Genomic DNA, 72089 nt, shown 5'->3' on the forward strand with positions numbered 1-72089 from the left:
TTTTAAATGGAACCACAGTCAGTGTTTCCCCCTGCAACACTCCCTCAAACCCCTTTTAGCTAAATTTTGTGTGGTTTGAGAGGAGTAGCAAGGAGTCAGGTATGCTAGACAACACTCAGTATGAACATCCAACCCCTGAATGGAGGCCAAAATTGGATTAAGCTCCCTCGAAAAATGAGCAAAATGGCTCTCAGAATTACTGAATGGTGATTTTACATGTGCGGTTGAACGGATAAGGCAAGAATGTGTGTGGCTGTATCAAAAAAACAAGTAAACTCGCAAAATACAAGGCAAGGTACTAAACAACAGGCATACAGTTTAGAACATTGACTTTGGAAGGGAAAAAACAGTGCAGCAAGAATCACACATGGCAAAATTGCAATTGCTTTGTTTCACAGGTTTAAAATAGGCAAAACACTTCAGAACTGAGCTAAACATACATAATCGGAGATCAGTTTTAATGCTAAGGTCCAAAGGCACATAACAGGTATGATACTAAATTGAAAGGGTGACTCTGGATGGGGACAGTATGGGATTCTTTGTAGGAGAAGTAAATCGGTTTTTATAACGAAAGCAGTTACACGGGCAAAATCGATTTGAAAAGGAAAATAACAGGTTCTACTGAGACTATTTATTTAGTGGCTAGATTATTAAAGCAGGACAATGCCCGCGAGAAGGTTAATTTGCAATGTTAACCCATTCACACTGGGTCCCTCTTTATATGGGAATTAATTAATTTATTCCAAATAGAACTAAGGACTTATACAACGGACTGAAATGATTTGAAAAGAATGGCGCTAACACGTGGAGATTAACACAGATTTTCCTAAGGACGGGATACACAGAGGATACTGACAATTGAAAGATTTACTAGGGTAGGGATGCAGCTTTTTGGTTAGTGGGGAAGGGTAATACTTACAATACTTACAATAAGCACTTCAATGGGGTAGTTTGGACAGCCAGCCGGGTCTCTGTACAGCGGACAGCAGGACAGGGGTCTGGTCACTGGACAGTGGCGGCTCTCCTCTAGGGATACAGCCAGGCAACCAGGATCTGGTCTCAGTGGACAGCGGGGTGCATCAGCTGGGCAAAGCAGGTCTGGTCATTAGATAATCCCAAAAGGGTTCAGCAGCCTTTTCCCCTTCCTCCCAGAATTATTGGGATGTTTGTAGGGTTTAATTCTGGATAAGTGGTTCTGCCTGGATAGGAGGTACTGCATGGATCTGGAATCTTGCAGGGTGAATGTTGAATGTCTAGATCGCTGGATGTTGATTTATGAATGTTGGATTTTTTTGAATGTCCTGAATTTTGAATGTCTCCTCCTTATATAGTCCGGATGACATCAGATGATTTTTACTATGTGGGCAGAACTAAGCTGGACATACCTCTAAGATTGGATAGGTCAGGCTGAGGATGTCCCTGCCTCCCTGTAAGCGGATTGGATTGAAGGAAGTGACTCAGTTTTAGTGTGGGTGTTTTTATGAGATGCTTTGTTATACCATAGTTATTTTTGCCAAAACCAGTTATGAAACAAAACCCTCATATTTATTAATGTCACCCTTATAAAAATTAGATAGGCAAATACCATATTTCACATGGAGCATACTATACCAAACGCCAAGTTTGTACGATGCTGTTTAGTCCTTTTCGCAATTTCCATGGCAAAAATTTCCCCTAAAAATCTACAAATGGATACACTGAAGCTAATCAATGTCAGACATCTTTGCATTTAAGGTTCATAACTGTACCATGTACACTTCCCCTGAAATGCCACTTAAATGTCATTTGCGTCCCCCACATGCTAGGAAGATCCACATTGTCTTATTTTCATGGCGCAAAATTACATTCAAGCAGTCCAAATTTTACATTACTGCTGCTTTAGATTACTGAAATAAATGTCTTTATACGAAAAGTCTTTTCAATAACATGGGCTGGCTTTGTTCCCAAAAGTGGGCAGTCTTTGCAACCCTCCAGGCAAGTGTCATGCTCTGGTCAGCTTTACCCAGAGATTGCTATGACTCCCCTTTGATCCTAGGCAGTTGAAGCTGAGGAGAGGTGCCAGAGGAATGCACACTTCAGTGACAGGGCTGTCCATTGTCCCATGCTGCAGCAATGCCGCTCAGTCTGACAAAGTCACCACTTCCCACACCTCTTGGCCTTTCATGTCGTAAAGGAGCTTCCCTTTCCATGGGGCTGGTACATTATAAGTGCCTGCCTTTGCAAAAACTGATTTGACAGCAATTTATGGGCATAGCCAGGATGTTGAAGCTCTTTTTGTGGGGAATAATAAACTACACAGAGTACAGTGTACCTACATTTTGTCAGCTTTTCTTCCCAACATATATAGTTTTCTTTTCTGGGCATCTTACAGTATTATTTCCCTTTAGATTGTACAATAGCAACCCACTGCTTTGCAGAGCATTGCAATACAGGTTAATTTTACTTTCCCTGGTCATTTACAAATACGATTTTCCTCGCTTCTTCATTCTGAACCCATCCATAGCTCTGGTCAATTTCCTATACACAGGTATCTGTTCAAGAAAAGGGTTCTTTGAAACTGACATAAGCACAGGGAGAGAGAGAGCTTCTTGTGAAGAGTTTTGCCTGTGTTCATTTGCTGCAAAAGTAAATGCTTGCCGTACGGCCTGAAACAAATTTCTCTGCTCTTTCACAGATTTTACTTGACACACAATTCCTTTCAGGGAGGAATGGCCCTCCTTTGATGGTGTTCATCCTGAAGATAGATGGGCATAGATGTGTTTTACTGGAACCAAACTGTGTAATGTTGAGAAAATGGAACTAGCACCAGTACAAAGCCATTTTAAATACAGAACATTTTCTCTTTCAGTTGGAAGTCTTGAGCTGGCATCATAGCAGCGCCGAGCCAGGCTGCTTTTGAATTCTTCTTTTTGGTGCACATGAAGAAAATAACTGCAGCCATTCTCAGGGTGTTTTATGTTCCATCTTGCCCACATGTGCTCAGCAGAGCCAGTGCAGCCATTACTTTTACAACTGCTAAAACGCAGTTTTGGTGGTTCCAGGGAATACGTGCTCAGAAGACCCAGGGCAGCCATTATTCTTGTAACTGCTGAAAATGCAGTTTGGTGGTACAGGGGAGTTCTGCTGGAACCCCCACAGAATCCCCCCTGCTTTCCAAGGACTTCTTGTTGAGGGAGAGTAGGGCAAAGTGGGGTTCATCGGGTGGAGTTCTTCTTTCATCGGGGAGTGGTATGCCAAGATCTTCCCTTCGTCTTTCGTTGGAGAGTGTGGAGCGATACCCCCTTTCCGTCCTTCCCTTTTCAGGTCCCCGGGAAGGCCCTCATTAGTCTAAGAGGGAATGGAATTAGTACTCTAATAGGAGATAGATAAAAACAGGTTTTAGAATCTTTCACTGACTCTCTTCCTTGAAGGTTGACATCAGTGGAACAAGGAATACATGTATAATTATCAGGATCTTTGAAAAATATAAGAAACAAATTACTTAACAATGCAAAGACATGATTGAACTTTTACACCATAGTTTCATGGCATATTTTTGCAATAACACTGAAGAAAAGTACTCCCTTTTAGATAGATATACCTATGGACCTACCTATTCCCTTCTGCTTATTCTTTGACTTTTTCCTCATTCTCCAGATTTCTCCTCTATTTGACTTTCCTTCAGCTCCTTAATCAGCTGCAAAGTGTGTCTGGGGTGACAACTTTTTAACTGGTGGACCCATTTCTCTTCTGACAGCTCTCCTTTGGAGATGCAGATTCTGTAGGCAACAGGTGAAATTTTGTCTACAATTTCAAAGGGACCTCGCCAGGAGGGGAGACATTTTCTCTCCTTAGTCTGATTGCTCTGAAAATTGTACAAGTAAATCATATTAAGCTTTCATCCCCTCTGCTGATTTTTCCAGATTCTGCTGAGCGTATGCAAAAGCATGCTGAAGGTGTTTTCTTAGATTCTCAACATATTCATGTGTTGTGGAGGCATTTATCAGTGTCTGCTCCTGTGTCCTATAGAGCAGATGCTGAGGTAGCACCATCCTTCGTCCAGTCATTAGCTGAAATGGAGACATTTTAGTCGCAGAAAATGGTGTAGATCTGATGGCAATCAGGACAAGCGGTAATTGCAGGTCCCAACTTGGCCCAAAATGTGCCAAAAACCTTTTTAGAATGCTCACAATTGTTTTATTGTACCTCTCAACTCCCCCACTAGAGGACTGGTGGTATGCAATATGAAGGTTCCTTTTTACCCCAGGTATCTCCCACATCTTTGTCATCACTTTGCTAGTGAAGTGACTTCCTCGGTCTGACTCAATCCTTTGGGGTGGGCCAAAATGCAAAAAGATGTAGTTGATCATCAGGGCAGCTGCTGTTTCTGCCTTGCCATTTGGGGCTGGGAGACATTCCACCCATTTGGTGAACAAGCACCTTTACTGTTAACATGTACTTGTTACCCCTAGAGGAGCAAATCACGGGCCTGATGAAATCTACTTGTAAATCTGACCAAGGCAGTGTCATTTCCCTCTTCTGGAGGGGAGCTTGGTGTGTGAGTGAACTTGGCTGAAATTGTGCACACACAAGACACCCCTTCAAATATTGGTCGAGGTCCTGCCCCATGTGTGGCCAGTACGCAACCTCCCGCAAGATTTCTAGAGTTGTATGAAACTCCCGATGACCGGCTGTGGCCGCATCATGGGCGTGACTTAGCATCAGTCTTCGGAATGAGGTAGGTACCACCTACTGGTCACATCCAGCGATCGATTAGCTTACCAACAAACCGTCTTGTATTCAGAACATTTTGGGATACTTCATCAACACCCTGAGGTCCTCTTTCCCAATGTAATCGGTTTCCGTCAGAGGAAAGATCTCAGGGTCCTGAATGAGTTGGTAAAATTTACCAATAATCGGATCCCCTTTTTGTGCCATGATTAAATCAGCATCTGGGGTCTCCTTACTCCCCTGGGCAGTTGAGAGTTCATTATGAGCATTTGTCTGAGACCTGGTGACAGCAGTAACCTGGATTTCCCCCAACAGGAACTCAATCTCAATGAGATCCCCCTGGGTGGCTCCTGTTTTGGCCAACTGATCAGCCAGGTCGTTTCCAGTTTTGTCTGGCCCCTCTATTCTGGGATGACGCTTAGGGCCTCATTACACGGAATGCAGTAAACCATGGTGCTATTATCACCATGGTTGCCGCCGGTACCATACCGGTACCATACCGGTACCACCATGGAGAAAAGGGGAATTACCACCCCATTCCAAGGTTGGCGGGGCGGTAATTCCCCCTTTCTCCATGGCCCTTCCCCATTCCCATTTTTGCCCCATAGGGCTCAATGGGAATGGGGAAGGAGCTAATTACGGTACTGCAAATTGTGGTACCGTAATTAGCACCAAGGTCCCTTTGCGGGTCCCAACTTTAACAGCTGGTCTACACCAGCCGTTAAGGTCGGGTCCCGCAAAGGGACCTCGTAGTAAGGTGGTAAGGGTTTACCGGTACCGGTGCCCTTACCGGTACCGGCAAACCCTTACCGCCTACCGTGTAATGAGGCCCTTAATCTTTTTCCAATAGATGGTCATTCCATTAGAGATGACCAGATCATCAATATTTTCTGTGAGCTTGCCATGTTTGAATGTTTTTTTATTTGCACACAGCATGCCCCTGGTTCTCCAATTTATCAGCTGTTCCACAAACCCGTTCCAGACATAATTGGAATCTGTGATTATGAACAGTTTGTGGAGTCATTTTGCACGGCATTGAGGATGGCCTGATGAACTGCCATCAACTCTGCCACATGACTACTGTGGGGAACAATTTTGTACCCAGCGGATGGTTCTGGGGCATCATTCACCCAGGCATTCCCAACGACGGTTACCAGTTCCTTTTCTCTGTTTTTGTCAACATGGTAGGAGAACCCATCCGCATAAACTGTGGGCATCCCCTGGCCCGTGTCATATTCATAGACTTTGTGCAGGGAATCCATGTTGTCCTGTGTTTTCAGACTTTCTTCCTCGAGACAGTTTTCTCTGGCACAATCAAGCAAGTCAGCCAGACCTTGCTCGAGGGGACTCTTCTTGTTTTGGCCATATCTGAACTCCACAGGAAAGCATTGCATGGACAGAATCCATGAGGTAATTCTGAAATTACTTACATTTCCGGCCCGACTTCTGTCACTTTGGAGGAATTGCAAAGGCTGGTGTGGAGTCTCCACTATGATGTGCTCCCCCTGGATGAACGGGCGGTAATTTTTAAATGCTCAAACCGTTACCTGGAGTGCCTTATCACAATCGTTGAATTTTTTCTCCACAAAGGAAAAAGTCTTGCTTGTATAGGAGATGACTTTATTGACCTTGTCATGCTTTTGGTATAATATTGCTGTCAAGCTTGTATTTGAAAACCCTGTCTCCAAGAAGAACTCCTTGTTTTTGACAGGGTAAGCTAGACAAGTCACTTGAGAGAGACTTCTTTTGAGTGGTTTTACTGCCTCGGCTTGTTCAGGACCCCACTGCAACTTGACCCCACCTTCAAAAGATGGACCAGGGGTCTCATGACCACTGCCTAATCCTCAATGAACTTCCTACTGTAATTAGCCAGTCCAAGAAGGCTTCTTAGCTCACACAGAGTTGTGAGGTCTTTCAGTTTTAGGAGTGCTTCCACTTTCTTCACCTGGGGCCAGAGACCCTCAGGGGTTATTTCATGTCCCAAGAAGTTGACACGGGTCCTGCACCAATGTGCTTTCTGGAAGGACAGTTTTGCTCCGGCAACCCTCAACTGGGTCAGAACATAGTGGATTTCCGCTATGTGTTCATCCACAGTTGAGCTTTTAATCAAGACATCATCCACCTAGGCCAGGTCACCCCTTTCACCCCAGTCGGTCATAGCCTTGTGTAAGAAGATGTTGAATTTGTTGCCGAATTTTATGTATCAGAAGTGAGTCCGGTCCATGCGCACTGCTGCCCCCGAAGGTAAAGGCCAGCTTGTACTGTTCCTCCCTACTGACGGGCACAGTCCAGGATCCATTGGTCAGGTCAATGGCGATGTACACCCTTGACCCCTGGATCTGGGCCAGCCCTCGGTCATTGTAGGGAAGAGGCCATCGGTACATGTGATTCCATTTGTTCAGCTCCCTAAGGTCTGTGCAAAGTCTCCATTGGCAATTTGGTTTTAAAATCTCCAGCACCGGATTATTAAAGGTGCTGTGGACTGGACAAATTATCCCACAGGATTTTAGGTTTTTGATCATTTCTGTCAGGGACTCTATAGATGCGAGAGGCAAGCAATATTGCTTCACAAACACAGGGGTCATCCCAGGGTCCGTGAGAATTAAGGTAGTATCTCGATGCGACCACAGTCATACGAGTCCACAGCAAAGATATCTTGAAAATCTAAGGACACCTGTTTCAACTTTTGCTTTTGTTCCTCAGTCTCACAGGCATCCGCGATGTTGACCCACTCTTCAACTATTTGCCTGAAGCCTGGAAAGACTTTTAGTTTTGTGATATCAGTGCCTCCTCCAGCTGTGTGGAGAGGTCTCTGGTTAGGGTGTTGACCTAGACAGAGGGTTTCAGGTAGGAGAGGCTGCCATTGTGGACCTGGAAGATCACCTCATCCTTCCTGATGTCACAGGTCACCTCTTCCCCCCGTAAGGGCAGGATGAGTACACCAGGAAATTCCCCCCTTGCCGGGTGAAGATCCTTTCTGGCGGTATGTCATTGTCATTGTCATAGCAGTCATTGGGGATTGGTTCTATCTGTTAATTTCCTAAATCCATGGAAAAATGTTAGTCATCAATCGCCATTCCAATAATGGTGCCCAGAGTTATACTCCTAACGTCACTGCTATCCACCACTATTGGAATGGTGTTGTGTTCTACATTGACTAATGGTGTTGGGATTAACCCCAACCCTGCTGTTGGAGATGTGCATTGAGGTTTACATATGTGTCTGGATTTTGTAGCTTCTGTCCTCTTTTAATTCTTAAGTCAAGTGGGAATTGTTGGGTCCATCCTGGGATGGTGACCTCCTATCCAATTTGAACTTCAACCGCATAAAGCATCAATTGGACTTACTGAAATGCTTTTTCACAATCATCAAAGCCCATGGGATTGCCCTCCAGTCGGGACCAGGCCTTGTAATTTATAAGGTCCAAATTAATTGCAAACCTATTGAGAATCTCACTGCCTAAATAGAATGCAGCCCAGACATCTCGCACAACCCAACAATTATGCTCTATGCTTTTATCACCTATAGAAATTTTGAGCATAGACCTGCAAGGCAGAAGATATTTTGAATTGGGAGTTTCCAGGCCCATTTCCCACTTATCAATCAATTTAAATGTGGGAATGGTTGAATCTTTTGGGAGTTTCCTGAACATGGCTTCGCTGATGAAGCTCTTTCCATTGTTCAAGCACACTCTAGAGAGAACAGGCTCCTTCCCTTCATTTAACTGAATAGGGAGGAACAACTGTTCTGTTATTTTCTGAATGTCAGCTAAGCTTTGAGCTGGTTTTTCATCACTTTTAACTATATGATTTGGATTTTCAGATTGGAAATTGGTATAAAATGTCAAAGTATTTCCTTCCAGTGTGGAATCCACTTGAAACTGGAAGGAAGGTTTATTTTCAAGAATGGAGAGGCATTCCCATCACCAGTTTGTGGTCCTACAGCAATTACTGTTATGTCAGGTACTTGATTATTTTGGAAATTAATCTCAATTTGATGAGATTTTTGTTCAACCAATTGGCATGTGCTATTTAAACTAACATGGTTGACACTTTGTTTTAATTTCATTGGACCTTATTTATGCAGTCTATCAGGGGAGACAACCTCCAAAGGTTGTAATTCCCTAATAGACAGGGGGTTCCCTCTGGAGTCATTACTATGACCGGGTGTTTCACCTTATGTCACCCACTTTTCATTTCCAGATCTGCAGTCGCCTCCACGGGAATTTTATTCCTGTTGGAGTTCTGGAGTTGTCCTGGAAGAAGGGTGAGAGGGATCTGGTGTCCCTCCCCCCTTCCTGAATTTAGCTGCTCAAAGGCCCTTTTTGACAGAAGAGTGGCTTGGGATCCAGTGTCCACCAGTGCTGAAAATGCACATTGCCCTTGCACTCGGGCGCGGGCGTAGAATCTACCTTCTTTCTCCTCCAAGGGGCAAAGGTAATGGGCCTTTTGGGCAAGCTGGACGGTCAATTTCTTTATTTTCGACTACGGCACAGTGGGATTTTGGACAGTTTTCTCTGCCGGAGTATGGGAATCTGTAACAAAAATTTGGCATCCTGAAATAGGTGGAATTTCGAAATCCCATTTTTCCCTTATCTCTGTGCTGCACCCTTTTACATGGTGGCAGTCACTAGAACCAGTTTGTGGGGAGAATACCTCCATCAGTATTTTGTTCTCTGGATGACAATTTTGGGGTTGAAGGATGGGTGATTCTGAATCAGTCCCCACACCTACCCAGTCTGCATTCTGGTCTCTTGGGACCCATTTTTCTTTTGGAGTAATTCCCCCGTCCCTGAAGGAGAAGATTTTCTTCCCTGAATCCTCCAAGGATTCTTCCCCTTGAAACTGGAGGATGCTAATTTCCTCTACAAAATGGGTCTTTTTGGTTTCTTTGTTTCTCCTCCCCACCCTCTTTTCCCTGGGTTGCAAATTCTCGGGGGCAAGAGATTTTATTTCCAGTTCCGTGGTGTCCAGGGAGTTTTTAACGGGTGAGGAACGAATTTTACTCTAGGGCTTTGCACCCCCCTTCCTCCTGTGCCGCCTCCTCGGGAATGGGTGGGTTGTCAGGGTTCTCTCTCCGTCCTTGTTCTGGTGTGCCAGACCCTTGGTTTGAGGGGTTCTGAGCTGCCATGATCATCTGAGGGTTCTGCGGAGCCCTCAACATGTGGCTCAGATCCTGAATGAGGTTCTGGACCTGGTGCTCCAGTTGGGACACCCGCTCCAGCTGGTACGGGGGTCTTTGCCCAAACCTAGGTTGTTCTCGGGAAGGGTAACTATCCCTTCTCCAGGAGTACCCATGGTATTGGGGATTCCCTTGGTAACCCTCCACCCTTGGCCTCCCCTCTCCCGGATTGGGTGGTCTGGAATCCTGAAAGCGGGGAGAGAAAGGAAGGTTGTCCTGTAGGTTGGGGTTCTTACCTAGGATTTGGAGGATTACTGCCCTCCTGAGGGAAGTTAGGGTGGAAGTTTCCTGGCATAGTACTCACCTGGTTGGATCCCCCCTGGAGCCAGGAGAGTCCATACATACCCCAAAATAGGTCTGTTGCCCTCATACCTGGGACTGTTATAATTAGCAGAGTTAGAGGTCACATTGGTGGGATTGCCCACCTGACTACCACCTGCTGATGATTGATCAGAAGCCTTCTTTGCCTCTGATGTCACTGGTTTTGGTAAGGTGTGTTTTTAGGCCCCCCCATTTCTAGGTCCGAAATGGGGGCAACCTTCACCTCCTTAGCAGCAGTGGGAGTGTTGGTTGGTTTGGGGGGGTTGGTTGTTTGGTTTTTCCTTTCTGCAGGTTTTTGGACCTCACAGCTCAGGGTAGCCTGCTCTATTAACCAGTCCATGGTCCTGTTGTCGTGAAAATCCCTTACCAGCTGTGTCATTATATATTTTGTGAGCACATGAAAATAGGTGGTTATAAATTCTCTACTATTCGTGCGCACTCTCCTGGTAGTTTGCACAAAGGCACATTTTAGCTCCTGCACAAATTCTCTTGGGGCCTGATCCTTCTGGGGGTTTCTGTGGGTAGAAAAGTGCTTCAAGATGGCCGCCTTATAGGTGGAGTACCTTGAATAGTTCTGCACTTCCAGCCCTGCAAAGAAGCTGGACTATTCCGAAGAGAACGTCCATTTGGCATAGTCTATGCAGTTCTGGCTATTTTTGATGTTAAAAGAGTCCATAATTTGTTCATATAGCTCCAGATGCTCTCAGGCAGACTATTTTGCATTTTAGTGAAATAGAGTCATGAAATTACTAATGTCATTAATCTGCCTAAGGGGGCCTTTCAACAGATCTCTCTTATGTTTATTGGCCTTCTTTTGCTACTTCACCTGAGTCTGTTCGCTTTCAGACTCAGAGCTGCTACTGTTTGAGGTCCCCTTGTTATCTTCTAGGTGCTCTATGATTCTTTGAACTTATGAGTTGCTCTCAGAATGGTGGGGCCTAGATCCTTCTCCTCTGTTGTACCTTGGGCTCTCTGGGTCACTCCACTTGGACTCCCTCTTTCGCACAGGAGAGTGGCCTTCTGACTCCTTTCTGCTTCCAGGGTTGGTGGAAAATCCCGCCCACTGCTCTGATTGGGTGGAGGTTTTTAGGATGCTCTTTTGGGGCCTGAATTCATGCTCTTTTTGTTCTACAAAGCGAACCAAATGGTTCCTTTGTAGATGATGCTTCTGCAGGTCTAGCTCCCTGAGTTTCTCCTCATAGGAGTCTTCCTGTTCAGATACAGTGGCTATAACATTTTGAAATCTGTACAGGGATGCCCGTTCATCAATCTATGATGGACGGCGGCCTGGCTGTTCAATCATGCTGCACCTATAAAAGTCTGCCTGCCCCATGATTCCCAGTTCTTGCGAACCCGTGAAAATGAAGTTAGCGGTACCTGGTGTGTCCAAGGCAGTAAACGGCTTGGAGGCCCTTGGTCCAGAGGGCATCACACTGTGATCAGAGGTGGCCCTGTCCCTCTCTACTTGTTCAGGGACACTCAAGTTTTCATTTTGCCTAGCATACTCTTGTTCTAACAGCTCCAGTTTCTCCCTCTCTGCCCCTATTTCCTGACAATAGGCTAATGCCTGAGTCTTTTGCTCTGCTATTAGGGCTTGACTTACCTATATTATCTGCTCTTGAGCTGCCACCGGGCTCTGGAGTCCCCTGTTCTCATCACATAGGGCCTCATTGTCTTTTTTTGCTGACTGTATAGCCTGGGAACACTGAGACAGTTTTTGTTGCAGGAGATTCATCTCCTGATTTTGTGCAATTTTTAGCTTGAGTGTTCTCTTCTAGAGCACCTTCCACTCGTTTTGTGTGCCCTAATCATTTTTAATGTTCTACCTTTAGTTTGTTCAGTTTCTGGAGGCATCTGTTTCTTGATACATCCAGGTCATCCCGCTGTTGTTTGATTGTACTTATTGTCTGGCGTTCTTGATTAAATTCTGTCTGGAGGTGGAGTTCTTTACTGATTAATTTACTATTCTCTCCTTCCAACTCTTTGATCTGATTTAGTAACATGGTTATTTGTTCTGAGCAGGCCCTGTTATATATTAGGTCTTGATTCAGTTTTTGTTGACTCAACCTTTTCCTGACACTCCACTTCTAATGTATCTAATTGGGCCTCTTGCTCTGAAATATTTTGTTGTTGTCGAGCCAAGTCATCTTTTAGTTGTTTGATGCAGTTTTCCAATTCTACCTCAGTATCTTAGCTCTTTTGCAATTTCTCTTCTACTAGTTTCAGCTCAGTCTGGATTTGAGTTAAGTGCTCAGATTGGTTTTGTGCAGTTCTATCTTCTTCATATTTTCCTCTATAATCCCCATGTGGAGATATATGTAGGGTGAGTCGGATCATTTTAATCTGTTCCTCTTCAATGCTTGGAGTCATATACAGTTCGCTCAAGGCTTGATGTAATAGGCTATCGTCTTGCCACACATCCATGTTCATGGCGGTGACCTGTTTCATCATTTTCACTAGCCAGGCTTCCTCATCTTGCTCTGCCCATTCTCCTCTGACAAATAATTTGTGCAGAAGGTGCTGCCTAGCCATGTTTAACTCCACTGTGGTCATTTTGAAGCGTGTTCTTCCTTTATTCATTTATTATATACGGGTAAACCTGTACTCTGTTGCTTTTTGTCTAATTCAGGGTTTATTTTACTTTATTTTTACACACAGGCCTGATACTTAGGGTCTAGGTTTTGGGAAGACACTTTTACAGTGTAAAACAGCTTTCTAACCCCAAAAGTATCACTACCTTTCCTGGTTTAGCCTGCTGTGTTAAGCTGCCATGGGTGGAAACACTATCTCAATCCCAGCAAACGAGCCCCCACAGTGTTAAGGTTTATAAAGATGCGGCACACTCCAGACCAGGACTCTTTCTACTGGCCAGGGATGCAGCGCATAATTAAAATGCTTTTAAGTTTATTACCTTCAGATAAAATGTTTGAGAAGGCAACCAACCCGTCTCACCCACCCCCTTAACGTACACACTGTGTCACAATGGATCATGAACCAGGCTGGAGTGTAATAATGAAATATTTACTTATTTTTAATTTTGAATAAAAAACACATTTAATATAGGGCAGCAATCACCAGTGTGGTGATAATGACACAGTAAAATGATAGGATACACTTAGTTTAACCTTCTACCATAAGATACACAATGCACAATTGAATGAAAGCAAGATTACTTTTTGAGTAGTGCTTTTTTAAATGGCACCACAGTTAGGCATTCCCCCTGCAACACTCCCTCAAACCCCTGTTAACCACATTTTGTGTGGGTGGAGAGGAGTAGCAAGGAGCCAGGTACACTAGAAAACACTCAGCATGAAAATCTGACCTACCACCCCTGAATGGTAGGCCACAATCAGATTAAGCTCCCTCGAAAAATGAAAAATTAGCAAAATGGCACTCGGAATTAATGAATGGTGATTTTACATGTGCGGGTGAATGGATAAGGCAAGAATGTGTGTGGCTGTATCAAAAAAGCAAGAAAACTTGCAAGCTACAAGACAAGGTAAAATGGGCATACAGTTTAGAACATCAACTTTGGAAGGGAAAAAAACGTGCAGCAAGAATCACACATGGCAAAATTGCAATTGCTTCATTTCACGGGTTCAAAACAGGTGAACCACTTCAGAAATGAGCTAAACAGACATAATCGGAAATCGGTTTTAATGCTAAGGTACAAAGACACATAACAGGTATGAACCTAAAGTGAAAGGGTGACTCTGGATGGGGACAGTAAGGGATTCTTTGTAGGAGAATTAAATCGGTTTTTATTATGAAAGCAGTTAGACGGGCAAAATCGGTTTGAAAATTGGAAAATGACAGGATCTACTGAGACAATTTTTTTAGTGGCTAGATTATTATAGAAGGCCACTGCCCGGGAGAAGGTTAATTTGCAATGTTAACCCATTCACGCCGTGTGCCTCTTTATATGAGAACTCATTAATTTATTCCAAATAGTACTATGGATTTATACAACGGACTGAAATGATTTGAAAAGAATGGCGCTAACACACAGAGATTAACACAGATTTTCCTAAGGACAGGATACAGAGAGGATTCTGACAATTTAAGGATTTACTACGGTATTTATAGGATTTCTATGGGATTGGACATAATACAAGGCAGCAAAGCAAGGGATGCAGCTTTTTGGTTACTAGGGAAGGGTAATACTTAAAATAAGCACTTCAATGAGGTAGTTTGCACAGCCAGTCTGGTCTCTGGACAGCGGGACAGGGGTCTCGTCACTGCGCATTGACGGCTCTCCTCTAGAAACACAGCGAGGCAACCGGGGTCTGCTCTCAGTGGACAGCAGGGTGCGTCAGCTGGGCAAAGCAGGTCTGGTCATTGGATAGTCCCAAAAGGGTTCAGCAGCCTTTCCCCCTTATTCCCTGAATTATTGGGATTTTTGTAGGGTTTTATTCTGGATAGGTGGTTCTGCCTGGATAGGAGGTACTGCATGGATCTGGAATTCTGCAGGGTGAATGTTGAATGTCTGGATCTCTGGATGTTGATTTATGAATGTTGGATTTTTTTGAATGTCCTGAATTTTGAATGTCTCATCCTTATATAGGCCAGATGACATCAGAGGATTTTTACTATGTGGGCAGATCTAAGCTGGACATACCTCTAAGGTCAGATAGGTCAGGCTAAGGATATCCCCGCCTCCCTGTAAGCAGATTGGACTGAAGGAAGTGACTCAGTTTTACTGTGGGCATTTTTATGAGGTGCTTTGTTATACCTTAGTTACCTTTGCCAAAACCAGTTAGGAAACAAAACCCTCATATTTATAAACATCACCCTTATAAAAATTAGATAGGCAAATACCATATTTCACATGGAGCATACTATTCCAAACCCCAAGTTTGTACAATGCTGTTTAGTCCTTCTGGCAATCTTTCACAATTTCTATGGCAAATATTTCTCCTAAAAATCTACAAATGGGCACACTGAAGCTTATCAATGTCGGACGTATTTGCATTTAAGTTTCATAACTGTACCATGTACGCTTTCACCAGAAATGTCACTTAAATGTTGTTCGTGTCCACCACATGCTAGGAAGATCCACAACGTCTTATTTTCATGGCGCAAAAATTACATTCAAGCTGTTAAAATTTTACATTACTACTTCTTTAGATTACTGAAATAAATGTATTTATATGAAAAGTCTTTTCAAGCACATGGGCCGGCTTTGTTCGCAAAGGTGGGCAGTTTTTTCAACCCCCCAGCCAAATGTCATGCTCTGGTCAGCTTTGCCCACAGGTTTGTATGACTCCCCTTTGATCCTAGGCAGTTGAAGCTGAAGACAGGTGTCAGAGGAATTCACACTTCAGTGACAGGGCTGTCCATTTCCCATGCTGCAGTAAAGCCGCTCATTCTGACAAAGTCGCCACTTCCCACACCTCTGGGCCTTTCATGTGCTAAAGGAACTTTCTTTACCATGCGGCTGGCACATTAGAAGTGCCTGCCTTTGCAAAAACTGGTTTGACAGCAATTTCTGGGCCTTTCCAGGATGTTGAAGCTCTTTTTGTGGGGAAAGATAAACTACACAGAGTACAATTTACCTATATTTTGGCATCTTTTCTTCCCAACATACATAGTTTTGTTTTATGGGCAATTTACAGTAGTATTTCCCTTTAGTTTGTACAATAGCAACTCACTCCTTTGCAGAGCAGTGGACCACAGGTTCATTTTACTTTCCCTGGTCATTTACAAATGCGATTTTCCATGCATCTTCATTCCGAAACTGTCCATAGCTCTGGTCAATTTCTTAGACAAAGGGATTTGTTCAAGAAAAGGGTTCTTTGAAACTGATATAAGCACAGGAAGAGAGAGAGTTTCTTGTGAAGTGGTTTGCCTGTATTAGTTTGTTGCAAAAGTAAACGCTTGCCGTACGGCCTGAAACAAATTTCTCTGCTCTTTCACAGATTTTACTTGACACACAATGCCTTTCAGAGAGGAATAGTTCTCCTTTGATGGTGTTCATCCTGAAGACAGATGGGCATGGATGTGTTTTACTGGAACCAAACTGTGTAATGTTGAAAAGATGGAACTAACACCAGCGGATACGCCGGCGGCCAACACAAAGGCCATACTAAGGCCTGTTGTGTGCCTGTGCCCCCACTTCGTTCCATCTGCCAAGGGAAGAGGGCAGGAGCCCTCTCCCCCTCCCTGAAGCTGCCTCCAAGCTTCCCTCGCCGCCGCAGAGATCCACAGAGGCCTGCCTGACCCTGTCTCGAGGCCTGCCTGACCATCTAATGCCGGGCGCATTGCGGCGCCGAAACGAGGCTGAGGCCGCCTCTTTTCAAATCTCAGCATCCGCCAGCAGGCGGATACGCCAGCGGCCAACACAAAGGCCATACTAAGGCCAGTTGTGTGCCTGTTTGGAGCCACAGGAGCCAGGGGCCAGGAACTCTGCCCGTTCTGCTCCAGGTAAGCCAGCGCTGCCACATGCATAACACCATTTGCTGACTAGAAGCGCTTAATTCACAGCGCATTTCTTTCGTTCCTGTCCAATTAACGCTGCCATCCCGCACGGCTGCACACGTGTGTGCTGTCCATGCCTATAACGTGCCACTCGGATACTTCGCATTACACCTCCCGACTCACCTTCGCTGGACGCCCTTGCCACTTACCCGCAGCTACAACTATTATGGACCACATCCTTTACACCTACGGCTGAACGCTGTGCATCCCTTACTTGCCCCTCTCCTTTAGACCTTTCATTACATCCCCCTTATTTACAAGTATATTCTGTAATGCCTGTCCAATGCCATTTTGTATCTAGATGCCTTTATACTGTGCCTAGTGAACTGTGTTGCACTGCTTCTAGCTGCCTAGTTTGTGCCATTTTGAAACCTAGTTTCCTATACTGTGCCTATTGAACGGCCCATTGAACCTAGTTGCCTTATTCTGTGCCTATTGAACTGATTTGCACTGCTGTTAGCTGCCTAAATGTGCCATTTCGAATCTAGATGTCCCTGTACTGGGCCTATTGAACTGATTTGCACTGCTGTTGGCTGCTTAATTGCGCCATTTTGAATCTAGATGTCCCTGTACTGCGCCTATTGACCTGATTTGCACTGCTGTTAGCTGCCTAATTGTGCCATGTCGCATCTAGATGTCCTTGTACTGTGCCTATTGACCCGATTTGCACAGCTGCTGGCTGCCTAACTGTGCAATTTTGAATCTAGATGTCCCTGTACTGTGCCTATTGACCTGAGTTACACTGTTGCTGGCTGCCTAGTCGCACCACCTCAACTCCTTTATACCCTTTGTCCTGAACCCATATAATTACATCCTCAGTCCCCTGAGAAATACAAGCTGCGACATGCAGCTAAGAACCTGTGCCAGCATTGACCTTATATTCATAGTCTTCCTAGGACTATCAGCCTGCACTGCTGCCAGCTACCGTGCAAGTAACACTAAAACCTTACTTATTCGCCCATCAACCATGCTCTACCATCCCGAGCCTCTATCGAACCCTTACCTCAATGACCCAGCCCTTTGGCTCAAGCACTTTGCTACCAAACCCACTCCAAACATCCCATGTACTCTACAACAAAGGAATAGCAGACTTAGAACTAGACTGCCCAGACCACCTTGTATTTTGCGCAATCGCTCTGCCCTTCCACTGCTCAACTCTACCGCAACGCCTAGTCCTCCACCTTCCACCTTACCCATCGCAGCACTCAAGGGAGCCCTTATCAATGCTAGATCCCTCACGGCGCACGCCCTTGACATCGCTGACCTCATCACGGTCCAGAACCTTGACTTCCTAGCTATTACCGAAACTTGGTTACATGACGCCTCTGGCCCACTCCTCGCTCTATCCCTACCCAAGGGTTATACCATTATCAGAAACGACCGCCATTCCAACTTGTCGAAAGGAGGAGGAGTCGCTTTTATACACAGCAACAAAATCGTTATGAGAGCTGCTCCCCACATACAACTTAGTTCTGCAGAATCTCTCTCAGTGAAACTATCGCTCTCTCCTACCAATACAGCAACACTCCACCTTATATACAGACCTCCAGGCCCATTGGGTTCATTCACGGATGATGTTGCATCCACCTTGTCGACTAACACCAAGCCCAACTCTCTGATACTGCTACTAGGAGACCTCAACCTAGGTCTCTCAGATCCCAAGGACCACATGGCCACTGAAGTAGACACCACCCTCTCCAACCTAGGCTTCCAGCAGCGTATTCGTGATCCTACACACATCAAAGGAAGAACGCCCGACTGGCTAGCCGACCTTAACTGTAACACCAATGTCACTTCTAATGATGCATGCGCCTGGTCTGACCATCATGTTATTACCTTCCTCCTGCCAGCCACCAACCCCCAGCCCATACCTACCATAGCCCCCGCTATACCTACCAGAAATAAAAAAGATATCACCAGGGAGAAACTGCTTCCTCTTATCCTCCCTTGCTTGAACACTCTTGCTGCACAGCAGAAGGATAAGGACCCCACTGTCCTAGTAGACACTTATAACAGCCTAATGTCCAATGCCATTGAGAGCCTAGCTCCACTAAAAATCCCTAAAGCCAAACAACAGTCCCACCTGAACACCTGGTTCACCCCGCATTTCAACGCTCTGCGCAAAGAAAAGCGCAAGGCTGAAGCCCTTTGGAAAAGCCACCCCAGTGCTGTTAATAAAGCCTCCCTTCTAATCACTTCTCTTAATTACAAGGAGGCCATATTACAAGCCAAAAAGGAGACATACAACTCACGAATATCCCAGGCAGAATCGAACACTAGAGAATTATTCAAAATCCTCAAAGAGCTAGAATCTCCCTCACTTGCCCTGGACACGTGCACCAAGGACAGCACCTGGTGCAACAATATACAAAATGCCCTTCTTAACAAAATATCCACCTTGCAATCCAAAATCAACGCCAAACAAAATACCCTCCACACCCCTACATTTAGCAATACCAGGCCACCTAAAATAACAACCCCTGACTCCCCGGTGCCGTTCAGCTTCACACCACTCACCGTTCTGGAGGTTGAAAAAATCATCTGCAATTTAAAACCCTCAAACTGCCAAGGGGACACCTGTCCAGCCCCGATCATTAAGGAGTCAGCTCATGACCTCGCTCCTTTTATCACCTCTTTCATCAACGCCTCCTTTCAATCGGGAGTGGTCCCCAATAACCTAAAGGATGCTTGGGTTATCCCTCTCCTAAAAAAACCCACCTTAGACCCGGAGGTTCCAACCAATTATAGGCCTATCACAACGGTCCCATTTCTGCTAAAAATCTTAGATAGAGCAGCCTATCTTCAGATACAGAACTATCTGGAATCAAACAACCTACTAGGCACGAGACAATCCGGCTTCAGACCGAAGCACGGTACGGAGACAGCCCTCCTCGATCTCAAGACCCAAATTGAGGATCTCAAAGACAAAGGTAAACTAGCCCTGTTACTACTATTAGACTTATCTGCTGCCTTTGATCTGGTTAATCACCAAATCCTCTGTCACCACCTGAAAACTGCAGCTCACTTCTCCGACATGGCCACAAACTGGATTCAATCCTTCCTGGATAACAGACAGATGAGGGTATTCTCGCCCACCTCCGCAGCTGACCCTGCACCAGTCCCTTGCGGAGTCCCCCAAGGATCGTGTGTATCCCCTACCCTTTACAATGTATTTACTAAACCCTTATTTGATGTGCTCGACTATCTGGGTGTCACCTACACAAACTATGCTGATGACACCCAGATACTCATCCCCATCACGGGTGATTATACATTAGATTCAAAAGCCTTGAATGACGTTTACCATGTCATTCAAACATGGATGGCCCAACATGAGCTTTGTCTCAATGACGACAAGACCGAGCTCCTCATCCTAGGTACTCAGCAAAGACTAAACAAGCTGAACCCTAGGTTCAGTTCCTTTAACATCGATGGAAATATAATAAAAGTCTCCAAAGATACAAAAACACTTGGAATCTACCTCGACTCCACCCTCTCCCTTCACAGACAAACTAATGCAGTTGCGGCCGCCGCCACCTATACCTGCAAGCTGATCACAGCATGTCGCCCTTTCCTCTCCTCGCACAACTGTATTACCCTTGCTAGGACCCTGGTCATGTCCAAACTTGACTATTGCAATGCATTGTACCAGGGCACTAATCAGGGTGACCTAGACAAGCTCCAAATCATACAAAATAACGCCATCAGAGCTGCCCTCAATATCCCAGATCTGCACACATTTCGGATACCAGGAAGAACCTTCATTGGTTGTCAGTCACCCAAAGGATCTCACTAAAATCGCTTGCCCTTACCTACAAATGCATGAACAACCTGGCCCCCACTTATCTCTCCTCACGATTCACGCTGTACACTCCAGTTTGCTCACTTAGATCTACCCTGAACCAGAGCCTACTGATACCTAGATACAAGCTCCAAACAGCTGGTGGATCCAGCTTCCCAGTCCTGGCAGCCAAATTGTGCAATGCTGTCCCCTTGACTATCAGAAACCTCCCCTCCCTCAACGTTTTCAAACATAGAGCCAAATGTTGGCTCGCCTCTTCCAATGCCTAAGCTACATTCTGAAAACGTGTTGCAATAACCTATGTAGGGATGTACTACTTGACAAACCATGTATCATTGTACTACCTACCTATGTCTATTTCTATGCCATATTTATTGTTTGATATATAATCACTGTATGCAACTAATGTAACCATTGCCTTAAGGTATGCGCCCGGTAGCCTCGGCGCCTGGTCTGCGCTATACAAATAAAATAAATACAAATACAAATACAAATACAGTGCAAAGTCATTTTAAACACAGAACATTTTCTCTTTCAGTTGGAAGTTTTGAGCTGGCAGCATAGCATTGCTGAGCCAGGATACTTTTGATTCTTCTTTTTGGTGCACATAAAGAAAATAACTGCAGCCATTCTCAGGGTGTTCTATGTTCCATCTTGCCCCATGTGTGCTCAGAAGAGCCAGCACAGCCATTATTCTTGTAACTGTTGATAATGCAGTTTAGTGGTGCTGGGCTGGTAAATGTACCCCACAATATACACCGAACTACTGGATGTAACCCTTGCCTGAGATATTATCATGTCTAACGCTCTACAATTGTGGACAGTGCCTGACCCTGAATGAAAACCTGTCTAAAAGGGGTGCAGAATATTAACATCCCTGAGCCAGTCCTGCAAATGCTTATTTTTAAGAGACCTTACCTTACCATAGTTTTATTCAGATTTATCGTTAGTTGGTTTTCGCTTGCACGCACTCCCAGCTCGTTCAACATTGTCTTTAACCCTGTTAGCATGTGGTTGAACATTGCCAGGTTATCAACATACCACATCCCGCCAATAGAGGTAGTCCCAATCTTTGCTAAGCAGTCCCCCTGGCCATCAGCCTATCCAGCAAGTACACCATATAGATGTTAAAGAACAGGGGGCTAACATGCAGCCTTGCCTCACCCACCTGCTAATTTGCATCTCCTCATACAGGTGGCCATGGTCTCCAAGCCAAATCTGGGCTGTTGTGTAAATGTGCAAGATCACAATCACGTAAAGAAGCCAACTAGGGCATCCCCACTTTCTCATTTTCCTCCAGAGGATATTACGGTCCACCTTATCAAAAGTGGATCTAAAATCTACTAAAGCAATATACACCAAACTACTGGATGTAACCCTTGCCTGAGATATTGGGCCTCATTACGACCCTGGCGCTAAGGGATTACTGGTACCGGTAAGGGTACCCGTACCGGTAATCCCTTAGCGCCTGATTACGAGGTCCCTCAGCGGGTTGGAGACTTTAACGCCTGCTTTTTGCAGGCGTTAAAAACCAACCCGCAAAGGGACCTTGGTGCTAAGTACGGTGCCGCAATTTGCGGCACCGTACTTAGCGCCTTCCCCATTTCCATTGAGCCCTATGGGGCAAAAATGGAAATGGGGAAGGGCCATGGCGGCATAGGGAATTACCGCCCCGCCAACCTCGGAATGGGGCGGTAATTCCCCATTCCGCCATGGCGGAGTCGGTAAGTTACCGGCATGGACCATGGTGCTGTTAGCACCATGGTCCAACTCCAGGGTCGTAATGAGGGCCATTATCATGTCTAACACTGTAATATTGTGGACAGTGCATGGCCCTGAACTAAAACCTGTCTGAAAGGGGTGCAGAATATTAACGTGCCTGACCCAGTCCTGCAAATGCTCCAGAATGTAGGAGGCAAACACCTTGCCAGTTGTTTCAAGCATTGACAACAAACAATAGTTTTCCCGGGGCCTATCGATCCCCAGTTTTATAAACTGGTACCAGAATCGACTTCTTTCAGGAATCTGGAATGGTCCAATTCCTGCATACGCTAACAGAGGTCACAGAACATCTGCCCATAGTGCGACATTCCCCTGGAATGTGGCTGCTGATAGAGAATTCGGCCCAGGGCCACAGAGTTTCTAAGCTTCATCAGATGTTCACAGATATTTCTAAAATTAAACTCAATGTGCCAATCTAACACCAAAGGTCCACTTATCTCAGGTTCGCTAGTTATATCATACATTTTGTTCTCAATTAACTTTACCCAGTTCTCTTCTAGCAGTAGTGATTGTAGTTTCCTTTTTTACTTTCTGTTGTCTCTAACACTTTATTTTCCTGACGCTACAAGACGTGATTCTATATAATGTACCCATGCAAATGTATACTAACATGATGCCTATACCTATGTTGGATGCAGCAACAACCTAACCCATCTCTGTTGCCACTAAATAGACAAAAAGATAAAGGGCCTCATTACGGGTGGAGCGGTCCGGAATTAACAGTGGCGGTAAACCCGCCGCCACTGTTAATTCGGGACCGCCCGATCCCGACCCCTGCAGGCGGAAGGTGATCTTCCCGCCAGGTCTGACCTGGCGGGTTGAACACCTCCCGCCTGCAGGCGGACGTGGAAACACCAGCACCATCACAAGATGGTGCCTGTGTTTCCACTTCCCCATTCCCATTGAGTCCTATGGGACTCAATGGGAATGGGGATTAACACCATTCCGCCTCCGTGACTCCCGGGACACCGGGGCTGTAATGCCTGGTAATTCCGGGAGTCACGGAGGCGGAATGGTAATACGAGTCCGGCGGTAACCAAGCAGTTTTAGCGCTGTGGTTACCGCCGGACTCGTAATGAGGCCCAAAGACAAGATACTGCCACCAATTTCCTGCACATAAATGCTCATATGGCTAGATCTGCCCATGTTAACAATATGTGGTATCAGCACATGGCCCAGGTAGGGCTGGTACGTGTGTTCTCTCATTCCCTATGCCATGGGTACTTTCAGAGTTTTCATAGTCACAGAAATACCCAAAGAAAAAGCACATTGCCTGAACTATCTAGCACTTTAGGGAAATTCCATGGAAACACTGTGTTCTTAGTATTAGTAAATAAAGCAAAGTCCCATGATAAAAAAAGGAGACAATAAATCAAGTAATATGATATGAACAACGTGAAGCACAGAGAGCAGGAGTTGGATTCAAAAAGAATAAAATGTTGCATTGTGTTAGGGATCATTCTCAGAAATGTGCTAATTCCCTTCTACCTTAGATACTCCCAGCTCTTTTGCTAGACTTTAGGACTTTTTATCTCTCATATAATTTTCATTTGATTTATTCTCTGTGCTTCTTTTAACTTTGGAGTATGACAAACCCCATAGGCCTCATTTTTACATTGTGTCACACAGCACCTTCAGCGCAGTTGCACAGGGAAGTCTCTTAGATTTCCCAAAGGTATATACCTTCAAAATACACCAAATACCTTCTCTTGGACGTACTACTGTTTCCAAGAGCAGTGAAGTCAAATTGACCTTGCATACATTTTGTAAAATGGCATGGTCTTCTTTTTTCACCATTTCTTGTCAGAAAGGTCCTTCTTGAGATTTACTATGCATGCCAATTTCGGTTTGGTGCCTTTGTTAATTTTGTCTTTGGTGGGATTCACGCGTGAAGCCCGCTTCTGGCTCCAGTATGTCTGGCAGGGGCAGGAAGTGAGGGAGGTTCCCGAAATTCCCTGTTCTTAATCCCCTTGGTTACAGGAACACACCCAAAGGTGATTGGCTGGCTGGCTGTCCGGCAAGGACAGCCACCCTGCGGTGTAATTGACAGCTAGGCTTGAATGAATGGGAGAAACCGGCATAAAAGGTGAGACTTTTTGACCTGGAAGGCAGAGTCAACCACTGGACGAAGGAATCCAAAGCAGAACTTGGAAGAGATGCCTGCTGCAACTCCTGGACTGTTGGTTTGCCTGGTGAAGTCCTGCTGCTGTGCTGAAGCTCCGAATTCGCCTCGTCTAGAGAAGCCCTGCAAGGACGACTTCTCCCTTTGAGTTGGTGGAATCAATCAACTCCAAAGTAAGCCTGTCTGGACATCCTGTCGGAGCTGGTTGCATTTCCGCTGCAGTTGCTGCTGGAACCAAAGAGCAAGGGAGAAGAACTTTTAAGTTGGACCCTAGCACTAGGAAGATCCTCCAGACTTCCCTGTTGCAGGACTGACCAAGCCTGAGCAACCTCAATAGAGTGCTGGATCCCTGAAACAAGGAAAGTCTGAAGTGGTATCCGAGAACCGCAGTGTTGCTATTTGCTGTCAGACACGAGGAGCTGAAACACTGAAGGACCGCTGAATTGAAGTTTGCCCATTGCTGCCGCTGAATGCCCCAGTGCAGAGCAGGAGTCCACAGATGTCCTACCACTTGTCCCCATGACTGAGGCTCAGGAACAACAGGATCTGCAGAGCTGTACAGGAACAGAAGCCAGCGGGAACAATTTCTTCTAACCAGAGGTACTGTAAAGTGTAAGAGAATTTACCTCTTGTTGTGTAGCCTTGCTTGCTCTTACTTGAGACATGTCTTGGGTACCTTGCAGAGTTGCTAAAGCTTTGCCCCTCACAAGCCTCCCAGCTTGTTGCCCTTAAAGTGTTAAAGTGTTCTTTTTTCTAAAACCATTTCTACAAACATTGTGCAAGACTTTGTATCTACCTGCAAAGAAGATCTTCAACTCCCCTTGACATTGTGCAATTAACATTGGCTGTCCTGGCTCACTTAGTGACTCTTCTTAACTCTGACTTTGTGCTTTGGCCTTTCCACCAGGAAAGGGTTAATTTATTCTACATTGGAAGGTTTCTAAATGTACTTACCTTTTTTCTGAATTATTGGTTAACCTTTGTTTTATTCCTCTATTATATCTTTTACAGCAAACTATTGCTCTAAATGTCCACAGTGTCCTATCTATTTAAGTCACCTGAGGGTGTAGGAAGTGTTCCATGTGTTGCTCCCTTTCTGAAGAAGGCCTATATAACTGATTATGAAATAAATGAATAATTATTGTATCAAGAAACCTTGAGTGTAAGTGTTAATTTGGATAACTGTATGGTGAATCTCTGTGTCCCAACACAATTGCTCAAATTGACCCCTCTTGAGATGAGCCTGGCTGCTCGAACACACTAACAACTTGTGTAGTTCAGACTTATAACAAAGGTTGGGTCCCTATTGCCAGGAGGTCAGCCTTATTGTAGTGCACCCAAAGGGTACTGCATACAATCCTGCCTAACACTGGTGGCAGGCAGTAATGATCTATTGTAGATAACTTCAAGCAGGAAGCCCTGCCCATTCTAACATTTTAAAAAGTGAAAGAAATGTGTAAAGTCAGGAATCTCCCTGTCAAAGGTAAGAAACATGAATTGATTACAAGGTTGTTAGATCACCAAAGGTTAGATAGTAGGCCTGTAACTCCTACGACTCCTTAACATGCGGACATTGATATTGAGGATGATAATTCAGAGGCTAACTCTAATATCTTAGAAGAGTCAGAAGGGGGAGATCAGTCCCAGGATAGGAACCCCTCTATGACTCAGCCTGTCCTTTTGCCTCAACCTGTGTCCACTGGGACCCCACAAGGTCCATTACTGAGTGTAGAATATGTGTCTCTTGGAAAAATGAGACTTGAGTTTGAATTCATAAGAATACAGGCTCAAGCTGAAGCCAAACATCAAGTAATCAATCTCAGGGAACTAGAAATGCAACATGCTCTTGAAATGAAAGAAATGTCTCTAAAAATGTTTCTATCCCAGAGTCCTCTAGGTGTTCTAGTCCAAAGAGGCCTTGCCTGCCCAAAGAAGCAGTGGGTATGTATGATGCAAAACTTGATATTTTGGATTGGTTGGGTGCTTTTGAATACAATCATGGGTTCAGGGTCTCACAGGGGATCAGATGATTCCTTGGCTTTTGTCTAGGCTTCCCCAAGTTGCAACTGATGCTGTAATGGAGGTGGGGGAACTTGAAAGATTGGAGTATGAGAATGTGAAGCTAGCTTTGATAGCTAGATTTAGGAAAACTCCTTCCCAGTACCTTAAGAGGTTTAGGACCCTCAGAAAGACAGATGGTACCCCTTGGTCTACCTGGGTGTGTGAATGTTTGAAAACCTTAGATGGATGGGTTAAGAGGTACAGAGTAACTACTTTTGAAGGAATGAGAAATCTGTTTTTGTTGGAATCTATTTTTGTTGCCTGCTCTCCTGAGCTGAGACAGCATGTGGCTGACTCAAAAGAGATTGATCCAGGAAGCTAGCAAAGGCTGCTGACTTGTGGGTTGCCAACAGGGCTACTCACAAGGATTCTGGGGCCTCTAACAAATAGGATGAGGGGAAGCAGCACAAGAAAGATAACAAAGAGAATTCTAAATCCAACCATCCAAAGGAGGGCCAAAAAATAAGAAGGGTAAACCATATTGGAAACCAGTCTAGTGAAACCTCTGGTGCCAAACCAGAGGGAGGTCAGCAGAAACCGCCATTCCAGAAAACATTTGGTAAATGTTATGCTTGTGGGTCTACTAACCATGTGAACTTAGATCCCAGATGCTAGGGTAAACCTTCAGGGGCCACACTGCCTCCTTAGCCTGCATCCCCGAGGGAGGAGTACATATGGCAAGTGTAAACTTTCATCTATTAGCGGAAGACCCCATTGGAGTCTCAGCCAGTGTTTCTTTAGTATCGCTGGGTCTGTGGTAACAGCAGAATATAGATGTGTATAACACTATTCCAGATAACACAAAAGAATATTGCAAGGACAATGTACTTGTTAATGGACAGGAGACCCCTACCATTAGAGACACTGGGGCCAGCATTACTGTAGTGGATGACACCTTTTTCAAACCTGAGGATGTTGCTAAGGCACCCAAAGGTCCCACTAAGCTTGCTGGAGACCCTATCCAGATGGTTACAATACTACCAGCTCTCATCCAGAATACCTGCCAGTGTTCAGAATGAGGTGCATGGGAGAGCCGTGTTGGGGAATGACTTAAAAGTTCTTGGAGTTGCATCAAGCACTCTCAGGCCTCCCAGTAAAAGAAAGCAGGAGCAGACTAGGAAGGTCAAAGAGCTCACTTTAGATGGCTGTCAATGGGTTGTTACAGAGGTACTGGTAACACCCAGTCCACAGGAAGAAATACCTTCTAATTCCAAGAAGAAGGAGACAAAGGGGAAACCCAAGGTCTCAGGAAGAAAGAAAAGTATCACCCCTGTGCACAAAACCAGTACATCCCAGAGAGGACAGTCAACAGTCATACCTGTGACCCCTCCACCTGCTGAGGCTGAGTGGGAGGACCAACTAGAGGATGGTGAAACAGTAACCAGTGAAGCAGAACTGGAAGAAGACCTTCCCCCTGTTGGAGATCTGAATCCTAAGATCATCCTGAGCTGCAGACTTTGCTTGCATAAGGTGGCCCCTGTAGGGCAGATTTCAGCAGATGTCAAAGAGAGTGTCCAACACTTGAAGGACTTCCCCAACAGCCATTTTCCCAGCTGGAAGGGCAAGAGCCAGGGAAGCACAGGCTGTACTGGGCGGATGGCCTCCTTAATAGTGATCCTATAGAGTCTATCCCAGGGGACTACAGAAGGCTTGTAGCACCTCAGGAGGTGAGACTCCAGTTTCTACAGTTAGCCTATGAGATTCCTTTAGCTAGTCACTTAGGCTTTAAGAAGTCCAAGGAAAGGAGTTCTCTTTATTTCTACTGGCCTAGGATGGGGTCTGATGTAGATACATTCTGTAGAAGCTGTCACACTTGTCAGATCTCTGGCAAGAGGGGAGCCAAGAACATGGCACCCTTGGTGCATCTCCCAGTGGTCGGAGTTCCTTTTGAGAGGGTAGGGATTGGCAATGTTGGTCCCCTAGACCCTCCCACATCTTGAGGCAACCAATTTAGATCGGTTGTGGTAGACCATGCTACCAGGTATCCTGAAGCAATACCTATGAGAAATGTTACTGCTCAGGCAGTGGCAATGGCCCTACTTCGTATTTTTAGCAGAGTAGGTTTTCCTAAGGGGGTCATATCGGACAGGAGGACCAATTATATGTCCCACTATATGCAAGCCATGTGGAAAGGCTGTGGAGTGACCTACAAGTTCTCAACAGCCTACCATCCCCAAACCAATGAATTGGTGGAGAGGTTTAACAGAACTATGAAGAGCATTATAGGTGCTTCAGAAGAACCCCTTAGAAGAAAGTGGGACCTTCTACTGCCATGCCTTCTCTTTGCTTATAGACAAGTCCCTTGTTAGGCAGAATTGCATGCAGTACCCTCTGGGACCACCACATACAATTAGGACTACAGGTGTAAGCAAAACCAACCTTTGGTATAAGTCTGGACTACACAGTTTTATGGTAGCAAGCTGAGCAGCCAGGCTTATCTCAATAGGGAATGTGAGCAGTACAAGGATGTTACACAGAGGTCTTACTATCACATGGTTCAAGTAGACACTTACACGCAAGGTTTCTTGATAAAACACTTATTAATGTATTACACAATTCTTTAGAAAACATTCACTGGAAGGAGGCAATTTAACACTATACACAAACACACTTCAATAACAAACCAATGAGTTTCTGAACAAATTAGGCTCCCCTAAAATAGGAGCAAAATGGCATTTCAGTTACTTTCAATGGGAGTAAAAAGGCACAAGTTAACAGAATAGATCACAAATACTTTCTTAGGCAGTGCAAATAGTTTTAGTTCACTAGAGGATTCGATTCAGTTCAATAGGCCTAGGCCAAAGTCAATGGACTAGTGTCTTGGATAGGAAGGAGCAGTTCTTGAAGTAAACAGTAAAGTCTTTGCCAAAGTTCTCAGAAGTAATTTGTACGAAAAAGAATCACAGGTTGGGTCACAAGCTGATTATGCCTGCAAGTTGGGAAAGTTCCACAAACTTTCACCGTGAGAGAGGTGTTCTCTTAATCGGGTTGGCACAGTACCTTAATATGAAGCAAACGATGCAGCTGAAGACGTTGGTTCCTGGCAGTTCCTGCAGATCTCACTTTTCCTGAGCCTCAGTCGTGGAGACAAGAGGGAGGACATCGGGGGACTCCTGCACTGCACGGGATTGTTGAAAAATGCTAAACAAATAGAGTCACTTCAGTTCGAGTAGCTGTAATTCAAGCACACAAGCTGGTGTCCTACCCTGTTTAATCCTAACCATCTTCGAGAATGGTATCCAGGCGGCTTACGAGTTGATTGGTCCCACCAACTCAAAGGAAGAAGTCGTCCTTGAAGGGGCTTCTCTGTCGAGATGAACTTGGCAATTCGGAACTGCAGCAGGGCTTCACTGGGCAAACCAATGGTCCAGGAGTTGCAGCAGCCGTCCTCTTCCAGATTGTCTTTGGTTCTTTTGTTCCAGTGGTCGACTCTGCTTTCCAGTCCAAGAGACTCGCCTTTTAAACAGTTTTCTCCCATTCATTCAAGCCTAGCTGCCACTCACCAAGCAGGGTGGCTGTCCTTGCCAGACAGTCAGCCTGCCAATCACACCAGAGTGCATTTGGGTCTCCTAGGAGACTAAGCACAGGGAGTTTCGGGCACCTCCCTCACTTCCTGCCCACCCCAGATACTCAGACATCAGTCCGGAAGCCTGCCAAAGGCATAGAAACAAAGGGACCAAACCTGGTTTGGCGTGCAGAGACAAACACTAGAAGGACCTTTCCAAAAAGAAATGCCGAAAAAAGAAGTCCGGGATTTGTTTGAACAAAGGGGCTTAAGGCGCCATCTTGAAAAATATGGCTCCCGCGATTTTTAGCTACTGGTGTTCAGGGTCAGGAAAAATCATGGTAGTTTGTTGTAAAACCACTGCCATCAGCCATTTCGATAGAAAAGGGTAGCCTTTGACTGCTACATGAGTATCTAGACACAGGGGATACTACGTAGCCCCTCCAGCACTCCATAGGAAGATAGTGTGTGCTGGGTCTAGGAATTTAAAAAGACTACTAAAGTCAATTCAACCTTACATTCTCTGGGAAACAGTAGTTTTTTTCCCAGAGAAGGTATTTAAACCTTTGGGAAGTCCAAAAAGACATCCCTGTGTCACTGCACTGAGGGTGCTGTGTAACACACATGAAAAGATGCCTATGGAGTTATCTTAAAACTCAATAATCAAAGAACACAAGCATAAAACATACATCAAAACACATGAAAGAGTTGGGAAAAAAGGATCACACTCTTTCCAGGTAAAAAAATCAAGTTCTCAAAATCCATCAAAGTTGCTGGGGGTCGCTAAGGTGAAGGGAATTAACACATTTTTGAGAATTCTCCCTAACATCCCACAAGAAGGGGTTGGCTTCAGCCCCTTTGAGCTTCTCTGTGATCATCCAGTTAGAGATCCATTGACCCTAATCAAGGAAGGGTTGGAGAGTGCTCCTTCCCACAAGCCAGTGAAATTCACTGACTTTGTTGTAGGTCTCTGAAGGAAATGATACGCATGGTGACAGAAGCTTCAGAAAACCCGAAAGCAGGTCAGGCTCTGGTCAAACATTGGCATGACCAGAAGGCCAACATGATTGAGTTTACTCAAGACCAGCTAGTTCTAGTAATGGTGCCTACAAGTGGATTGGACCCTTCAAGGTTGTGGGCAAACTTGGAGAGGTTAATTGTTTGGTGGACTTGGGTAATCTCGGGAGGATAGCTCAGCGGCAACATGCTCGCCTTGGAAGCAAGACGACATGAAGCAACACAGGTTCGATCCCCTGGTCTGCGTTTATAAACCTATGGGTATTAAGTGCATTATAAATAACCTATCATATTATTCATATACCAAGGAGGCCCCCAGGGTCTTTCACACCAACCGCCTAAAGTCATATGTGTCCAGGCCAGAAATGGGAGCTTTGCTCTTAGCATCTGATCAAGGGGAGGAGGAGAGTGAACTTCTGCCAGGTTTTCTTCCCAGGGGGCAGTCTTTAGATGGGAAAATAGAAGAAGTTAATTTCTCTTCTGATCTGACTTTGGACCCACAGGAGGAGTACAAAATTCTGTTAAATCCATTTTCCTCCCTGTTTTCATTGACACCAGGCTTGACCCCATGGGGCCAGCATGATATTCTCACTGGTTATTGTCTACCTGTCAGAAGCAGGGGGTACAGAATATCAGACCATGTAAGAACCCATATAAAGGAAGAGGTCAAGAAGATGCTTGATTTCGGGGTAATAGAGCCATCTACAAGTCCATGGGCTAGTCCTGTTGTACTAGTACAAAAGGCAGGATCCAGGGAGTTGAGATTCTGTGTGGACTACAGAGCTCTTAATGCAGTCACCACGACTGATGCCCATCCTTTACCTAGGACAGATGAGCAGGTGGACAAAGTTGGTTCAATCAAGCACCTCAGTACATTGGATCTAACCTCAGGCTACTGGCAAATAGCTCTGACAGACCATGCCAAGGAGAAACTGCATTTTCAACCCCAGGAGGCCTCTACCAGTTTAAGGTAATGCCTTTTGGACTAAAGAATGCACCTGCTACATTCCAAAGGATGGTAAATCATGTTCTAAAGGGAATGGAGGACTTCTGCATGGTATACTTGGATGACATTGCAATGTTCAGCCCTACTTGGAAAGAGCATATTGACCAACCAGGATATGTATTGCAGGATCTTGAGCAGGCCCAACTGACCATAAAGGCAAGCCAATGTCAAATTGGTCAAAGTAAAGGTGTCTACCTTGGACATGAGGTTGGAGGAGGTGAAAGCAGGCCATTGCCTAGCAAAGTACAAGCTGTACAAGACTGGGCCACCCCTACTACTCAAACCCAGGTGAGAGCCTTTTCAGGTCTCACTGGTTACTATAGGAACTTCATAGAGATCTATGGTACCATAGCTTCTCCCTTGAATGTGATCTCTTCACCCAAATTCCCCAAGAAGGTCAGGTGTAATGAGGACTGCACTAAGGCATTTGAAGGACTCAAGAAAGACATTTGTCAAGCTCCAGTCTTAAGAGCTCCTGACTACAACCAATCCTTTATTGTACAAACTGGTGTAGGTGCAGTTCTGAGTCAGCTGGATGAGAAAGGCAGAGAACATTCTATCTGCTTCATCAGTAGGAAACTGAAGGACCGAGAAACAAGGTGGGCAACCATAGGACATGAATGTTTGCCATTGTGTGGTCTTTGAAGACGTTTAGAACATACTTGTATGGATCTATTTTTTAATTCAAATAAACCACCAACCCTTGAGATGGTTAATTCAGATGAAGGAGGATAATCCAAAATTGTTAAGATGGTCAATCATCCTTCAGGGGTTTGATTTTACTATAGAGCATATGTCAGGATGTAATCACCAAAATGCTGATGGTCTCTCCAGAAAGTATGATCGACTGGAGTAAGGAGATTCATCCAGGAGTGGATTCAATCCTCCTGTCCCTTAGTTTGGGGGGGACGAGTGTTAGGGAGAATTCTCAGAAATGTGCTAATTCCCTTCTACCTTTAGAGACCCCCAGCTCTTTTGCTGGACTTTAGGAATTTTTATCTCTCATTTAATTTTAATGCGATTTCTTCTCTGTGCTTCTTTTAACTTTGGAGTCTGACAAACTACATAGGCATCATCTTTACATTGTGTCACACAGCACCTTCAGTGCAGTGGCACAGGGAAGTCTCTTGGATTTCCCAAAGGTTTAAATACCTTCTCCTGGATGAACTACTGTTTCCAAGAGCAGTGAAGTGGAATTGACTTTCTAGACCTAGCACACACTATCTTACAATAGGGTGCTGGAGTCGTTACTTAGTATCCCCTTTGTCTAGTTTCTCATTTAACATTTTTATGTTACACTTTCTACAATTAATGGCTGGTGGCAGTGGTCAACATTTTACTAACATTGTGTGTTTTTACCACGGGCTGCGTTCGCAGCCACGGTAAGGCACCCATGGGTGCCCATTTCATCAAAATGGTTCCGGTCTTCTTTTTTCACCATTTATTGTCAGGAAGTTCCTTTGTGAGATTTACTCTGTACTCAAAACCAGGTTTGGTCCCTTTCTTCATTTTGACTTTGGCGGGATTCACAAGTGAAGCCCACCTCTGGCTCCAGTATGTCTGGCAGGGGCAGGAAGTGAGGGAGGTGCCCAAAACTCCCTGTGTTTAATCCCCTTGGTTACAGGAATGCACCCAAAGGTGATTGTCAGGCTGGCTGTACAGCAAGGACAGCCACCCTGCGGTGTGATTGACAGCTAGGGAGAAACCTGCATAAAAGGCAATGGGCCTCATTCCGAGTATGGCGGTAGGGGGTTAACGACACCGGTAAGGATGCTGAAGCTGTTAAACTCCTACAGCCATATTCAGAGGTACCTTAGCGGGTCCCACCAGGAACGGCTGGTCTGACCAGCCGTTCTTAGCAGGACCCGTTAAGTGACCATGGAGCTAATAACGGGCCCGCAATTTGCTGGCCCGTTATTAGCTCCTTCCCCATTCCCATTGAGCCCTATGGGGGCTAAAATCGTAATGGGGAATGGTTTTCTGAATGGGGATTTACCGGGTCCTCCAAGGTTGGAATGACCCGGTAAGTCCCCATTCAGAGACACCGGACCCGGGCCCGGGTTTGGAGGCAGCCATGCTGCTTGCAGCACCATGGCTGCCTCCAAACTCGTAATGACCCCCAATGATTTTTGGCTTTGAAGGCAGAGTCGACCACTGGATGAAGGAATCCAAAAAAGAACTTGGAAGAGACACCTGCTGCAACTCCTGGACTGTTAGTTTTCCCGGTGAAGCCCTACTGCTGTGCTAAAGCTCTGAATTTGCCTCGACTAGAGAAGCCCTGCCAGGACGACTTCTCCCTTTGAGTTGATGGGACCAATCATCTCCAAAGTACCCCGTCTGGACATCCTCTTTTAAGTCTGACCCGAGCGCTAGGAAGATCCTCCGGACTTCCCTGTTGCAGGATTGACCAAGCCTGAGGCACCTCAACAGAGTGCTGGACACCAGAAGCAAGGAAAGCCTGAAGTGGTATCCGAGAACCGCTGTGTTGCTATTAGCTGTCAGACGCGAGGAGCTGACACACTGAAGGACCGCTGAAGTGAAGTTTTCCCATTGCTACCGCTGACCGTGCCATTACAGAGCAAGAGTCCCCAGACATCCTCCCTCTTGTCCCCATGACTGAGGCTAAGGAACAACAGGATATGCAGACCTATACAGGAACAGAAGCCAGCCGGAACCATTTCTTCTACCCAGAGGTACTGTAAAGTCTAAGAGACCTTACCTCTTGTTGTGTAGCCTTGCTTGCTCTCACTTGAGACCTGTCTTGGGTACCTTGCAGAGTTGCTAAAGCTTTGCCCCTCACAAGCCTCCCAGCTTGTGGCCTTCAAGTGTTGTATTTTCTTCAACCACTTCTACAAACATTGTGCATGACTTTTTACCTACCTGCAAAGAAGATCTTAAGCTCCCCTTGACATTGTGCAATTAACATTGGCTGTCCTGGCTCCCTGAGTGACTCTTCTTACCTCTGACATGGTGCTTTGACCTTTCCACCAGGAAAGGGTTAATTTACTCTGCATTGGAAGGTTTCTAAAAGTACTTACCTGTTTCTGAATTATTGGTTAACCTTTGTTTATTTCTCTATTCTATCTTTTACACCGAACTCAGTATTGCTCTAAATGTACCAGTGATAAATCGAATGTCCACAGTGTCCTAGCTATCTATTTAAGTCACCTGAAAGTGTAGGATGTGTATGTGTGCCATCCCCAATGGGTGTCATCTGATTTAGAGAAACTAAGAGTGTGCTTTGAAGTATATTTAAGTGTTACATATGTTGCTCCCTTTCTGAAGAAAGCTTATATAACTGACTGTGAAATAAATGAATAATTGTTTTTATCAAGAAACCTTGAGTGTAAGGGCCTCATTACGACCCTGGCGGAAGACCATGGTGCTATTAGCACCATGGTCCATGCCGGTAATTTACCGACTCCGCCATGGAGAAAGGGGGAATTACCACCCCATTACAAGGTTGGCGGGGCAGTAATTCCCCCTTCCTCCATGGCCCTTCCCCATTCCCATTTTTGCCCCATAGGGCTGAATGGGAATGGGGAAGGCGCTAAGTACGGTGTCGCAAATTGCGGCACCGTAATTAGCACCAAGGTCCCTTTGCGGGTCCCTACTTTAACGGCTGGTCTACACCAGCCGTTAAGGTCGGGTCCCGCAAAGGGAGCTCGTAATTAGGCGCTGATAGGTTAACGGCGCCGCAGCCTTTTACGGCGCCGTTAATCCATTAGCGCCTGGGTCGTAATGAGGCCCTAAGTGTTTATTTGGATAACTGTATGGTGAAACTCTGTCACAACACTACTGCTCACATTGACCCCTCTTGAGATAAGCCTGGCTGCTGGACCACACTACCAACCTGTGTAGTTCAGACTTATACCAAATGTTGGATCTCTATTGCCAGGAGGTCAGGGTTAATGTAGTGCACCCAAAGGGTACTGCATACAATCTTGCCTTACACAATGCAATGATAGAAATGGATAAGCAATATTCAGATGTTGCGAGCAACGACAACTGCAAATAAAAGGGAAAGTGCTTACACCTGAGGGGTGGACTGATGGACTAGTAGTATGTAAAGTACTGGCATTATTGGAACAATGGAAAGAAGTTGTGGTAAATGCAGATACAGTGTGCACTGACCACTGGCCCAACATTACAAAATTACTCACTTGGGTCAATCATGAGGGGGGCACCATGCATATAGTTCCCCTATGAAATGCTTCTTTGGGCTTCTGAAATAATGGCACGATAAACGTTGGGCAAAACAAAGGGTGCAAACAAGTTTTTGATGTTCCTGGAATGAAAGCAGGAACTTCCATATTCGCGGATCACTATCGGGCCTGTGGATCCAAAGCAAACATGAACCCACTCCCAAATTGGGGAAGGGCTGTGTTCCACAGCACTCGTAAACCTACCTGATCTGGTAATACCCAAAAGTGATGTGCACATTACTGAGACCCCAAAAACGGATGCACACCAGAGAAAGAAAAGATACCTTGACCTCAAATGAACAAAAAGAGGTAGTCATTGGGCCTCATTACACGGATGGCGGTAAGGATTTACCGGTACCGGTAAAATACCGGTACCGGTAAATCCTTACCGCCTTACTACGAGGTCCCTTTGCGGGTTGGGGGATTTAACGCCTGCTTTTTGCAGGCGTTAAAATCCAACCCGCAAAGGGACCTCGGAGCTAATTACGGCACCGCAAAATTGCGGTGCCGTAATTAGCGCCTTCCCCATTCCCATAGAGCCCTATGGGGCAGAAATGGGAATGGGGAAGGGCAATGGTGGAAGGGGGATTTACCGCCCCTCCAACCTTGGAATGGGGCGGTAAATCCCCTTTCCACCAAGGCGGTGCCGGTATTTTACCGGCATGAGCCATGGCGCTAATAGCGCCATGGCTCACCGCCTACCGTGTAATGAGGCCCATTATATCTCCACCAAAATGGAAGCAGCACTCAATGAAATACCATGGGAGCATAGGTTGTTCAGCGGGGCATAAATGTGCTTTGCCTCTGTTTTCCCTGGAGTACAGGCAACCACAAATGCTAATTGGATGCAAATAACCTGCTGGAAGTTGTTGCAAATGACCATCTCAATGGTACAAGGCATCAATGCCATAAAGGAAGAGTTGAGAGCAATAAGGCTCATGACTCTTCAGAACAGATATGTCCTTGACATAATCACAACTATGGAAGGTAGGGTATACACAACAATTGGTGAATCATTGTGTACCTACACCTGCCCACGACGAAGAAAATGGTGCTCATATAGAAGCCATTATCCTCCTGATAGACCTCCATACGAAGATGGAAGAAGAAGCAGAAGAGATAGGGAATGACAACTGGTTCACCTCCTTGTTCTCCTGGATCCCCTCCTGGCTGGCCACTGCATTCAAGGTACTGATAGCAATATTAGTATTGGTACTACAGGGATTCTGCTCTTTGAGAATAGCCATAAGTAAATGCAAGAAGACGGCTAAGAAGGCGATAAGGATGAAGATAATGATAACCAAGGATACAAGGATGTAGGAATGCACACAAACCGAAGACATACCGCATTTGGACTTATATCAAAGTCCTATCGTCCCTACAGGATCAAAATGTTGTTATCCCTGAGACACCTGTAAATACATGGGATGATGAGTGTTCTGCAAACCTGATGGGAAGTGCTCCTATATGATCGGGGGCATAGACAAAAACATAAAGCATTTGGGTGACTTGAGGAGGTGATGAAGATATGTACACCCAAGACACCTTACTGAGGAGAGGGTCATCAAAGAGAAGTAGTTGAGGATTCAACCAGAGGGGGGAATGTCAAGAGACAAATGAATGTGTCATCCATGGCATCAGCCCCTCCCCACTTCTATGTTGCAGAAATGAGAGAAGCATGTCAGTCCTGACACCTGCCCCCACCACCATACTGCGAACACGAAAGGCGTTATTCACTAAGACGACCCTATCAACCTTACCCCTGAAGGATCGAAGAAGAGATGAGCTTACAAGATCTAGCATACATGGACATGCTGTAAGCAAAGGATGATGAAAGCAAGTGATGTCATCCTGCTTCTGACACATGTAGACAAATGAGACACGAAGCAAATATGCATTCTATACGAAGTCACACGAACATTAGGTCAATCGGCATTTAAACATGAAGCACGTACATTGCACACAATAGAAACTAGAAAACATATATTCAAATGTACCTGCTGTAACGCAATATGCATAAAGAACACATGTAATGCTTGCCTAATGCACTAGAGTAACAGTGAAAAGCAGACATCTTGGATTAAATGGACAGTACTGCCATGCTTAAATGGATGGGAGAGGTTGAAGGAGCATCAAAGCTGCAGGGAAAGCAGACCCACGGAATTAGCTAAAAGACACAGAGATGAACAAACCTCAAAGTAGCGGCACAGTGTGTCAAGGTTATTGAAGAAAAGGGAGATTTGGACTGGCACCGAGGAGCGCATGAGATAAACAGTTCCCCAAGACACATTTCTCTTAGATGAAATTACAAAGTAGACAGCTGTTATGCTCACCTGGTCTCTGCGGAGGCGTTGGAGCATGGTTGCAGCCCTCCCGGGGGTGAGGTTGCTCCGGTCCGACTTCACCCTCTGCGCTTATGTAGTGACTGGTGGTAATAGGTGATGCTGCTTGGGACTGCTCCTGCGTGGAGAATAGGGGGCGTGAGTATGCCAGCTTGTGCACCTAATCCCCTTCCAGACCCCTTCTCCCAAACCGTGGTACCCGTGGGATGCGCTGTTGATTTGTTTTGGCAAGCACTTTGTCCTGCTGCTTCTGGGAGGGGCGCTTGTGTGATCTGGACCATGTTCCTTCACTGGTCCTTTGCACGTGGTAGTCCAGTCCTGCTGCGACTAAGCCAATATACTTAAGGTAAGTGTCCCTGTTTGCCTTTGTCTTTCCTCATCTGTTTTTGTTGCATTGTAAAGTTTGTTGTATTGTATTGCTGTCTGTTCCACTTTTGATGTTTGCTCTTTTGCATTCTTCCCTTGCAGGTGATGTTACCGGCCGGCAGCAGAGTGGAGCTTTAGGCAGCAGCCAGAGGGAATGAGGAACAAATCTGCAGTGGTACAGTAGCTGGTAACCTGTTAACTAGGGGGTGCACAGGGTTCAAATGCGGCGCAGCCCTAGGACGGATGTTCTAACCTTGTCTTTCTTCTTCTTCACAGGGTCCGAGGTCGTGGATGCAGAGTGCGGTGCTGCAGCGTCAGGATCAAGATCACTGGATGTCAGGAGATGAGTCTGCAGATGAAGCAATGGAGCACCGGTTTCCTGGAGGTGAGTATGCAGGAGAACGCCTGGTTTCAAAGGTAAGTAAACTGGTCCAAGTGGAGGTGAGCATCATGTTGCACAGTAACGCGAAGCACAGCCTTAAGGATGGAGCAGCTTATATAGCTGAGCTTCTGAAGCCACGCCCACCAGATTCAGCCATCTTCCACACCCTGCCACACCCGATGGATGTTTTCTGGAATAAAGGCTTTCAGCTCCTGGAAAATTCTTGCAAAATAAAAGCACTCCTGCACTGAAATAAAGTGTTCCTGCTCACATCTCTATATGAGCCTGGCGCCAAAGGCACCAGGACTGAGTCCAGCCAAGGCCCCTGTGTTTATAGGTCCCAAAGGGACATAAGTGAGTCAAGTGACCCATTGCCCCCATCACTAGATGGTGTGGTTTTTGTGTTCTGCGGCCTGTGGCCATGACAACAGCCTTCAAGGACCTGGTGTATATTAATGAAGACTAATACTGAGAGAGAAATAGCTCAAACAAGTCTCCAGTGGGCAGAGGTGTAACAGTACCCATAGTATAATAGGTTAAAATCCTAGTAAAAGCTAAAAATAATAACTCAAAACTCATTTTCCTCAGACGTGACCTAGATTTGGAGGACAGGGGCTATTCATTAGCTCCAGACACTCCCTCCAAATTCCCAGAATAAAATATGCAATACAGAACCTAGTTCAAAGCTAAAGCTCTGGCTTCTTGCCTAGAAAATCAGAGATGGGGGGTCATAATTGGGAAAGGCGGCACCTGGATGTCGATCTCCCTGCCACAAATTGTTTCTTACGTGCTGATGACCTGCCAAGTAAGCAAGGTTGGTGAAGCTAATGCCAACCAATCATTGATCCCAAAAGCTGTTGTTTTGCAACTGTTGCATTAACCAATCAAGTAATGTAGAGATGACATGTATTCACTATTATCAATTTAGAGATGTCGCAAGTGGAGTAAAGCCAATCAGAATGTTCACCCCTTTAGATTATATACTTACATGATACAACTTAACCAATCCCACCTTCCCATGGGTTTTACCAAACAAGATACTGTTGTGACATCAGAAATGATGTATTTTTGTCATTTAAACTTCTGTTTTATATTACGAATCTAGAGAGCTTTGAGACTTGTGCACCTAAGTGCTTCCCCTGTTTACAATTGTAGAATAAAATAGGCCATTCTCACTTATTCAGACTCTTTAGTTTTTGGGCCAGTTTTTGGGTACTACAGGTGCCTGCCCTTTCGCGCTTTCCATTCTTCCATAACCCTTGAGGCATCTCCAGCCTGGCGTGTCGATGTTCTTAGATTTATTAGGGCTCCCCAAATCCCTCTGGCCCTCTGATAGGCTTGCTTTGTCTATATTAAGGTTTCTCTGGCTCCTGTAACACTTGTGGATTGCCCAGCATCGACTATTAAACTCTCTGTTCGCCCCTTTGCACAGTGTTATTTGTTCGGGCAATTTTGCTTCCTATCCGCCGCTTAGCTCAGCAGTAATACACTTCAAGCGCAGAGCTTGGAGATTTGGTCTCTTCACTGGACTCTGGTCTTTGGTGTCAGTTAACGGCCCCTCGACCCACCACAGTTTCCGTGTGGTCACACACCACCAGGTGAGATGGTTGCTTTACCATCCCCATCTCCTTCTAGACCCGGGGCTCTTTTCCAGTCAGGACACCAGCCTTCCAGGGTCTTACTAGTGACTAATTTGTTCTCCACGCTACTGCTGACTCTGCGGCCTAGCGTGGCTCCACCCCTACAGGACAGCTCTCCATCAGCAGCTCCCCTATGTGTAGGGTTCTCTACTCCTCATTCAAAGTTCCTTGTAGTTTATGTACGTCATGACAAACAAAAGGGGTGTGTCATTCTTTTTTAAATGTGGTGTTCAGGTGAGATCCAGCATTACCTGAAGCCAAAGAGATTGAAGAAGTGTTACTATTTGGCAGAGTCAAAACAGAAGAAACAACAGTCTTTCTGATTCCCATGTAGGCAGACAAGGTGTTCTAGATCAGGAGTTCCTTTCCGGAATGGGAGTCCTTGTCCCCAAGAGGAGAGTCACTCCCAGTGAGGTACCACTTGTCCAAATCCGTATGAAGGGTCTTGCTGATCAGGCCCACCTCCCTTGCCTCAAAGGGGGTGGCTTCCCTCTAGGGTGAAGGAATTAATAGTATAGATTTGTCACAATGGTTAGAAATAAATCTCTCATTTCAAAATTCCCTACAAGACTTATGTTATACTTATACCCCATCTAGAAATCTGACCAGCTCTTTGTTTTGTCAAGTATAGATAAACTGATATGTACATACAAAATATTCTCCTCTTAATACCTCATTCACATTAAAATTTTAAACAAGAAAATGAATTGACCCTGAGATTTGCAATACTCCCTTAGACCCATGTGAGAATAAGAGATACCTTTTCAGAGAGCTTTGGCGAGTGCAATTGGGCAGGAGGACCTGCCGGATTTGGTTGTGCTAATTTTGATACAATTTTGGCTTCTTTCTGAAATTCTGTGGACATTATACACAGCTTCCAACTTGATCTACCCCTTTGTGCCCAATTGTCTATAAAAACAAAGGTGATGCACATTTGCAGAGTGCTTCGGCGAGTGCCGTTGGGCAGGCGGAACCACCGGATTTGGTTGGTACATTGGATGGAATAACTTTATACTCAAGGACCTGTACTACAGCTGGAATGGTACTCTAATATGCCTTTCCTTTTATTTTCACTACAGCACTCATTTTGTTCCAATTTAACATTCTTTCTGAAGTTTTGTGCACATAATACACAGCTTCCACCCTTGAACCGCCCCATTGTACCCAATTCTATGACAAGACCTGTAGGCGAGCATTATGCTTAACTTCTTTAATTACTGCTAAACACAGCTTTTTAAATCTTTGTTTTGTTTCAATGTATTTTTTTTTTATAACTCGTATAAACAACAGAAAAAAAATGAAGCAGCATAGCCTTAACTCGGCTAAACTACATCCCCCATGAGGCTCTTCAATATGGTAGTCCAATAGCCTCTCTCTCACTGTCCAATCAGGCAATGCCTTCTACTATAAGTCACTGCCTCTCTTGGTCCCTTCCTCTTCTTTTTTGCTGCACCACAGATAAGTGACACCAATTCTAGCAGTAGCTTGCTATGCTGTGTTTTTATGATATTAATTGTCAAAATGTTAGGTTTATATATTTGTATAGCGCGCACGTACCATTAGCGCAAGCATATCAGCATTGGAGTTCGAAACGCACGCGTTAATTTCGCGGACAAGTTGGACTTTCAGGACGGCTGACTGCCGAGCCCGTGAGTGATCTCACTCGCTTTAGGGCTCGGCCAGTCAGCCGCGAATGAACACCGACAGAGATAAAGAGTATCGTGGCAATGCGTAGTACGCGGTAAACCCCACTCCCTTTAGAAACAAGGGAAGCGCGCGCATTCGCGTTACTGTATTCCTCTCACAGAGTTTTGTTCTCACACGGAGAAAGCCAACGGCAATTCTACGCTCCTGTTCTTCGCTCCCGAACGCGCAAAACTGGTTAATTTGTTAGCGGGTCGTCTGCGCACATCAGAGGCATTCAAAGGCAAAGAGAAAATTTCAACAACAAAAAAAAAAAAAAGAAAAAAGAAAACGAAAATATCTTTTTCTGTTGCCAGCAACAAAAGAGGTGCTACAGTTCTCAACCCGATAGCCATCCTCTGTGAGGCACACATAATACCATGGCGTACAGCATGGAAAACGAGGCTTGTAGTGAAGGGAGTGACAGAGAACCAGAGCAAGAGGTGGAATACATAGGAGATGATATAGACCTCTCCTATAGCTTCAAGAAAGTGCTAGGCGACTCATTGGTTCAAGCTATAGCACTAGGAGTCAAGCCTCTACAAGACAGGCTTTTGGTCCTGGAAGAAATACTGGGCAAGAAAGCTGGCACGCTCGACGACCCCGGTGAGGGGACCTCCACAAAAGACCCTCTGAGACAAGGTGAGAAGGGGAAGAAAGTGGCCCGGAAGAGGAAGCGCTCTTCTACTCCCCCGGGCTCAGATACAGGGAAGGATAAGTCCCTAGAGGTGGCTGAAGCATTCAATAGGCTAAAAAGCGCCTTTCTTACAAAGACAGCCTTGCACAACCTTGTACACCCTACCCCAGGGGCGACAAATATAGGGGATACCTCATCATCCTCAGAGCATTTGGATCAGGAAAGGGGAGAGGATGATGATCAGAGCATAAGCAAAGTGAGCGTAGTCTCGCAGAAGAGTACAAGCGAGCCTAAAGCCAGTGGTGTGGAGGCCCCTCTGGATAAAGAAGACATGTCAGACATGTTTGAACCTGAAACAATAAGGCAGCCCAGATCAACGGACTGGACCCCATCACCAAGAGTAGCCCTGTATATGTCCCAGAAAATGAGAAAACCTATGGAGAAAGATATTAGATTCAGACTTAAAGCTGAGTGTCCGAGACCAGAGCTGACAAGGAAAGTAGCAGATACACACGAGCTCGACACAAAAATGCTAACCTTCATAACGAAGACAGGGAAGGACACCAGAAAAGGCATGGATAGGGCATGGAAGACGTGCCAGGATAAACTGTTAGACCTAGCTGGACCCATAGCGAAGATAATCTATTTAGCCGGGAGGGCTAAAGACACTGGGGAGCCAGTCGACCCACTTATATTAGCAGGATGGGCGCAAAGAGCAGTCTGCATGCTGGGCAACGCAAACTGCGCAATATCTTCAGAGCGACGCAGATCGACTTTACTGAAGATTGGTAACAAACTAGGAGACCTGGCGTCTTACGAAGCCGGGGAAAGTGCCCAAGGGCTCCTGTTCGGAGACACATTTGTGAAAGAGATGAACAGATTCGTCGGGACATACACAGCGCTGGAGAAAGCGCAAGCCTCCATTAGGAAGGTATTCCCGGGGAGAGTTTTTTCAGGGGCCGGTCGATATAGAGGCTGCTCGACTGGCCGATTCAATAACAGAAGATCATAAGGCCCCAGAGCCCAGTATTGGGAGACCCGACAACAAGACGCCTTTTTCCCGAACAGAGGACGAGGTTCTCGGGGACGTCGGGGACGCGGATATTACTGCCATCAGAACAATAACACAGGTGAGAGAACGCGCAGCGACCTATCCTCCTGTGGGGGGCAGGACAATGCTTTATTTGCACAACTGGCGCAATCTATCATCAGATGCATGGGTCATTCAGACTGTGCAAGGCTTCATTCTAGAGTTCCTAGATCATTCGGTGCAAGATCGCCCCCCCTCACAGAATTCAAATGACTCAGACCGAAGAAGACGCAGAGATACAGGATCTTGCACGGAAAAACGCGATAGAGAGGGCTACAGGGAGCGGCCAATCCTTCCTGAGCAATATGTTCGTAGTCCGTCGCAAGGACAAAGTTCGTCCAGTAATCAATCTGAAAGACCTCAACAGCTGGTTAGTGTACAAGCACTTCAAGATGGAGGGAATCCATCTACTAGGAGACTTACTCAGAAAGGGGGATTGGCTCGCGCGCCTAGATCTGAAAGACGCCTACCTCACAGTTCCGATAGCATCCCACTGTTGACCCTTTCTAAGATTCAGGTGGAGAGACGAACTCTCGCAATTCAGATGCCTACTGTTCGGTCTAGCGTCAGCACCATGGGCGTTCACCAAACTTATGAGGCCCATTGCAACAGCACTTCGGGAACAAGGGTGTCAGATGATTGTCTACCTGGACGGCATCCTATTTATGGCCGAAAACAAAGATCACTTACAGAAGCAGATTCAATGGGTGATAGAACTAATTTCCAGCCTAGGATTCCTAGTGAACAAAGACAAATCAGAGCTTACGCCGAGCAAGCGGCTAGAGTTCTTGGGTTTCACTATAGATACAAAGAAAGCTACCTTGGAGTTACCGACTCAAAAAATGAGAGCTATCAAGAAAGATCTGAGAACAGCACTCAAGAAACCGCTGATCTCTCTTCGTTATCTAGCCAGGATAGAAGGTCTTGTAGCAGCATCCATACAAGCAATATTTCCCGGCCCGTTACATTATCGAGCTCTTCAGAGGCTGAAGATCAAGTACCTAAGGAAAGGCTGGAGATACCATCGACTAGTTCCCCTAGACGAAGAAAGCAAATCAGAACTCACCTGGTGGCTCAACAATATGGAAGCCTGGAACGGCCGCGCCATCTTCGGAGACATACCAGGGTTAGTTATAGAGTCAGACTCCAGCAGGTCCGGCTGGGGAGCGTGATGCGGCGACATAGAAACAGGCGGAAAATGGTCAAAAGAAGAATTGGAACTACATATCAATTGCCTAGAACTACTAGCGGGGTCTTTCGCAATAAAAGCGTTTAACAGAGACAAAGCGCACTGCAGCATCCTTCTCAAGATGGACAATATATCTGCAGTAAGGTATATAAACAAGCTGGGAGGTACCAGGTCCAGGATGTTAGCGGAATTGGCAAAGGATTTCTGGCACGACTGCCTACAGAAGAAGATTACAGTCAAAGCAGAGTATCTCCCAGGGGCCCTGAACTCAGTGGCGGACTGGAACTCCCGACACCTAGTATATTACAGCGACTGGAAACTACACAGAGACATATTCAAGAAGTTGGTAGCAAGATGGGGGCCCTTGCACATGGACCTGTTCGCCTCGAGGCTAAACACACAGCTGCCGGATTACTTCAGCTGGAAGCTGGACCCGGAAGCCCAGGGGACGGATGCATTCATGCATCATTGGGGGTTGCAGAGACACTATGCCTTTCCCCCCTTTGCGATGCTGGCGAGGGTACTAGCAAAAGTGCGCAGAGACAAAGCTCAGATAGTGATAGTGACGCCAGAGTGGAAGTCGCAAGCCTGGTTTCCAGTTCTGATGGAACTTTCTACGGATTTTCCACAGAAGATTGCATACAGACAAGACCTGCTGACCGATCCAGCAGGAGCCCCTCACCCTCTGATACAGGATCAATCCTTAACACTGATAGCGTGCAGAATTTCAGGCATAGATGGCACTTGCCAGGCCTTTCAGAAGACGCTACAAGGCTTATCAATCTATCATGGGCCCCATCTACGATCAGGAGCTATAATTCCGCGTGGCAAGCCTGGGAATTATGGTGCAGGGGGAGGAGTATATCTCCCATTTCAGCACCTGTAGTCCAAGTGGTGAATTTCCTAGCCAGCCTCCCGTCTACAGGGAGGGCGTTCAGGACTGTAGGAGTATATAGGTCAGCGATCTCTGCTGGACACGAGCTAGTGGACGGAGCACCAGTAGGGGCACACCCAGCGGTGTCCCGATTGCTAAAGGGTGTAAAGATGAGCAATCCTCCTACGCCCAAGTACTCATCGTTATGGGATGTCCAAAAAGTCATACATCTGTTCGAGCAGTGGCCGAGTAACAGCTTTCTGTCAGATAAACAACTTTCAGGCAAGCTAGCTACACTCCTTTGCTTAGTGTCCTGTAGAAGAGTTTCAGACGTTAAAGCCCTAGAGATAGACAGGAAGATGTATTACCCGGAAGGGATAGCCTTTACCATAGCGCAGCGTACAAAGACCAATTCTAAAGTGATCTCATACCCATACTGGCCGAATAACGAGAAATTGTGTGTGGCGAATTGTATAAAGTGTTGTGAAGCAGCAACAGCAGCGGTTAGACCGAAGGGAGTTAGCCAGTTGCTTATAGCGCGTATAAAACCATACAAAGCAGTTACGTCAGCTACTATTGCTAGATGGGTGAAGGAAATGATGGAATTAGCAGGTATAGACACTCTGAATTTGGAGCGCACTCTACCAGAGGTGCCATGGCTTCACAAGCTTTTGCAGTCAGTGTGCCGCTGCAAGAGATCATGAAAGCAGCAGACTGGTCGAGCGATTCAGTCTTTAAGACTTTTTACTTCAAACCAGTATCCAATATAGCAGCTGCTGTTGTAGAAAGCTTTGAACAAGCATAATGCTCGCCTCCGGTCTTGTCATAGAATAAAGATTGCCCATGCGACTAGCGCAGGAAGTCTTGATTCTATTAAAGACACGGAGGCGAGCATTATCCCACCCTAAGAGAATACGGCTGTAAGGGGCATGGTATGAACTGTAGTACATCTCACAGCAAATTTATGTAAATGCTTGATTATAACATGTGATGAATCGTATTCCCCTCCCTAACGTGCACATTTCTCTTTTTGCATAGGAGAGGAGCAAAAGAATCACCGAGATTAGAGTGTACGAAGGCAGCAGAGCTGCAGAGTTAGAATACGGAGAGCCTACCAAGAATAGAAAGGACAGACTCAGTTGGATTACGCGAGAGTGCAGTTGGATTTTAGACATTTGTTCAGTAAAAGCGAGCTGCAAAAGAAGAGGAAGGGACCAAGAGAGGCAGTGACTTATAGTAGAAGGGATTGCCTGATTGGAAAGTGAGAGAGAGGCTATTGGACTACCATATTGAAGAGCCTCATGGGGGATGTAGCTTAGCCGAGTTAAGGCTATGATGTTTCATTTTTTTTCTGTTGTTTATACGCGTTATAAAAAAAAAATACATTGAAACAAAAGAAAGATTTAAAAAGCTGTGGTTAGCAGTATTAAAGAAGTTAAGCATAATGGTCGCCTCTGTGTCTTTAATAGAATCAAGACTTCCTGCGCTAGTCGCATGGGCAATCTTTATTGCCCATAAAAAGAACAGTTGTGCGCATTCGCGTGTCTGCATTTCCAGAGCGCTTTGGCGAGTGCAGTTGAGCAGTTTGACAGGGGGCAAGGAGGCTTTGGGTTGTACTCGTGTTTAACTGTTAAACTTTACCTATAAGAGCTGCCTACTCATTAGAACGTAGTAACTCTCTATTTTCATTTCTACTTTACATTGTTATTTGTAAATGACTTACGTATACACTTTAAAATCAGCTATGCCCCTTATTAACACCTTGGCTATTAGTGCGACCGCTCGTTCCAATAAATGTGCTGTGAATAATCCTGCTAAACCACCTTCACACCAGGGACTTGCTCGCTCTGAAAAGCTGTCGGAAAAGACTGGCATATAAGGAGAATCAGGCCAAACTCCTGGAACTGTTTAAGTTTAGTTTTGTAGTGGTAGGGTAAGGGTACAACTAGACTTGGACGGAGAATTTTTCATTCTTTGGGACTTCCTGACGACAGACAAGCACCTTTAGTTCCTTTAGATAGGTAGGGAAACCCCTTTAGAATAGGGAAAGCTACTCCATTTTCTTACCATTTAAATACAATTAATTTTGAAATGTCCTCCAAGAGTCTGGCTCCTTCTGACCCACCACAGGTCATTGTGGTAAAACATCCAGTATTTTTTAATAACAGATGTTTTACCACTCCCCCAAATGAAGAGTTTCAAAGATGCTTTCTTTAGAAAGTTCAAACAAAGAAATAGAAGACATATCTGGACTCATGTCCCATAATTTTCTAGTCATTAGTCACAAGCCCAGACAGACGCCATCCCACAAATGTTTTCATTTAACTGGCCCCCAGGAGCGTACCATCCTATTTTATTGATTCTTTCCTCGTTTGTTATTTATGATTTGCGGGATAGGCCAGGTGGTGCTATGTTAATAATTCTACTGACTTGCTAGTGTTTTTTACAGGGAGCTAGCAGTGTGTGCGCAGGGAGTTACATCAAATAGTTGTTTGCCTGATTGCTCTCATGTTAATGGTACAACGCTCTAGTGCATGGTTGGTTTATATGTCCAAAAGGTTTTGTCATTTAGGGCAGGGGATCTTCAATGATAGTTTGGACATTCATTTTTTTAATTATTGTTGCATTTACAGTTTACAAAAAACCATACACAACAAAATACAAGAAAAACGACAGATTAAAAAAAATGGAATTACAATCAGAAAAAAGAACACAGCTTCTATAAGCAAAAAGACAAAGCATTAAAATACAGAAAATTCAATTTAAAAAACTTTTTGTTTCCAGTACTACATTTTTCTTATCCAATTCAGAACTTAAAAATATAAGAAAATTATTCAAAGCTAAAACCAAAGAAATAGCAGTGCCCCACATACGACGACACCAAAATAGATTTCTGGCCACCTCTGAACTGCCAATTGGCTTATCCCTGAAAAGCCTGGTTCATTCATTATCAAAAAAACATACATACAACAACCAGGTTTTTCAGGTTTTCATAAGAATTATTTTCACCACAAAACCTAAATTCCCTCTCTGATGCCTTCAAAACAGCCAAGGTATTCGGGCCATTCCAATTCCTGCTTTTCTCATAAACAGGTAATTGATTGAAGCTGGAACGCATTAAATTCATACGTACTACAGGGCAGGGAAATTTCTGAATATATAGTGGAAGACATTCCCTTGCATGCGTGAACTGTGAGCATTCCACAAAGCTGGTATAAGAGTGGATACAATCCACTTTGTCAGCCCAATCATATCTAAACAGAATCTTTTTAATATGCCCTGGTCTTAGAATCAAATCATCTTCAGAGGCACAAATGTAAACCAACACAGAACACATCCGTACATTAAACTCACTCACCAATGAAACAGAGCCTGCTAGCATAGCCTCCTTGAGACTCTCATAAAGGGAATTCTTAGGAGGAGCAATTATTCTTCTGAAGAAAGAAAGCTGTCTCCATACATACCTGGCCTTTAATGATACAAGACACAACTTGTGTCTAATGATTGCATTGGGGATAGCCATGGAAAGGCCAAGAACATTTTTCCAGAGTCTTCCCTGAATAATATTCAAAAAGTCACCCATGTTATGGAAGCAAAGGTCAAGACCATACAGGATAATTGCCTCAAATTTGACTAGATAATAACGTCTCAAGGGAAGCAAAGATAACTTACACACTTTCTGCTTGAAGAACTTCATTTGAGCAGTACGTTTCTTAGCTTTATCATTCAAGATGGATTTCCAGTGTTCAATACTGACCCTATAAGCCAAATGGTATTCCAGATAGATGAAAGTCTTGACTTGCTCCACATTATCAGTTCCCATAGTCCAAGCATAATGTATGTCTTTGGTTCTACGCGAAAGGACCAGGACCTTAGATTTAGAAGCATTGGGTAACAAGTTATTTTCTTGCACATATTCAAAGAAAAGCTGCATCTTTGCTCTAAGACCTCGCTGGGTTCTATCAAACAATATAAAATCGTCCACATAGGCCATCCACTCCAGGCTAACACTCCCCAACCTTGCCGGTGCAATGGAGGGACCCTGCCACAGTCCCTCCGCATCGCACGTGTAAAGGTTGAAGAGCGTCGGTGCCAGGGTACACCCTTGTTTTACACCTGTGAAGGTAGGTATCTCAGAAGAGAGAACACCATCTTCAGACAGGCGAACACAAATAGATGTTTTAGAGTGCAAAAGAGCAGTCAGCTAAACCAATTTATGAGGAATGCCAAAGGAGAGCATTTTTTGCCAAAGCCTAAATCTTATCACCCCATAAAAAGCACTTGTCATGTCTAACGAAGCTAGGTAGACATCACCAACCTGACAATGATGGACATAGTGTCTGAGGTGGGACATAATAGACACATTGAGTGAGGTGCCAAGCACAGCACAAAACCCCACCTGAAACCGGCTTAGAAGATTAAGCTCCCTTATAGCACTATTAAGATCCCTTAACAGAAGAATAGAAAAGACCATACTGGTTGAATCAGTTAAGGCTATGGGTCGATAATTAGACAAATCAAGTGTATCTCCCCTTTTGTAAATGGGTATAATAATAGATTTTGACCAGGAAACAGGCACTGTGTGGGACAAAAAGATACGGTCGAACATAGATTATAACAGCTCGACCCAAGTGCCCGGATCTTCTTTGAAAACAAAAGGGGGTATACCATCAGGCCCAGGGGCCCTAGATGGCTTAAGTTGAACAATCACCCATATTATATCCTCCTTGTTCCAGTTACATGTTCCCTTCACAGGAGAACCCAAATCAAAACCATCAAGGACCCTAAAATGCTCATGTAGAGCATATTTATCAGTGTAAAAAGATACCCAGGTAGCTAAATCTATGGGGCAATCAATACTCCCCTTAGCATTCCCCAAAAGCCTGTTAACCGAAGACCAAAATTGACCATCTTTACCCCTACACAAAAGCTCCAACATGTTTTGATGACACAAAGAGTAAGCATACATCCTAAGGGATTTAATGTCGTTCTTATGTCTCAGTTTGATAGAACGCTTATGTTTCACATAGTCAGATGGCATCAATCCAGATTTTCTTATGGCAGCAAGTTACCTTCTTTTGCGGGCCTTAGATAATAAAATTCTGTCATCCCTTGCAACACCTTTCTTATTAAGACTCACCAGACTATGGGAATCTCTAATTTGACAGATGCAGGCTAGAATAATATTATAAGTAGAAATACCACCACTTTGCCCGTGATCACACCCGAAAGATACAGTAGCAGGCTTCAAAACAGACACATACAGGAGCCGATTAAATTTGTACACAGTTTTCTTATTCTACAAAACTTTAGTTCCCCTGTTATTTGACTCCAAACCCACTAGATCAGGTCTAATACAAGGATTAGGCATAGTGATAGTCAGGATGAAAGAAAAAGGCAAATGGCCCCCCAGGTCAGAATGAAGATGACTCAAATACCTGCAATGATTCCTAATACCATCCGAAAAATAGAAAAAGTCAATACGTGAAGTCAACACTCCTCTGTGCCAAGTATATTTAGTAGCCAGAGAGGATAGCAAAGGATCCAACGTAGACATGTCCCACTCACTGAGAAAAGGTTCCCACCTAATAACTTGTCTAAGATTCACATGCTGCACCGAGGGAAGTGCCCCTATTGAGTTCCACCTAGCGCCCCCTGCACAGAAGGAATTAAAGCCCCCCCCAGGATAACTTGATAGCCACATCCCTTCTGAATCCATTCACACAAAATGTCTCCCATCCCCTCCTCTATGATGTCAAAAGTGACTCTAGTAGGATTCCAGTAGAGAGTATCAATATCGAAGAGAAACCAACTCCCAGATTTAACTCAATAGCCAAGAGCCATTCAGAACAGCACGTCACTTCCCACGTGATACCCAGGTTGCGATCTGTAACAATGGTTAGACCTCCTCTCGGACGCTCTTACTTTCCCCTAACTGCAGGACAAGGCCTCATTACACGGTAGGCGGTGAGCCATGGCGCTATTAGCGCCATGGCTCATGCCAGTAAAATACCGGCACCGCCTTGGCGGAAAGGGGATTTACCGCCCCATTCCAAGGTTGGAGGGGCGGTAAATCCCCTTTCCGCCATTGCCCTTCCCCATTCCCATTTCTGCCCCATAGGGCTCTATGGGACTGGGGAAGGCGCTAATTACGCCACCGCAATTTTGCGGTGCCGTAATTAGCTCTGAGGTCCCTTAGCAGGTTGGATTTTAACGCCTGCAAGAAGCAGGCGTTAAATCCTCCAACCCGCAAAGGGACCTCGTAGTACGGCGGTAAGGGTTAACGGTCACCGTTGCCATTAACGGTGACCGTTAACCCTTACCGCCGTCCGTGTAATGAGGCCCATAGTATGGTACCCATCTAGCAGAGGATTGGCCATAAGCATAGTCTCCTGAAGTAAACACATTCTTGGAATACTAATGCATGTAGAATTAAGCAACAGTTTATGCAAGTTAGAACTACCGGAGGTATTCCAAGATATAGCTTCAATCACCGTCCTGTCATGCATGTACCGGACCTTGCCTCAAACTTTCTTACGACATAAGAGCAGGTTGTATCCAAGACCAATCCTTCCAGAATCACACTGCGCTACAGAGCGAAACCCTGACACTTTTTCTTGGGTGGATTACACAAGTTCCTTAAACGAGACAAAGGTGTTTGCTTCATTAGAGTTCTGTATTTCCACCAGGTCAAATCCCATGGATTGGAGATTAACATGTTGATCCCAAACCATGGTAGCAACCATTCCTTAGTGTAAATTACTGACCATTCCAAAAATTATCAAATCTAGAAAGAGATATGGCATCTATATCGTCAGTAGTTATCGTTCTAGGAAGCGGAATTGCCTTAAAGAAAGCCAACAACCCTCCCCTATTGAGTTTAGTCCTTGTCATACACTTTTCATTAGGTATCCAGCCTATGATTTAACCGCTGGGTCGTACGGCTTCTCCCACTGCCGACATACTTACCCCCACACATGCCTGAGGGCCCAAACTAGGCCCAGAGGTCAGGTGTACAATCCCACCCTGAACTTGACTGGGAGCCATACTACCAACCTGATGTGCCAAGACAGAGCCAGTAACCCCAACTATCAGGGAACTGCTCTGCCCTGCCTCTACATTAGGGGCAGTCAAACCTTTCTTATGTAATTCCACTGGTCTATCATCCGGAATTACCACAGATAATAAACCAATGTTCGCCGTCAAATCAACACATGGATCATTAGTGGCAGCACTAGGCTGCAGAGGACCAGAGGAAGTGTGGGCATGCATTGTACTAATCACTTTACCAAATGCTGTCATTTTTGTCTGTTTCGTTTGGGGCCGCTCCAGCATATTTTCTCCTTCCACCCCCCTATTCCCTCCCCCAGAGGAGCCAAAGTTCTCTGAAAGAGTCATCTCACCCTTAGCAGCACCATTGACCATGCTGGGATGGGGAATCATAACTACATCCTCAGATGCCCTCTTAGCCTGTTCAGCACAACCATCTTTGTTACTCGTATCGTGATAATTTAAGTTACAAATGGCCTTGAGATTGGACTTTCTCCCCCTAATCTTCAAAGAGGCCATATTTTTTGGTTTTTTGCTTTCTTTCTGTGCCTTTTACCCCTGATTGGATTGGTCAGCTCAGGCTGTATATCAAGTTCATTTTCAATAGTAGAAAGATTTGAATCAGCCACCACAATTACCTCCTGTTCAACAGCACTATCTTGCAAAAGACCCATAGCTTCTACCAGTGCTGAAGGACTATCCAGGCCATCCTCAACCCTTCAGTGATAGTTTGGACATTAGTTTTGTCTGCGCATTTCCCGAGGTTGGAGCCGCATAGCAGGTATAAAGTATACACATTTTCATTTTTCCATGCTAAGTCTCCAGAGCTTTGGAATTCTGTTTGTACTCATGTCTGCGCAGCAGCCGATTATTTACAAGCAGTTCTTTTCGATTCTGGCCAGTACCAGTTGCTATATCAACACATGTATTGTTTCATCCTTGGGATGATGGTTGGCATGTTACCTCCCTTTCTTCTACAATCCTCCTGTTGGTGCACATCTGATGATACAATCTTCCTGTAGGTGCACATATGATGCTAATAACTCCAGGGTTGCCAGCTGTGATGTGGTATCCCTTGATACGTTGAATGTCAATGGATGTGCCATTGAAACTGCCCTATTCTGACATGTATTGTTGCACATGATGGCACCCACACATAATGTAATCCTGGAGGGTTCCTTCAACTTTTGGCTTGGTGAATTTTGGGGCTTCCAGAACTAGTCAGGCCATTTGAGAGGTGGGAGCAGGTTTTCTACAGGAATCATGGGGCCCTTTCTGCTTGCCCGATATGGATATGCTGGATTCTTCCAAGACATGTTGATTCCCTTCGAACTCCTGTGGTTTAGGTTAAAACGTGTCCTAACGTTGTCTTACATATCTACTAGTGTGTACAGATCGGCTCATCATGTACACTTCATGGACACAAATATATTACTGGGACTTGGGGTTCAGAAACTGACTAGATTCTGTTTCCCAGTGCTCTGAGATGTCAATCTGGTGGTGTCTATATTTTGCACTAGCAGGACAATGACAACCTGTCCTTCAGGCCCTCTCTGTTAGTGACTCTCTTCTGTCTCTTTTCATTTTAGTGGGTTTCTGAGGTCGGGGCACTGGTTGAACTTGCCCAGTGGTGTTTGCTTTCTCTTATCCATGAGAATGAAAACCATCGGAGCGTTTGCTGGATTATGTGCCAGGCAAGCATGGGCATTTGCATCTTTGGGGTCATCCAACCAGGGTGCCATGGCATCAACGGCCTTCTGGACAGGGGCAGTTTGAAAGCTATCCTCAGATATGTGGCAGTGCAAACAACAATATTTTTAGTGTTTTTTAATGTAAACCAGTGAAGCAGACCTTCACTGTGGTCATATCGCAACTTTAAAAGGCATAATACAACGCCTTTGTGATTGCCACAAAATAGAGATGTTACTACTACAGACCGTGAAGTCAGGATTTTGTTAAGGAACAGATGCAAGGATTATCCTGTCACCAAATTAGTTGCATTATGACGATACCCTCCATAACACTTACAACACTGTAGTTTCAACATTGATTGGTGGAAGTTGAAAGTGCAGATTCCCAAGACAGCTGATGATACGGAGGTCGCTGCCAACCAAACTCCTTAGGGCTTGTTTTAATGGAAGGACTCTATCTGGCCCTATCAGTAATTAATGAACAAGGAATTATGGATCATGTCATCCAGATAGAACTTATGTTTCTTTGTTTCAACTTGCTGATATCCCAAAAAATAAAGAAAAGAGAATGGGCCTCATTACGACCCAGGCGCTAATGGGTTAACGGCGCCGTAAAAGGCTGCAGCGCTGTTAACCTATTTGCGCCTAATTACGAGGTCCCTTTGCGGGACCTGACCTTAACGGCTGGTTTTACCAGCTGTTAAAGTAGGGACCCGCAAAGGGACCTTGGTGCTAAGTACGGTGCCGCAATTTGCGGGACCGTACATAGCGCCTTCCCCATTCCCATTGAGCCCTATGGGGCAAAAATGGGAATGGGGAAGGGCCATGGCAGCATGGGGAATTACCGCCCCGCCAACCTTGGAATGGGGTGGTAATTCCCCATTCCGCCATGGCGGACACCGGCATGGACCATGGTGCTAATAGCACCATGGTCCTCCGCCTGGGTAGTAATGAGGCCCAATGTCATAAAACCTACCTTGGTGCCTTAATAAAGTCCCAACCTTAAGCTGTGTACTCCGGGACCTCCAACCGGCCCATAGAATCAGGGTTTGGCCAGAAGCACTTTAAGACAAGATAGCAGCACCCTAGAGATGGATGGGGGTGCAGATTAATGCTCCAACACCAAATCAATACTGACAACTAGATGGTTTGGCAAAGGGAGTCAGTTTAAAGACAAGTACAAAAAACAAGGAGTCTCATAAATATTAGTGGATGTGTGATCTTCTCTCTCTCTTCACAACTCCAACGAACTTCATAAAAAACACAACCTTTACACTGAAAACTCGTCATCACTGATGTTTAACGCTTAAAAGTTGGCATGCAATTCTATTGGTTCAGGAAATGTAACTTTAATATAGGTGCTATAACTGTATATGGTAACAAAGTAAGGGGATCGGGTAAACACTGTCAGGTGGGGCATCTAAGCCCTTCCTTCAAAATGGCTACTGTAGACATCACTAAAAGTACAACGTCCCATTGGTTCCACTAACTATAGAACCCTAGATAACTTGCTCCACTGTGATTGGGTTGGTACCAACCCCACTCGTACTTTTTCCGCTTTGCTTAACAGCATGCAGAATGGTCGGCCAGGTGCAGGGTGCCCCTTAGCCCCCTGGCCTTCCTCCAATTATTGTTACAATCAATCATCACTTTAGTAGCCAAGTGTCAATTATTTCACTGTGGTTGGCCTCGAGACTGCATCTTATGTTTGGAAAAGTTCTGATATCTTCGCCTGCCCTGCTGCCATGCGTAGGTGTGAAGCTCTGACTGCTCCTTGCTCGGCTGGTCACGTGATTCGGACACTGTGAATTTGTCTCTTCTTTATGTAATTAGTGTATTTGATTTTCGTTTCACCCACCACCTGCCTCCAGTTTCTTATCTTGGCCTTTCTGAAATAGAATATTCTGTTCTTAGCTTCAATTAATTGTAGCTACTGTTCGTCTATTCTACTGATACGACATTGGCTTTTCTGGCACGATTTGCCTCTGCTGAGGTTCCTTTCTACTGCTTCTACTTGATTTTGCTAAATATGAAGCTATCCTCGTGTGGCCTTCAGTAACCTTTGGTTAATTCTGCATCTTGTGCAAAGTGGAAATATACCTATCTAACGTAATTCTTTTGAGGTAGATATGTATAAGTGGCGCTTGCCGCACTATCTTCCCACTAAGCAAAGCAAGCCGCACAATTTTCTTAGCTTTCTTGCGGTTCCAAGCATATGAACATGCGTAAACTGGTCGAATATCTTCATCATGCTTGCAGCTTAATCTTCTTTCATTTGACATTATCCTTTCACTTTTAGGTTCATGATGTCCCTTGCTCATGGTGTTTTGTCTCTTTACATCATTCTCTGGTTGTCATTTCTTCTATATGTGAGTCAGTCCGGGTTCTCGTGTAGTCACCATTCGTCTTTCATTAAGCCCTTTTTGGCTTCTTCAGGGACTGTACTTCGACGATCTTCATTTCGTTTAATTTGTTGATATGGTTTTCTCAATGGGTGACTTACTGTCCATGGTTTCCTTGGTATCGGTACTTCAATAGGCATTGTTCTTCTGATGGGTACTGGACAGAGCCCCACTGTGGCTCTCTGCTGGTTTATTTGCTCATCATACGTCACATATTTCGACGTGAATGTTCCTTGTACTTCAAAGTGGACGGTTGGAGTGCGGGCTGCATTTGGGACCTCCTCTACACTCCCCCCTCTGGGTGATTCATCATCCACTTTCACCTCTTTCTTTGGGTCCATCTTCTTTGGTTCCTCTGCACTCACTTTAACTTCATCGTCTGGGTTCATTCTTTCTTCATCTTCAGGGTCTTTACATGACGGTCTGAAGAAATGTCTCCTTGGGGTCCATATCTTTAATACTCCTTTTAAACTTCCTGCTGTTCTCACGTGTTCGTCCTTGTTCCACGTCATCAGTCGACACTGTCCATTTGGGCTGCTGTAAGCCCATCATCCCACATAATTTCTATGCTTCCTTGGATATAGAAACTTTGTTCCTTCTGGTGCATGAATGCTGGCCTTCACAAAGACTCTTATTTTTTCGTCAGTCAGGTCTTTAGGCTTCCATCCGGGCTCGACATCAATCATGATCTTCATCCCTATGGCTTTTTTCGCAGTTTTCTGGCACTGAGAGATTATCATCTTGATAACACAGAATCCTAGCAATATCATCACTAGCAGGGCTCCTAGGAATTTGAATGCATCTGCCATCCATTGTGGAACCCATGAGAAAAAAGTGATCCAAACCAGCTGTCATCAATAACTTCGTCAGTTTCATCAATCACCTGATTCTGTAGTTTCGTCAGCATACCTATGGCTTCCGTTAGAGTTCCATTTTCTTCATCATGAGATGGTGTAAATGTGCAACATGATTCTCCAATTTTTGCACAAACACCTCCATCCATAGCTGTGATTATGTCAAGGACGTATCTGTTCTGGAGAGTCATCAGTCGAACTGCCCTTAACTCCTCTTTGATTGTGTTGAATCATTTTATGATTGTGTTGATGGTCTGCAGTAACTCCCATCTGGTTATCTGCAACTATTTAGTATTTGCTCCAACTTGGAATCTTGGCATGAAGATTGTCGTGAACACTGATGAGGTGAGGCTGAACAGCCTGTGTTCATATGGGATTGTGTGAAAAGCTTCTTCTGATTTGGCAGAAAAGTAATTCTCTCTTTTCATATGAGTCAGCAGTTCCACAGATCTCTTCTTCCTAAGGTGTGCATCTTCTTTCGGTAAACTGTCAATGTTCAGGTCACTCTTCGGGATCACCAACGCTGGGACATGGACATTCACTAGTGTGCATATACCTCCCCAGTTTTTTGGCAGTCTGATGTATGCTTTGGATCCACATGCCCAGTAATGGTCCATTACTGCAGTTCCATGCATCATTCCTGCATCATCGAAGATTCATCCACAGTTCTGATTCTCTCCCATCTTCCTTGTGCCTTGTGTGGTACTATCTGGAGGAGTCCTCCTCTGTCTTCGACCCATGTCAGCAGTTTTGTAAGCTTTGGCCACAATGGCTTGCATACCCTTTGTGTGTTTGGAATTGCTTCTTTGCAAGCTCAAAGGACCATCCATGCCCTGCAAAGCACAAAGTACTGTTCCCCAAATCTGCATTTGGCCTCTGTTTTTCCAATTTTGAGCCTCTTCTGGAGTTTTCCCTTGGATATTTAGCTTCTGGTTTGCTTCTCTTCTGATTTCTGTTCCTTTAACTCCAGGCTTCTCATATCTGATCACAATGTGTTTCATTTTTCCATTGTTTCTTGTCTTTATGTCCTGGACATAATTGTCTTCATTTGGATCTGTTGCTTCAGTTGCCCATTTCAGTGAGGCATCACTACCCATGAACTGTCCTCTGGTCTAGCACATTGCTATGTGTGAAAGACAGTGTGCTGTCTGAACATCAATTTCGACAGCTACAAAGATCTTGGACTTCCCCATGCTATATGGCAAGCGTGTACAAACAAAACATTCCCCCTCTGAACTTTGACTTCCAACTTCTTTCATGTGAGGGTACCAGATGTTGTTTCCCAAATGTGCTGTGCTGTCCAAGTAATCGTTTAATTCACTGTCGTCCCCATGTATGCTTCTCTTGATTCTTAATGTTTTCATGTAACTTGCTATAACTACATCCCTGAATGCATCCATATGGCTTCTTCTTGTTGGAGGATTCTCAGGTACCCTGATCCATGATCTAGGTATCTTCATCTGTGCCAGTCTAATGGAGGAAAGTCTGGCAATTCCTTCTTTGTCCTCTTGTATTTTCTTGGCTCTGGTTATGAACGACCATATTGATTCTGCTATCATCTGTGCCTGTGAGATTTTCTTTGAGCTTGTCTTTGTCTCCATCGGTGTCATCTCAGGGGTGTTCAATAATGTAATCTCTGTTGGTTTCTTCTCCCACTCCTCTTGCATTCTTTTTCTCTTGGTCAAAAATGTCCATATCCATTCTGTCATTGGTCCAGCGTGTGGTTGTATTGTAGAACTTGTACTTGTCCCCTTCATTGGATCATGTGTGCTTAGTAATGCTATCTCGGTTGCTGCATTCTTTAGCTCATTTGGTCTCTCTACAGGTTCATTTTTCCCTCCTTGTCTTGTCACTGCATTCATCGAGTAGTTTCTCATTGCTGGTGGCCCAACCTTCCTTTTTTCTTTGGTCTGTGGTTCTGTATTTATTGACACTAGTCCTGGCGTGTGCATTCAATGTTTGCATGCGTGTGGTTGTCAGTAACCTTTTTACATCCGGCTTTTAAATTTGCTTGCTACCATAAGTGTGTGTGTGTGTGTGTGTCATTGCTAATCACATCCATCTCAAGTTCACTCACTCCACCATCAGATCTCCTAGGGACTGGAATGACTATGTAAGGTCTGAGTGCCTTTGTGGGATTTCTGTGTGCATCATTAGGTGGGTGCACTGGAATTGGAACGCTTTGTGCACCAATACAAAATTCAGTTCTGATCGTCAGTGACAGTAAAACAATGATGAATATAATGCGTAGATACATAATACCGCTGTAGGTCAATCTACAGCATTTACTTCCAGAAAAATACGGACATCTCTCCTCCTGAGGGAGGAAGAGATTGCTGCTCTGGATCCCCATCTTGATCATTCGTTGAAAGATGCTGACTTCTAATACACTTTTAAACAATATTATCTTTGGATTCTGCTGGTTCTGTCTGTGAGTTACAGGTACTAAACAATTGTCCCCCTTTGTCTGAACAATGGATTTTCTATTTTTCTGGATACAGTTCTCTTGCTGGGCTATGGGAAGTGTCAAAATCAAGCAATAATTCAGCAAGTCTCTTCACTGTGTATGTTCAAAATATACTAGTTCCCAGTCTGTGCCTCTGATTTGCTTCATTTCCAAAGACATGTTGTGTCCTTGTCAGTGTAACAAAAGTGGCCTCTCTTGCACGACTCTCTCGATCTGTCCCTCAGCGGAAAGTTTAAAATCTCCTCAGATAGTTCTGCTGATGGTTAGAAAGTTCAACTTGCATCACGATACCATGCAAGAGCATGCTCATCTGTGTAGAGTTAGCTGGGTCTCTGATGAATGTGATGATGTCAACACCGACAGGTCTCCCTACAAGTTCTGGGAAATCTTCTATCAGGCGAAAGAAAACATTGCTCACCAACCTACTGTCTTCTGGTGACAGGGACATTTGTCCTGCCCTTGTTGAGGTTTGGTACTGTTTGGCCGTCACTTACTGTGATCAGTTTCTGCATTTTCGGTGTGCGTGAAGAGCAACTTGAATAATAATTCCGTTTAGGATTATACTTCAACTTTCTGTATTTGCTGGATCTCGAAGAAATCTCAATATGTCTGTAGTTATTCTGACAAGATCTGGACAGTCTTCTATTAGGCGAAAGAACAGTACGTTTATAAGCCTATTCGCTTCTTCCTCTACTTGGGACATTTGGTTTTTCCTCGTTTTATTCCAGAAGCAGGAGGAACTTCTCGGCAAATACAGTAAGCAGCCTTCTTATAGTCCTTTCATTTTCAGGATCTTGAAACGAGTCAGTGATGCTGGTGAGCCTCCCCACCAGTGACGGGTGCGATATTAGCACTAGATCGAAATATGTTAATACATCTTCGGTGTTGTCGCTACTGTGGGACACCATAAGTGGTTCCGAACAAGGTCTCTGGGTGGAAAGAATCTGGATACTGTATTTTCTTCCAATTTATGTGTCCTCGATCAAAATTTGGCATATTCTTTTCTAATCAAGGCTTCAGTATGCCTTAGTCCAAAGTTCAAAGTCAACAGACTATGTTGTGGCTTACACATGCAATTTTCTCCTTCACCCCGCAACTAGGATGCACAGAATGTCCATTTTTACGTCCTTATCCCCTTTTTTTCTCAGAGGAATGTCCCAAATGAAGCCACAACTTTTGCACTAAAGTCCTTTGTCTTTTCTTTGCTGCTGGTCATGCGTCCTTCTTCCTCGTCATGGATCTCGTCTGCACGTACTGTGGTTCTTCCCCGTCGTCTGTAGTCTCTTCGTGATGGGATACATGCAACGGGCCTTATCCGATGTATGGTTTGATGTCACCCAAAAAGATCCAAGCCTTGCAGCTTCACTGCAGACGGAGTGCAGTCTTCCACTGTAAAGGGATTGTTAAAGCTTGGCTCATCCAATTTTTTCCTCGCGTGGTTCTTCACCAGGACGGTGTCTCCAGGGAAGATTGATGCTACACCTAATCCTTGAGCTGGCTCTGCAGTAATATCTCAGTCTGTGTTCCGTGCTACCCTGCACCCTTTGCATCGTCGCTGCAGCTGGCCTGAAATTACAGTAAGACAAGATGTCATGCAATTCAAGTAATTTTGCATTTCAGATGCTAAGATTTCTATTGTTGGCTGGGCATCCCATCTAGTTCTGTCTCAGGGTGTCAGGGGAGTGCGCATTCTTCTTCCTGTGGCTATTTCGTGCGGCGTAAGATGATGGTCAGAACCGGGTTGGTTTCTGAGTGAATACAGTGCCAAAGGAAGGCACTGTAGGCAGTGTAACTATCCCTTTCTTAGAGGAAGCTTCAACTTGGATATCCTCTCCTTTAATAGGCCGTTGTGCTTCTCACATATCCCATTAGCTTGCAGGTGATACACCGACGAGAACTTGTGCTTTATACCAAGCAACAAGCTAATCTGTTCGAAAAGTATTTACAAAATGAGTCCCATTATCTGATCTCATGACTTCACATACTCCCCACCTGGGAAATACCTCTGTCACTAGAAATTTGGCCACACAGGTAGAGTCTGGGGGCCTCATTACACGGAAGGCGGTAATGGTTAACGGCCACCGTTAATGGTAACGGTGACCGTTAACCATTACCGCCTTACTACGAGGTCCCTTAGCGGGTTGGTGCTTTAACGCCTGCTTTTTGCAGGCATTAAAAACCAACCCGCTAAGGGACCTCGGAGCTAATTACGGCACCGCAAAATTGCAGTGCCGTAATTAGCGCCTTCCCCATTCCCATAGAGCCCTATGGGGCAGAAATGGGAATGGGGAAGGGCAATGGCGGAAGGGGGATTTACCGCTCCTCCAACCTTGGAATGGGGCGGTAAATCCCCTTTCCGCCAAGGCGGTGCCGGTATTTTACCGGCATGAGCCATGGCGCTAATAGCGCCATGGCTCACCGCCTTCCGTGTAATGAGGCCCTGGGTGTGTACCTGGACCTGCCTCTAGCCATCTAGAGAATGGACACACCACAACAATGAAATATCCGTACCCGTTACATACTTGAATCATATCGACATAATCGACATACAAGTGCTGAAAAGGTCCATTGGGCCTTGGGATGACTCCTCTAATTACTCTTAGTGTATGCCCAGCCGTGGACTGTTGGCAAATTATACAGTTCACCATAAAAAATGCAACATGCTCAGTTAAGTTCGGTATGAACCAGTGTTTAGCGAGTGTTGCCGCTAGATTCTCTTTTGTCATATGTGCTGGATAGTGTAACTGCTCCAGTGCTATTTTTAACAGGGCTATAGGAATTACTGGTTTACCAGTGCTGTCTTGTTGCCACAAGCTTTCGGAGGGGGTTTACAAACAGATCGTCATCAGTGACCCTTCTTCAATGGCGATTACTGTGCACCATTGTCGGCCTTCATCATCACAACCATCAAACAAAGCCATTTTCCCTCCTATTGTAGCTGTGTGTATCACCAAGGGAAATACTTGTCCCTTTTCCTCGTGCATAGGTATTCTTGGCATAAATAGAAATTCATCTGGCGTCCACATGGTTTACTCAGCAGGGCCTGGCAATCCTGCCATTAGCACACGTATTACATACACAAATATTTTGGGCTCCAATGGTACAGCCCTCATAGCTGTGTGTCCTGCGTATGCTCTAATCATTTTGCATACGTTCAAATTGTGCATTCCTGGAGTTGAACATACTATGCCCTCCTCCGTGAATGAGATTGTCATGTTTCACTTTGTCATTAGATCTCGTCCCAAGGTGTTTACTGTGGTTTGTCGTGAATATAATAGCGGTACATTCATATCACATTCTCCTATAGAGACTGGAAGTGCATCTGTAAAAGGATCACGACTTGTAGCTCCTGTGAAACTATGAGTCTTTATAGCATCGCCGGACAAGGAAAACTTGCCTTCACGTATACACGAACATGTTGCACCTGTGTCAACTAAGAAAGAATAATCTTTATCCCCTATAACGACATCCACCCTTGGTTCCTGGTGAGGGTCTGGTGTCACTGATAGGATAGAACACATCAGGGTTCCCAGTGAACTGTCCTAGTCCATATATAATTTTGCCCCACCTTGTGCGAATGGACTCCCCCCATCACCAGTGTTACTCCTCATTCCAGGGTTCACAGCCTGTCCTGCACTTACTGTCTGTGACAGTTGCATTGGTGACTGTTGAGACTGTCCTTGTAGGAAACTCATCAAATTCTGAGGTTGCGAGCTTTGCTGCGCTCCTGGCGTTTGTTGTAGCAACGTGTGATTCTGTGCAATCCATTTCCTCCCTGCTGTAAAAACACAGGTGGATTCACCATACCTGCTCTTACTCCTTGGTCGTTTTGCATCATGCCTTGACTTCTGCATATGACGCCCTGTCATCACACACAACCAACATCCTGGCGGTGGTCTGATCATTTGCCCATTTGACATCTCTTGATTGCTATTTTGCATGTTTTGAAAGCCTCCTTGATTACTCTGAAAACCTCCCTGATTACTCTGCCATCCTCTTCCTCTAAATCCTCTTCCCCTGGGGTAAAACCCAGTATTGCCCTGATTATTCTGCTGTGGGTTATTGGCCTGCTGCATGCTCGACCCTTCTGTGCTAGTGATCATTTTCTTCTGCACCAATTTTTCCTCTTCACCTTTTCGTGCAGCTTCTTTTTTGCGATTATTTTCTTCTAGCAGCCTTCAATAGTGAGCGATGGTCAACTGTATCTCAGGCCACAGTTTGGCCTCGATTCCTCTCAAATTTCTTGAGCTGTTTCTGTACCGGTTCTGGCAGCCCTTGGCATAATATATGGTAGAACACGGGTATAGATTTCCCCCAAGATTCCCGAGTCTCGAGTACCCACGCGTCTTGGAAATTCTAGATGTAAATAAAATGGTCCTCTGACTCCTTCATTTGACATGTCTTTATAGCTCCCATGTTGGAAGTATTTGGATATAGCAATCATAATGCTTTCCATAATGCGGCTCTGCAATTGTTAAATGGAACTCTGTCATGCACTGTATTAACTGTGGTCACACCACGGTAACCTGCCCGTGTCCACACATCGTCTGCTTTATCACCAAGTATGGCAATTAAGAGACCTTTGATATCCCTTATAGCTAACGTGTTCCCTCCCGTAATTTTTTCTAGCTCGTGTATCCATTTTCCGGCTCCCAATGTCAACATTGGAAGCTTATTTTTCAGGTTTTCCCGATCCATGTGTGGCCATGGAATATACTGTGGTCTTGTTCCACCTTTCTCGAGCAATGGAAATTGGGACGCATAGCCCTCTCTCTCTTCTCTCATTGTTCTTCTATCTATTGCAGGAGTAATATTCCTGTATCGCCGCCTACCTGGCAATGTCCTTAGCCAGCTCACATAGGGTGGTGGAGACACCCACCTGACCATGAGATACTTCTTCGAGTCTGTCTGACTGTGGGGCTGATTCTGATACCCTTGGTGCAGATCCGCTGGAGTCTAACCATCTTATCCCCTTCACTCCTGAGAATCGTATTTCGCATCTCCTGTCTTCCTCCTTTTATTCATGCTCCTCTCTTTCGGTGTCCGACATTGTCTGTGCCCAACTCGTGCAACTTCTTGCATCCTCTTTGTTTCTACTGATTTCCAACATATCTATAGACAGTTCTCTATTTCCACTACTTCTGTAGACATCCTCAGTATCATAAAGCTGAGTGCTCTCCAGGCGCTCGTCTTCCCCCTCCCATTGGGGTACTTGTTCTAGTCCCATTTCATCATATATTCTATCGATCGTCTCTATGATGCTTCTGGTGTTGAAGTCATCCTTGATATTCGCCCTAGATGTGCCTGGCACTGAATCATACTCAGGAAAGAATTCTTCTATATCTTCGCAGTCTACTACTGACTCCGGTTTTTTAACCTCCCTTTCCAGATATTCAAGATCGCATGCTCTTTGTCTTCGATTACGTTCTACATCGTCATCGAATTCTCTGTGCTTCCTCGTGTCTTCTCTAACCCTATCTTCTTCCTCTTTCTTTGCAGCTCTACGTTCATTTGCCCTTCGGATTTCCTCATCCCTTGGTCTCTTTATTCTTTTCTCGCGTATCCTTTGTTCTTCCTCTATCCTTCGTTGCTCCTGTCTGTTTTGATCATTGGCTGCTCTCTGTTTACAATCACGTTGCCTTTCTTGCTCTTCGCGATATAACTGTTCTCGTCTCGGCTTATCTTTTTTCCTGATTCTTTCATCTCTAAATCCTTTTTCCTTTTCCTTCTCCTTTCTCTGTAAATCACCTAACTTCTCTTTTTGTTTCACATCATCTATATCTTTACCATCGAGTTTAAATAAAATCTGCCCCCCCATCCATTTGTTTGTGTGTTTTGCGTGAATGCTATCTCATCAGTTCTATCTTCATTTCCTTTTCCATCTTGTGCCTTCTCTCTCTGTGTCGAGAGATGTCTTTGCTTGTGCCTGGTCTTTTCTCTCATTCTCGTGTCTCTCCTTGTCCTTCAGGAATTTGGAGGGGATATCTCTATCTTTATCTTTGTCTAGAATTTTGTCACTTCTTTGCATAGGTAACTCATATGCTGGGTTGCTATACCCTGTGGCTGCTTTAAGTTCTCTCAACGGTATAACCCTTCGTCCTTACTGTCTTCAATTTCGTTCCAAATGGGGTGGGTGGCGCTGAGGGTGTCTGACCCCCCTCTGTGCATAAATTAAGTATCCAATCTACTGGCGGCTCCTCCTCCTTATCCTGTTGGTACATTTTCCACAACTCTAGACTAGCTAGGCGTTTGTCTAACTTTTTGCCTGTGTATGTGGCGTGCAAATATGTTGTCATGTACTGTCGGACCATTTTAGATAACGATCCACCCTGGGGCCATGGCATAAACATCTTGTTTGCGGTTCCTTTAACCCATTCTGCACTGTACTTTATTAGTTTAGGTGCATGTTTTGGCAACTGTTTGCATAGGTGTACTAATGGTGTCATGTTTTCAATATTTAAATCTGTTCACTTACTCTTTATACAACACTTGTTAAAGTCTTTTGTTACTTAAACAATTCCAGCAATATGAGCGAGCACCAATCGTCGCAAGCTCCAATCCCGTTTTTCCACAACATTTTATATCTTCTGTTTTACTCAATAAACATCAGGTTGTATTCAACACTATTTCAAATATCCAGTCACGTAATTTGCTAGTTTCTTGAAGGAAAAGATTTCATCCGATGATGTCATAACAAATAACACATAAGACAAACTCCAGATGGTTACACGGACCTCTCCCTCTAAAGTTACCCTGACATGGAGTTTAAACTCATTCTTTTTACAAGCGTATTTAACTGCTGCGGTGACCTATTTGTTCCTCTTTTATTCAGGACTCTGGATGTAAGTTTCTTCTAGCCGCTATATTAAAGCATAGGAATTAGGCGAATCCTCTCTCTTCTCGGGTGTCCCCCTGGTATCCTCTCTCTTCTGCTACTTTAGTCACCTTTTGAGTCACTATTCCCTTCCCCATATATATCTGTATATATATATACATCCTACTCTATTACTGACTATGTTTTCTTTTCCCGCCTCCCTCCGTTACCTTTCCCTTACCCTTACTCTATGGCAGACACTTTTTGCCAAATCGTTGCGTTTTTTTCACTCACATTCGCATGTTTCCTCTCTGGATGCTCGGGATCACCGCCTTCATCACCCCCTCTCCTGCCGTTCGCCTGCTCAGCTGCCCGTAGGAGTGGTAAGGGGTTATGTGGGGAAATACGGGTCCCTTCAGACCTCTGTCTACAGATTATATTTTTTGCTCTAACCACTGCCGATGGGGAGCTATGTTTCAATTTGCTGATTTTCCAAAAAATAAAGAAAAGAGAATGGCGTAAAACCCACCTTGGTGCCTTAATAATATCCCAACCTTAGGCTGTGTACTCCGGGACCCCCAACCGGCCCATAGAGTCAGGATTTGCCCAGAAGCACTTTAAGACAAGATAGCAGCACCCTTGAGATGGATGGGGGTGCAGATTAATACTCCAACACTAAATCAATACTGACAACCAGATGGTTTGGCAAAGGCAGTCAGTTTAATGACAAGTACAAAAAACGGGGAGTCTCATGAACATTAGTGGATGCGTGATCTTCTCTCTCTCTTCACAACTCCAACGAACTTCATAAAAAACACAACATTTATACTGAAAACTTGTCATCATTGACGTTTAATGCTTAAAAGTTGGCATGCAATTTTATTGGTTCAGGAAAGGTAACTTTAATATAGGTGCTATAACTGTATATGGTAACGGAGTAAGGTGATTGGGTAAACACTGTCAGGTGGGGCATCTAAGCCCTTCCTTCAAAATGGCTACTGTAGACGTCACTAAAAGTATAACGTCCCATTGGTTCCACTAACTATAGGACCCTAGATCACTTGGTCCACTGTGATTGGGTTGGCACCAACCCCACTCGTACTTTTTCCACTTTGCTTAGCAGCACGCAAAATGGTCGGCCAAGTGCAAGGTGCCCCTTAGCTCCCCAGCCTTCCTCCAATTATTGTTACAATAAATTATCACTTTAGTAGCCAAGTGTCAATTATTTCACTGTGGTTGGCCTCGAGACTGCATCTTCTGTCTGGAAAGGTTCTGAAATCTTCGCCTGGCCTGCTGCCATGCATAGGTGTGAAGGTCTCACTGCTCCTTGCTCGGCTGGTCACGCGATTCAGACACCGTGAATTTGTCTCTTCTTTATGTAATTTGTGTATTTGATTTTCGTTTCACCCACCACCTGCCCTCGGTTTCTTATCTTGGCCTTTCTAAAGCAGGATATTCTTTTCTTAGCTTCAATTAATTGTAGCTACTGTTCGTCTATTCTACTGATTCAACCTTGGCTTTTCTGGCACGATTTGCCTCTGCTGAGTTTCGTTTCTGCCGCTTCTCCTTGATTTTGCTGAATATGAAGCTCTCCTCGCGTGTCCTTTAGTAACCCTTGGTTAATTCTGCTTCATGTGCAAAGTGGAAATATACCTATATAACATAATTCTTTTGAGGTAGATATGTATAAGTGGCGCTTGTCACACTATCTTTCTACTAAGCATAGCAAGCTGCATGATTTTTTTAGCTTTCTTGCGGTTCAAAGCATATGTACATGGTAAACTGGTTTAATATCTTCATCATGCTTGCAGCTTAAGCTTCTTTCATTTGACATTGTCCTTTCACTTTTAGGTTCATGATGTCCCTTGCTCATGGTGTTTCGTCTCTTTATGTCATTCTCTGGTCGTCATTTCTTTTATACGTGAGTCAGTCTGGGTTCTCATGTCGTCACCATTCGTCTTCCAGTAAGACCTTTTTGGCTTCTTAAGGGACTGTACTTAGACGATCTTCATTTCATTTCATTTGTTGATATGGTTTTCTCAATGGGCACCTTACTGTCATTGGTTTCCTTGGTATCGGTACTTCAATAGGCATTGTTCTTCTGATGGGTACTGGACAGAGACTGCAGCTCTCTGCTGGTTTATTTTCTCATCATACGTCACAGATTTCAGTGTGAACGTTCCTGGTACTTCAAAATGGACGGTTGGAGTGTGGGCTGCATTTGGGACCTCCTCTACAGCTGTTTACCATCAATATGACTATTTGTGTTTGCACTCAGATAAGGGAGTGTGCTCTCATAGTTCTTCCTGCACTCCCACAGGAAAGGGGGTACATACCCATATATTTTATATGCACTACCACTTGGAAGGTAGTGCTCACCACAATTGTTGAAAGCACTTCCATATGAAGAGGGTGCACACCCTTTGTTTTTGTCTGAACCATCACAGTAAAAGGGGTGCACACCCACCGTTTGTGGATGCTCTCCCACAGGGGAGGCTCATATACCCAAATGTTGTCTGGCTACACTCTCATAGTGATTGCACTACTCTTTTGGTTTTACTCTCACAGAGAAAGGGATAACACGTTCACATGTGCTGGGCTGGTATAATGCATGGTTTGTGCCATTGCCACTAGGATGGGGTTTCAAATCCACAATCTTTGGCAACACTTTCACAGAAACAGCTACATTTTCACAGTGAGGGGGCACAACTACAATTGTTGGCTCAACACCCATAGGGAAGAGGGCAGGCACCCACAATGTATGCATGCACTCCCACAGTGAATGACGGCAAACGCAACATTTGGCTGCACTCTCACAGTGAAGGGCAGCATAGCAATACACATCCCCTGCACTCCCACAGAGAAGGTTACCCAACCCCTCTGTCATGTCATGTGCCAACCACCACTGTTATGCAGTCACTACCTGAAACTTACTCTAGAATGGGATGGAGGCTAAACAACCTGGATATCCCTAGGCTTCCAAACATATAGGGAATGAACAATACATTGTCTTAAAACAAGAAACAAAAATCATGGGCCACCCCATCCATAGTCATGTATTACGATCAGACTCGACATCTGTGCCACATGTATGTCACATTGGTTGTAGGGTCTAATATGGAAAACATTCATTCCAAACCCCAGCCTAGACCTTTCATAGAACGTACATTGATCTTACAGTAAGAATTTCTAAATCACATCATTTTGGCCATGGCAGTTTTTAGCCGTCATATTGAAGGCTTGATTTCTGGGAGAATTGTGAGATTGAGTTAGGTAGGAGAGAAGTGCAAAGCTACTCCTCAGCCAACACCTCTTTTGTTTTACAGAATTTAAGGGGCATGATTGTTCAGTTATTCTGAAAAATATCGGGACATGCGTATGAGACATTGTTTGTCATTTTATCACAAATGTTCCATGGAATGTTTGGGGAATGCTGATGTTGTGATATTACATGGGCTGCGGTAGCAGCCGTGTAGTAATGGTTAAGTTGCTAAACCCATAGGAACTGCACTTTTTGGGTGGCGTATAACTTTGCTCTCCTTGGACGAATCCTCACTAAATTTTGCAAAAAAAGTATATGTCCCGCTCTGAATTTTTATGGCAAGTTTGGTGAGGTTTCGACAAAGATGGGGCAAAGTTATAGGGGGTCCCAACATCTTTTTCTTTCCCATAGACTGAATGGAAAAAGCTTTGCTCACGCCTAAAGCCCAAACAGCTGGATGGATTTTCACCAAATTTGCAGCAGGAGCGGCGGCTTGATCCCAAAAGCGTGCTTTTGTAAATTTGGTAAAAATCTTTCCAGTATTTTTTTTAACACAGGCAAAATGTAGGTCAAAAAAATGATTGATATCTGGTCCGCAAACCCATTTCCATGTTCGGTCCACGGACAGGCATATGATTGGTCTAGAGGGTGACGTGATGTCCGCGGACATCGGACGCGCCCCCTGATTAGATGGTAAAAAGCGTGAAGTGTGTCTGATTTTTTGAAACGCCCGCCATGTTGGATTCGCAGACTTCGAGCTGAGGGGTGATGTGGATGGGATGGGATATGGCCAAACAAAGCTCTTTGATGGCTTATAACTTTGGCACCACTCAATTAAACTGCATGACATTTCGGAAATCTATTCTGGACGGGGTATTGAAAGGCTTTGCAAAGTTTAGTGAGATTCTGTAATGTAGGGGCCAAATTAGAGGGGGATCCCAAAATAATGTAAAGGCTTATAAATGTGGTGCCATTTGACAAATCTGCACAAAAGGTTGGAAGACAATTTTCAAACTATATATACATGTTCTTGCAAAGTTCGGTGGGATTCTGTCAATAGGGGGCAAAATTAAAGTGGGGTCCCAAAATATTGTAAAGGCTTATAAATGTGCTGCCATTTGACGAATCTGCACAAAAGTTTGCGAAAGGATTTTAAA

This window comes from Ambystoma mexicanum, chromosome 6q (assembly GCF_040938575.1).
Source record: "Ambystoma mexicanum isolate Mex_15411 chromosome 6q, UKY_AmexF1_1, whole genome shotgun sequence".
Classification (NCBI taxonomy): Eukaryota; Metazoa; Chordata; class Amphibia; order Caudata; family Ambystomatidae; genus Ambystoma; species Ambystoma mexicanum.